The 72089-nt window shown below is 40.7% G+C and overlaps 2 protein-coding genes across 9 annotated transcripts; both read right to left on the reverse strand.

The window, feature by feature from the left end:
• Positions 1 to 1924: 1924 nt before the first annotated feature.
• Positions 1925 to 7249, reverse strand: LOC133393515 (uncharacterized). 2 transcript variants are annotated; one of them, XR_009766223.1, is made up of 5 exons: positions 6976 to 7249; positions 6571 to 6808; positions 6377 to 6468; positions 2396 to 3474; positions 1925 to 2335 (listed from the first exon to the last, which is right to left on the reverse strand). XR_009766223.1 is itself a non-coding variant. In XM_061658738.1 (4 exons), exons 1-4 carry the CDS (start codon positions 7018 to 7020, stop codon positions 2620 to 2622), a joined length of 1230 nt encoding a protein of 409 aa, XP_061514722.1. In that variant the 5' UTR covers positions 7021 to 7249; the 3' UTR covers positions 1925 to 2619. The 2 variants fall into 2 exon arrangements, 1 of the variants encoding a protein (XP_061514722.1); XM_061658738.1 differs by having other exon boundaries at positions 1925 to 3474.
• Positions 7250 to 7593: 344 nt separating this feature from the next.
• LOC3292467 (spondin-2) lies at positions 7594 to 44193 on the reverse strand. 7 transcript variants are annotated; one of them, XM_061658745.1, is made up of 5 exons: positions 44028 to 44193; positions 43361 to 43628; positions 8481 to 8758; positions 8184 to 8405; positions 7594 to 8121 (listed from the first exon to the last, which is right to left on the reverse strand). In XM_061658745.1, the coding sequence occupies exons 2-5, from the start codon at positions 43587 to 43589 to the stop codon at positions 7777 to 7779; spliced, it is 1074 nt and encodes a 357-aa protein (XP_061514729.1). In that variant the 5' UTR covers positions 43590 to 43628; positions 44028 to 44193; the 3' UTR covers positions 7594 to 7776. The 7 variants fall into 7 exon arrangements, with proteins under 7 accessions (XP_061514729.1, XP_061514728.1, XP_061514725.1 ...); XM_061658744.1 differs by having other exon boundaries at positions 43964 to 44193; XM_061658741.1 differs by having other exon boundaries at positions 43849 to 44193.
• Between the last annotated feature and the right edge of the window lie 27896 nt (positions 44194 to 72089).

Genomic DNA, 72089 nt, shown 5'->3' on the forward strand with positions numbered 1-72089 from the left:
AGTTGTTGATTCGTTCGGGCATATAATTGACACTTTCAGCGAGATATTGAATTGTTCGGAAGCAGGCGTTGACAAGTTCGGCGATACTATAGAGCTGTCACTTTCGTACCCCTTGGACTGCAGCTTGGATCATTCTCATCAGAAGGTAAACAAACGGTTTTCGTAAAAATATGTTTGTTTTAACTAATTCATGTATTAAACAGCTTGGGGAATGATTATTAGCTACTTTTAGGACTTCGAAGAATAAAAAATTGAACCCTGCGGCACAATGTGTAAACAAAACAAATGACAGCACTACAGAATCGCTGAACATGTCAACGCCTGCTTACGAACAATTCAATATCTCACTGAAAGTGTCAATTATATGCCCGAACGAATCAACAACTCGCTGAACATGTCAATAATATCATTGAAAACCCTGTATGTCAAAATTCAGATGTTTAGTATTCAACAAATTGCACTGTTGTACCTGCTACCGGGGTGCTATAATTCTTCTTCTTCTATTTGGCGTAACGTCCTACGCGGACATGCCGGCCTATACAGGCTTTCGAGACTTAATTCACTACCACGCATCCGGATAGTCAATCTTTGCTACGGGGGCACTGTCCATTTTAGGGTTGAACCCATGACGGGTATGTTATTGAGTCGTTCGAGTTGACGACTTTACCACGGGACCGACCGTAATTACCATTATTATGGATATACAGGGTTTTCGAGGATTATATAGACATGTTCAGCGAGTTGTAGATTCGTTCAGGCATATAATAGACTCTTTCAGCGAGATATAGAATTGTTCGGATGTAGGTGTAGACATGTTCGGTTATACTGTAGAGCTGTCACTTTCGTACCCCTTGGACTGCAAGTTGTATCATTCTCATCAGAAGGTAAACAAACGGTTTTCGAAAAAATATGCTTTTTTCAACTAATTTATGTATTAAACAGCTTGGAGAATGATTATTAGCTACTTTTATGACTTTTAAGAATGAAAAATTGAACCCTGCGGCACAGTGTGTAAACAAAACAAATGACAGCTCTACAGAATCGCTGAACATGTCTACACCTACATCCGAACAATTCTATATCTCGCTGAAAGAGTCTATTATATGCCTGAACGAATCTACAACTCGCTGAACATGTCTATATAATGCTCGAAAACCCTGTAATTATAACTGCTAAAACTAGGGGCCCTGGCGCCCTGGCCTCGTGCGCCCTGGCAATGTTTGACGGAAATTATAATTATAGCACCCCGAGAGCATTATAACGGCCAAGCTACACGTACCGGACGACATCGGACGATGCCATAAATCCGTTAACGCCAACTGTCAAATCTCATACAAAATCGGCCCGCTGTGATCCGACACGGCCCGGTACATGTAGTTTGAACAAAGTCCGCGCTCAGAATTGCTCAAATTGTATTTTCTTGCTTGAAAAAATATATATAAGTTTTTATTTTCTTTAAAATGTTTGGATTAATTTCGGGGTTTGAATATATAACTTTGTAAACAGCAAACATTGCAAATAGCCTGCCATCAGAACGTGCCGTGTTGATCTTCCGGAATTTTCTTTGTTGGTGGTGTTGGATTCCCGGTTGGAGAAATATGGATCTGCGGTATATTAGCGAATCTACAGCAATATTTTCTTGCCTGTATGGTTTGGTGCGAAGTCGTCGTCGCCGATGGTGGGTTCGACCAATGCTATATAAGCGCAACGAGGCCGGGAATCGTTTGTTGGCTGATATTGCCGAAGAAGCTGCCGATGAAACTATTATTCAGTTTTTGAGGATGACGGAGGAGGACTTTGAGTACATGTTACAAAAAATAACTCCAAAAATATGTAAACAGGATACCTACATGAGAAAGGCAATCACAGTACGTGAACGTCTGATTATCGGGTTAAGATTTATAGCGACTGGAGAAAATTTTAAAAGTTTGCAGTTTCTATTTCGTGTAAGTTAAGTTTAACAAAACATATCGACATAAAGCACAGTTTATTTAAATACATATTTTAGGTATCTCCGTCCACCATCCGAAAAATAGTGCCAGAAGTTTGTGATGCGTTGATTGAGGTACTTGCTGATTATGTAGCGGTAAGTAGTTAATACTTTGATTCACTATGCAAGGACCAATGTTCTGAATGTCTTCTTCTTTGACACTACACCCGTTGTCGGTCGAGGCCTTGATGTATCACTAGTGCGGGTTGGTTTGCAGTGACTTATTGATTCCCCCGCCATAGCAGGATATTCAGTCCTACTCATGGAGGCACGGTCCATTCGGTCATATATCCATATATCCACATATGTCCATATATGTCGACATGTTGTTAGAATGTCTTTAAACTAAAATGAAAAAAAAAACAAAAAATTACACGAATTTGGTTCTGAATTCAACAGGGCCACCTAGATAGTTTGTGCAGATGACGCTGCTTTTATATTTGTTTTTAACATAAATGTCCGTATCGAAATGCAGTACGTTTGCGTAACATAACCGTTGACCACGCTGTTTAGTTAAGTTACAACCAGCTGTAGGCTTTACGGTAAGCGGTCTAACGTCCTATCCATCGATGCCCCTCCCTCCTTATTCACTGGGAACAAGATCCCTCATTGCAGAGACACAGCTACTGCTATTCATTTCTATCATCGATTTCAAATCGTTCAATGACCTGCAAAATCTCATTTTGCATTTTTTCCAAATCCTCTTTTTTTCTACGTAGCATTCGTTCGGCTACCAAATCTAAAAACGCAGACACGGGTTCTCGCTCTTGCATTTTTTGATATGAACTCTCAAGATATTCTAGACAGCTCAAAATTTTTCCATCAACTCTAGCTTGTCTGGAAAGCCGTGGAGCATTTTGTGACGATGCGTTATTAGGTTGTTCTTCTTGTTCTTCGTTCATCGAAGTTTCCAGTTCCGAATGGACCCGTACTCCCTGGTCCGTTTCAGGTATGCCAGTTGTCGTGTTCGATCTTGACTGGACCGCTACTGCTTGATCTGTTGACGTTATCGGAACTGGCTGACCGCGCGATTCGTGTCCCGTCGACGTGTCATTTTGCGCCTGAACTTGTGTTCCAACTCCCGCAGACAGTGATGGTACAAGTTGGAACCGAGGTATCTGTCCTGAGAACGTGTTTGGTGCAGCCTGGCTAGTCGACATGACCGGTATTGGCTGAAATCGCAACGCTTGTCCCGATGTCGCGTTTGACATAATTTGGACACGCTGTCCTCGTACGATCGACGTTCCAGGCATAAGCTGGAAACGCGGTGTCTGGCCAGGGGACGTGCTTGGTATTCCTGGTGATCCCTTGTTCGTCGACGTGCTTGGTATATGCTGACCAAGCGATCCCTTGTTCTTCGACGTGCTTGGTACTGCTCCATCAAGATTCGTCACGCTAGACGACGGAGATAGCCGTGGTATTTTGGAAGGGTTGCTTGTTGCTTCCAAATTTTGCCGGTGAACCAAACTTTTAGGTGGTCTTAACTGGAAAAAGAGAGATGTTGTTTGATATCACTATATTCTAAAAGCAGAAGAGTTAATTTGATATTTATATGTTTTTTTTATTACATTTTCTTTTTGTCGTAACGTCATATGCGATCTGTACAAGCTTTCGAAACTTATGTTCTATACCACGCAGTGGAATAATCAGTCCTTGCTACGAGGGGACTGATTGTATGCGGCTTGAATCCACATCGGGCGAGTGGTATAGTCGTGTGAGATGAAGACTGTACTACGGAACTGCCATTTTTACTACATAATACTATGAAATATTTAACTTGAATTTAATTGGCCAAAAAAAACTTGTATAACAAAGGTCAGCAGTAACGTAGTGTTTACTTTCTATGACTTTGGAGTACAGGCGATCCCCCAGATACACGATACCTCTTTGTGAGAAAACCTCACGAATGATCGTCTACGTTGTACAATTTGTTTTCTTTCGCGATATTTAATAAAATTTGTGCCGGTTATGAAAATAAATGCGACTCGTTCAACTGTTTGCTACTGCATATTAGATTGTCATGAGTTCATTACATAATTCATTTGTGAGTTCATTTCGTTATCCTTATTTATGCCTACCAGTTCATTTCTATCCTAATTCTAATTCAGTTCGAATTTCGAATTCGAACGAATAAATTTCAAATGTTATTCAATGTTCTCCATCACTCTTATATGCAGATTAAGAGATATGCGGTGTTCTTAATTTGACAATTCTTTGAACAAATTGTACTGATTTGATACATCCATTGTAAGTTGACAAATAATTTCCGTTTTGATCAAATGTTAAAAACTATTTCAAAAGGTTTGAAACTGTTATTTTCAGTCTGAATCATATCAAATAATTAATAATGTGACTAAAACCGCCCCCTACTTACAAAATTACACAATAAATAGTAATATTTTAGCTGGAAATCGTTTACGTTTAACCACATATTTATTTATCATTTCAGCTGCCAGAAACAACTGAAGAATGGTTAGCTGTGTCTCGCCGATTTGAGGAAAGGTGGCAATTTCCTCATGTTATTGGAGCGATTGACGGAAAACACGTGCGCATACACAAACCGAATTTTTCTGGTAGTTTATACTACAACTACAAACACTATTTTAGCATTGTGTTGATGGCTATTGTTGATGCTGATTATAATTTCTTATACGTTGATATTGGTGGAAAGGGAGGGGTTTCGGATGGTGGTATTTTTAGAAACTCCAAAATACAGGGTAAATTTGAAAGAAAGGAATTGAATATTCCTAAACCGAGCGTCCTACGAGTGCCGTACAGTGTACTAGTGCCATATATGATGTTAGGGGATAAAGCATTTGCTTTAACAGATTACTGTATGCGTCCTTTTGGAGGAAGATCGACTGTTGGCAGTGTTCAAAGCCTTTTCAATCAACGACTGTCCAGGGCACGTATCCCCGCAGAAATAGCCTTTGGAATTCTTTCTAGCAGGTGTAGAGTGCTGCACACCTCAATAAACTTGCAGCCTGAAAAGGCTAGTAAAGTTGTCATGGCTGCCGTATATCTCCACAATTTTATACGGAAATGGAACAAAGCTAGATATGGGACATTTGAAGAACCATCATATCCGGCAAATGTTACTTCATCTACAAATAACTTGGATGGACTACAAAGCATCCCAATAAGACCTTCTGCACGCCTGGCAAACATACGTTTCCACCTGGCACACCATTTCAAAATGGGAAATTAATTTTTTTTGAAGATTGGGCCATAGAGGAGTTATAGTTTTAATAGTGAAGAACTAAAGGCTAATGTATAATGTTTGTAAATCGAATTAAAAATATAAAAAAAAAAACAGATGAATAAAATTGAGTTTTTTCAATTGAAATATTTTATAGTTTCTCCATTAGCGTGTGATTCCGTCATCATGAAACATGTGATAAGCATGAAATTTTAGCATTTAAAATAGTGATATTTCAATTGATAGGGATTTTTTTATTATGTACAAAGGTTGTTAGGGTTAGGAGGAAAGACCCATTTCCCTATAACTTGGTGCAATATTTACAGTGATCTCAGGGATAAATCTGTAAATAACTAAGTTTTACAGTTGGTTAGTCGTTAATGCTTAATACTCGAGAACAGATTGTACTCTATCTTGAAATCGTACTCAAACTTCTCATGGTAATTTAGTAAGCTAATAAGCAAATAAATAGATACCCTTTACGAACGAAACAGCTTAATCGTGTTTTCAATTCCAACCAATGATATGACCGCATTATTTCCCAAGAATATAGTGGAACGCCGTTTATCCGGGCTCAGTATACTCGACGTGTTATTCGAGTCAACATGTTATTCGATAATGAGTCTATGTTCATTTTTCATCATAAATATTTAAAGTTTTTTTAACAGTGTAGTGCTAGTTAGTAAAACCTAGTCAGTTATTATTTACTTGAATTTGAATTTATCAATGAAAATATTTGAAACTAGAAATAAATGTTAGCGATTTTCGAATGACAATAATGTCTGATAAGCGTTGTTTTGAACATCCTCCTCAGCACGCAATGACACCTTTGAATTGAATTGTCATTTCTCAACCGCATGGATTCACGGACAACCGGATAAAAGGTATTCGGATAAACGGCGCTCCACAGTAGTTAGTTTTAATCAGAACTGATAAAAAGATATAAACAAACATAAACTATTCGCCCAAGCCGAATGCTCAAAACTCAACGAAATGACCTTCGTGTTTTGTTAAACACGACAAATGACAGGGTTTCGGTGTCGTGTCTCAACAATGCTTTATATACTTTGGTCATTCCAATTGAATACACGTTCACCATCACGCGCGCTTTTACACCACTATTCCAGAGCAAAATTATACATCCAGATTGTGCCACAAAAAAGAAAATAAATAATTAATTGCATTACCGTATCAATTGTGTCTCCAGCACTTAGATTTTCGTTGAGAAACTGCATCGCTTCGTACGCGAACCAATTTGGTCTAAATATTTCATTACAACCTAAAATAAAATGATATAGTAGCGTCATATAACGGTGCAGTGGATATATAGTAGTGTTACATACAAGGGTTATAAAAAACCGATGTTAGTGTCGAAACTAACCTGCTCCCGACTGGATACTATTGTTAACTTTTATTCGATTTTTTCTGTATGTAGACCGTAGATTTTGCCACTTCTCTTTGGCTAAAAGTACAGGAATGCTCAATTCACTGGCCACTTTCTGCCACACATTGTCTTGCTTTGCCACATCTTTATATTGAGGATCCCTTTTATTCCACAAAAGTGGACACGCTTCTATTTTGGATATAAATTGCAAAGTATCCTCCATCGTAAACAAATGCTGAAATAATGTAAAACAAAGTGTTAAAATAGCTTCTTTTATAACATGCTAGTCACTCTGCTAGCGGAGTGTTGCAATGTAAACACTGATTCTATGAATTTTTTGCATTTGCATGGCATTTAAGACATAGGAATACATCGTTGAATAAAAGGGAATCAAATACTTACTTCTCCCTTAGCGGTTTTATACGAATTTTTCGGTTTCGAATCCATTTTAAGAGAATCTGTAGTTTGGTTAATACACAATTCACTTGAGATATTAGTCTGATCAAGAAAATGAAACGACTATCAACAAAGAAAATATACAAACGTCAACCCAATGACATCGGATGACAGCGGGCGTCCGACGCGGCCCGGCCCGACTTGATTTGCTTGTCTGCGGTCCTAGGTTGCTCAATTTTTATGGCATCGTCCGATGTCGTCCGGTACGTGTAGCTTGGCCGTAACAGTGCGATTTGTTGCATACTAAACATCTGAATTTGGACATTTTATTTTGCAAAAATCTACAAAAATTTATAAAGTGATCTTTTCGACGAACAACACCGCAAAAATATGAATAAAAAATAAAGATTATTTTCAAATACCAAAATATTTCGAGCAGATGATACTACTCGCTACTTTCGCCATGTTTAACGGGTTGTCAAATCGTGCTACTTTACTTGATCTCGTTCCTACACAGTCTTTGGGTGCTACCACTCTTATTTGTTCGTGTATCCTATGTACTTCCTTATTTTAATTAGTGATGAATGCAGCTGGTTAGGCAAGCTATCCCAAATAAAACATATATTGTTTTATTTTTTAGTAAACTATATTTGTACAAAACCAGAATGACAACTGATTGGTCGACAAATATTTCTCACATACATCAAACTTGCCTTCTAAACCAATTTAAGCTGCTTTTGTCATGTAACCATACTAAACTATGCACGTTGTGTTTGTAGTTCCAGTACAATTAATTATTTTCAACCTTCACCATTTAAAGTAGCTGTCAAACACTGAACACTGGCGAGCTGAGCCACACCACTGTGTTTCCACTAACATCGGACATTCAACGCCACCAACACGCTGTTCTCGTATAATGTTACGTGTACGATTTCTTTTACCAAGGCCACATGTCTTGCTGCAAGGACTCCAGGCCGACCACTCGCTAACCCGACAATCTGTATCAGTAAGAGTTTTGTTGGTATGATTCATATGTTCAGTGTTTCCAACGTTTGACTGGTATTTAAGTTTTTTAAGTAACTTCGTACGGTGCTTATATTTGAGTTTCTTCACCATTTTGTGCACGTTGTTGTGATTGTTGTATTCTTTGATCTGAAATAATACATAATAGAAATCTTTAAATAAGCAACACGAGCTTTTTTTGTCATCCTTACCTTAGTAAATGTAACATGAGCTATCGGTGGAAGGTGTTTGATTTCAGGATAGAAAAAGCTGCTTGCGAAATGGAGAGGAGATCTGGAAGTGATTTGTTGGACTACACCCCTTGGATTGGTAGGCCATTTTGGTGAGGTAAAAGTTAATCCACTGCTACTACCTGCGTCGAGCGGATGCAGCGGTATCGTTACCTTTTCAAGCCATCGTCCTTTGAAGCATAGCTGTTGCGAGACAATTCAAAACCATATTAAAGAAATAAGTTACACGAACGTGAGATAAACCTGTTATCAACCTACGTCAAAAGTGTCCAATCCAATGAACCAATCCGGCGATGGTATTATCTTTGTGATGAAAGACACGCTCGAATGTTTTCCGTTTACGAAAAAAGTTGCCTCACTTTCACCCTTACCTTTGCGAATTTTTGGTAGACGAAACTCATCGAATAAAAAATCCTGTTGAACTTCCAAAGTTTCTTCCAATAAAGCTACTTGTCCCGTCTCGGCAAAAGTTGCCACAGCCATCGAAGCAGTGTGCTTCAGTTGAAAAAGTTGATAGGTTTGGTTATGAGTTAAACCTAAATTTTCAGAATATGAAGAAAGTTTAGAAACAACAGTTATAATAGCTATAGTTTAGAAACATCTGATATAACAATAATATATTTATTGATAAATACAAATCAGTATGACTGTGAAAGTCATATCGCCAAGGAAGATTATATTAATAGAATTATAATGGGGCCCTTTCTGTTTTAAGTTCATAGGCTGAAATTTCAGCCTGTCAGCTGTTTGCATTAAATAGCAGTTTTCGGAAGCTATCTTCTTCTTCTTCTTCTTTGGCTCAACAACCAATGTCGGTCAAGGCCTGCCTGTACCCACTTGTGGGCTTGGCTTTCAGTACCTAATTGATTCCCCCCCCCCCCCCCCCCATAGCAGGATAGTCAGTCCTACGTATGGCGGCGCGGTCTATTTGGGGATTGAACCCATGATGGGCGTGTTGTTAAGTCGTACGAGTTGACGACTGTACCACCATACCGGACCACTTTTCAGTGAATACCACCGCAAAAAATATATAATTTATGAATAAAAAATAAATATTATTTCAAGTACTATAAGATTTCGAGCAGATGATACTACAGTCTGCTCCCGCCCGCTGCGCAAATTCGAGCAGTTTCCTGCGCAGGAAATGTACCAATGTCTGCGCTGGCCAGCGCAGATTTTGGCTGGTCTCCCGCGCGGGACATCAGCGATTCCTGCGCAGACCTGCGCAGGGTTAGCGCCATCTGTTGGCGAAATGGACGAACTATTTATGGCCGCGGAGCAAAAAAAACGGTCAAAAAATATAAAATTATTGGCGCCCATTTTTTCGTCCGCTTCTTCTCCCTCCCTCACCCTGCCTTGCCTTACTTGCGCTTCTGCCCGTGCCTTCCGCCGCCAGCTGATTCGCTGTTGCGGTGTATGCGTTGATACTCATATGTGCATTGCGGTTGTGTATTGTTATTGGTGGGTGTTAGCATTTATTAATTTGTGCGTGACCTTGAAACGATGCGAGAGAAGCTGGTTGGGTTGGTTTGGGATTCAAAGTGTTATCGGTGTATTGATGGTTTATTTTATTTCGTGCCGCTGCTGATGAGACCATTCGATGCCCGTGGCAATCGAGGGTGACGAAGCCTATTTAAAACAAGCGTAGGAGAACGTCTAACACTAATCTAATATTTTTTTATTTGAACATGTTTGATGCTTCAACGACCTTCTAAGCATCATGTAGCACAGTGTATAGTGGCAATAAAAATATGTTTCTTTAAATGTACAGAAATCCGGCTTGAGTTTTTTGGTCGTCACACACACGCACACACACAGCACGGGGAAAGTGACCGTCCACTCTACCATGCCGCGATCTCGCTCTTCGCCCGGCCCTTTGGATGAGGATGCGCTACAAGATAGCTGAATCAGCCGTTCTACCGATAAGGTAGCCGTACTCGCTCGTGCGTGTGCGTGTCGTAGGTGCGTTCTCGCGTGCGCGCGTTCGTAGGTGCGTTATCGCGTCCGCGCGTTCGTAGGTGCGTTATCGCGTGCGCGCGTTCATAGGTGCGTTATCGCGTGCGCGCTTTCGTAGGTGCGTGCTCGCGTGCGCGCGTACGTGCATGTGTGTGTGCGCGCGTACGTGCATGTGTGTGTGTGTGTGTGTGTGTGTGTGTGTGTGTGTGTGTGTGTGTGTGTGTGTGTGTGTGTGTGTGTGTGTGTGTGTGTGTGTGTGTGTGTGTGTGTGTGAGTTTGCGCGCGTTTGGAACCCCAAAAATATTTGATTCTGATGCGTACATTTTCATCCGCTGCGGCTACAAAGTCCATGCATTTTCGATCTCGCTACCTGAGAGACAAAGCAACCATTAGCATTGGCATCTTTGCGATCGGCTCTGCTGTTGGGGGTATTAAAAAGAAACACAATCTAAGCAAACGTGCGTGCGATATGTTGCACATTTATTTCTAATTCAGCTAGCGGACGCAAGTGGAAACAACATTTTGAATTGAATCCATACAAAAGAGGATTCTGGATTTGTTTATTACGGTGCGCGTATGGTGCTGCACCTGTCCGTCCAGAATCTGGTGGCTTGTTGGTTTTGAGTCGGTATCATGACGCCGTGCGACCGGCACTGCCTTGGAATGGGTTCGGATCGGTAGGTTCATGTTTTGGTCGAGTGCATTCCGTGCATTTGTCGCGCCACAGCGGTAGACCCGGCAGCACCAAAGTCAAAACAAAAACCTTCCCCGGGTGTGGACTGCTATGCTAAGTTCTTCTTATTATTATTAGTATTATTATTGGCGTAATGGCCTACGCGATCATGCCGGCCTTTTCAGGACTTGAGTACCACGTAACCGGATAGTCACCCCTTGCTACGGCGGACGGTTCATAAGCGGTGAGAACCCACGACGGGCATGCTGTTAAGATGTGCGGAATGATGGCGGTGCCGCGGGCCCGATCGTATCCAGCGGGTAACTTGCATACTGCCACACTGTATCCTGCCCGATGCATACGCTGCAGGCAGGGGGAAGGATGCAGCTCCACGATAAAAAAAAACACCGTCATGAACACCTTCCTTTTTTCTTTGACCGATGGATCATAACATTCCGGAAGAATACACATTTGGCGACAGTGTTGCACACACACACACTCACACCCTTGCGCAGACGGCTCAGCCTATCTAAGTTATCTACGACATACGAAAGGAAAAGCATAGTGTCACATAAAGTTATGCTTTATGCAATTAGGTTTAAGCTTTCCTATGCACGGCCATGGCCACCTGTGTTGCGTGCGCTACTTCGAAATAGGGTTCTGCGCGTTGCACAGCAAACCCTCCAGCGTGAGCTAGCGATTCGTTAATTATTTTTACATTGCAGCGATTGAACTCATTGCGCTTTTTTGGTTTGATTTGTGAAAAATCAAATGCAACGCCGCAATGTTTGTTACCGGTTTTTTTTAAGCGCCACAACAGCTCGCGAGCATTGACCACACGCGTGAAAGAGATAGCGCTATGGAGGGAAAAAGCACGAACGACGGCTGACAGCGATTGGCCGTCTGACGCACCAACACATCCAAACCTTCAGCAGCGTGCTCATGCGAGGGGTAGGAAGCGGAGCCAGGGACGGGCAGCTCGAAACGCTGCTCGACAAATTTGCCGTTGGAGGGAAAAAGAAGGCATGAGAAAATGCGCGAAAGGGAATGATTTCTTCCGTCGCTTTGCACAGGGGGTGGGAATCGCTCCTACGTGCAGCGCTCAGTAAAGTGCGAAATTCTATCCTGGGAGCGCATCGCACAATCGCTCCTGCGTGCAGCGCTAAGTAAAGTGCGAAATTTTGCTCCTGGGAGCGCATCGCACAATCGCTCCTGCGTGCAGCGCTCCGTGCGGAGCTACCTCTTTTTCCTGTGGGCAGTGCGGGAGCGCGGACAATAAGAATAGCGGAGCGATTGAGGTACCTCTTTCGCTCTTGACCCAACACTAATTAGGAATTTCGCTTAACCGTCTTGCGTACGACCAAAAAACTCTACGTAACCGTACAACCGCCTACCCGGGTAGGCCATACATTTTGTATGGAAGGATGATGTTTTTCGTGCTTAAAAGCGTATATCTTTTGAGTTACTTGTTAGATTTGAATGAAAACTGTCGCATAGGCAGTGCTGCAAAATGTCACCATCAATATCACAAAAAAAACTGAGTGAAACAAAAACCTTGTCAGCGTCACGTACTCAATTGCGATTATCACAGGTGAAATTCTCAAGTGGTTGTAACGAGTGATATGATTGGTGACAATTTGGGAATAAACTTTTAGTCAATCACTGTTTGAAATTTTCTGGACCAGGAGCAGCACTGTAAAATATCACTGTTTCAGTCACCAACGCTCATGACTGAAACGAACCTCAAATCAGCTCACGTACACAAGTGCGATGATCAGACGCAAGATGAACATAGTCGTTGTGACGTGTGACCAGATTGGTGACATTGCAGCAACCACCTCTTGGTCGGTCACTTTGACGTGACTTTGTTTGTCTGTGATCAATTTCGAAATGTCACTGGTTCTATCACCAGCACTCGTGATTGAAATGAAATTCATTTCGGTTCATGTACACATGTGCGATGATCAGGGGTAAGACGCACATGGTCGTTGTGACGTCTGATCTGATTGGTGATATTTTGGTAACCAACTCCTGGTCAATCAGTTTGTCGTGATTTTTTGGTATCTTATTATCTCGATAGACTTAGAATATACGTGGCGCGGGCGAGTGGTGTTTTATTAACCATGTGCTTATGATTAAAATCAGTAGTCGGTTCTGCTAGCTGGTTAAATGATCCCGCATCCTACAGATATTGCCAGACTCAGTTTGCTGATCCAAACGTTTATGTATGAACTCTCGTAAGCAGTGCACATGCAAGGATGCCGCGAGCGTTGCCTTTCTGTGAAAATTTCACAAACCCGCGACAATCACGGTTGCCTCTGATTTAGTTCTAAAACTGAGAAGTTGTTTTAGAACAAAGAGCTCGCAAAAAATTGTCGCGGAAGATTTTGCGGGTCGTCTAGAAGCAGTGTGACAGAAAGTAGCCCAATTTTGCAAACAGAGCTACTTGCCTCGCGCAATAGTTCTGCTGCACCAAATAGAATCAAATTATCCAGTTTGTTTACCAGCCAGATTAATGCCAAACTAAAAGAAAAATAAAATTGAGCACAATTCAACTTTTTTTTATTGTTTTTTAACAAAAAACAAGCAGGTTGACTGGGTAAACTAAGCTACTTTGATCTACTCGGTGTCAAATTTATCAATGCAATTCATCAAAAACGAGAGCGAAATTGTCGCAAAAAACGTTATCGCTTTAAGTCTATTTAAACGGTTACGGGTTTCAACCACCGACACTTCGAACAAAATGAGCTTCAAAAGTTGTCTCCTTATTTCAAATGAAAATACGTTAAACACTAGCGCCATTTTTATAACGATTCGCTTACTACACTAACACAGAGAAGAAAATGCTAAATCCCCTTTTTGTTTTTCTTCGCAAATTCCAATGCGTATTGTTTTATGTACTTCTCACACCTTTTACATTGATTTGGAAACTTATAAAATGAATTTCCTGGGTGTTTTATTCAATAATTCTCACAACATCTTGCCTCACACTTCCTTCGCAATTTGTATTTAGAAAAGTTGTTAACATCGAAGCAGCCGTGAACAGCGCTTACTTTGACAGAAGTGATCGCCTCACTGGTAAATGACAGTACTTTCGTGTGGGAAACTTTTGTAACGCCAGTGTCAAGTCAGTTTGTCGGTGTTTCAACCATAATATGTCATTCTATTAAGTCACTAATATTAAGATGTGTCGTACAAATTTGGAAATTAGAAAACAGGCTATGAGCAGCCTGGTCTCCATACACCTTGGGCTTGGAGAACGACTGTTGTTGATGTGTGTTTAATATTTACATTTCAAGAGGCATAGCAAGCGGAAAACGGTTTGGTTTGTTATTCGAAGCTAGGAGATAAAATTGCAAACGGTTCGTGTTTCATACCATTTAACATATCAGCAAGTCGAAGCACACGTAGAATGGGATCGAAGTAACGGCTTCATATTTTGGAACCATGCACCAGCGTTGGATGCTGGTGTCATACTTAGCACTCATACTTAATTCATGGTAAGTTTTGCTTCTTTCTTTCACTCGATTGATTGATAAACATTATTATTTGCTATTTTTAGGAACGGTTTATAATGTAATAAGCTCGCGTGAAGTTTTTCCAGCTTAGTTAGATTGCGTTTCAACAGCTTCTACCGTGTGATGTAGCTGTTTCTCCGAGTGTTGACGGTTTCAAAGGATACCCGCTCGCTGTCGGTTACTAACCAACGCTGGATGTATACAGGAGTGCATTGCCACGATTACGACGGTGCAGGCCATTTGACGTGCCGGCTGATTCTCTGACCGATCCAGTTTTGACTACCACATTTGCTCGCTTTGATGTCACCATGCTGTTGCATGCCATCGCCGAGATAAGCATCTACTTGGCTGTAACAGGACAGGACGCTCCAGGAAATAATTCCCATCCTGACAATGAATGAGCTGTTCGTAGTGTTGCACATAGTGCATTGTGCTAGCACTTTTCGCACAGTTTGGTCTACGAGAACGGTGCGCTTTTTGTGCTCTTAACGTGCTATGCGCTTTGAGTTTTTGAGCCCTGTCCGCTCTTTGAGCACTTTAGGTTTGGTCTCCATTTTTTTCCACGTCCATGTAAAACTTTCCGCACAGTCGAGTACTTTAATCGCTGTGTTGTAATGCGCGCATAATATGATGTGCTGTGCGCATAATATTATGTGCTGTGCGCATAATATGATGTGCTGTGCGCATGATGCGCCGTTTCTAGCGTTTCGAATTGCAGGCGTTTCAGGTCACAAAAGTGTTCACGGGCTATGCCGGCAAGCTGGTGTACAAAGAGAACATTATCAAGGTTTACACCATGCTCATGAACGGCAAACTCGACCAACTGACGGAGATTGCCTTTTGGTCATGGTCGGTACGATCGAGAATTTTGGCAAAACGAAGTAAAGCGTCTGGCCAAGGAACCGGCCTAAGAATCGGGTCGACTCAAAAAGATAAAGTAGGCAGTTTTCCAGTAGTTGCGTCGGCGTTCGAATTCGGTTGGAAAACGATCAAGCAGAGCTCCTCGGATGTGAACTCACTTCAGCGGCACCTCCTCATTCACTGTGCTGTTAGTGTAATAATTTTAATCGAATCGATGATATTCTTAGCATACGAGGCGTGTAATTTGTTAGTTTCTCCATAGTGCTAATATAAAAAGATGTTTTATAGATGGATGAAAAGGTAGATAGTTTTTGTTTTACATCCTGGTTTTATTATTTTCATATCCGAAAGCACTAACTCTAGACAAAGCCACCAAATTCCTGCACCTTTCACAATCCACCTTTGGCGCAATTGACACCGCGCACGGGTACGGATTTTCTAACGGGCACGGCTGACACCTAGCGTCTATCCACTGCCACCAACAACAGCCCGTGTATCCGCCCCCGGAGATCATCATTAACATAGGATTCCCGTTACCATTGAACAGAGTAAAATTGGTCATCTGGACAAGAAACTTAGGTAATGTCCGCTAAAAGTCGTACTGACTCTTCCCTTCTTCCAAATCGCCTCAAATCCCAGTGCCGGCTGTTTGTGGGTCTAAGTGTTTTTCTAGAGTAACTAATAAATACATTATGAAGCGGTAATCTTTGCATGTGCACTGCTTACGAGAGTTCATACATAAACGTTTGGATCAGCAAAATGAGTCTGGCAATATATGTAGGATGCGGGATCATTTAACCAGCTAGCAGAACCGACTACTGCTTGTAATCATATGCACATGGTTAATAAAACACCACTCGCCCGCGCCACGTATATTCTAAGTCTATCGAGATAATAAGATACCAAAAAATCACCAGGAGTTGGTTACCAAAATATCACCAATCAGATCAGACGTCACAACGACCATGTGCGTCTTACCCCTGATCATCGCACATGTGTACATGAACCGAAATGAATTTCATTTCAATCACGAGTGCTGGTGATAGAACCAGTGACATTTCGAAATTGATCACAGACAAACAAAGTCACGTCAAAGTGACCGACCAAGAGGTGGTTGCTGCAATGTCACCAATCTGGTCACACGTCACAACGACTATGTTCATCTTGCGTCTGATCATCGCACTTGTGTACGTGAGCTGATTTGAGGTTCGTTTCAGTCATGAGCGTTGGTGACTGAAACAGTGATATTTGGCAGCACAGTACACAGCCAGCAATAGTCATGATTATGCTTATGCGGGCAGTAAGCTAAGCTTGTCAGTCAGAGTATCGCGTTGGACTCAAGAATTCACATGTCGTGTTCAGCATGTCATGATGCACTTTTATTGACTATCAACAATGAACATCAAGCTACCACGGATATGTTGATTGTTTTCGTTGGTGAAAATCTCGTGATAGTCATGACATTTTGCAGCACTGGTTGTGTATTTTATTTTGCATAAAATATGTGAAATAAATAATTAGAATCGCAATTTGATAAAAAATATTTCTTCTTAGAACATTCAATCGTCACCAGACCTCGGATGGTTCCATACACGAACCGCGATTATCTCGCCTATCTGTCAGATTTTATAACAGAAATGACAGCTCAAGTCATACGCGATTTTCGGTTCGTCTATTTCCAGCCTTAAGATTTCGAGCAGGTGATACTACTTGCAACCCTCGCAATGTTTGGCGGGTTGGTATAACAGTGCGATTTGTAGCAACACTAGAAGTTTGACATTGTATTTTGTAAAAAAACATAAAACTAGAAATAGTAATCTTTTCGACGAATAACACCGCAAAAAAAATATGAATAATAAATAAATATCATTTCAAATACCATAAGATTTCGAGCAGATGATAATACTCTCAACCCTCCCAATGTTTTACAGGTGTAAACAAATATGGACGGCTGTTGTCAAACTGAATCTCAAAATGGCAGCATGTCAAACGCTAAGAAGACACCTCCTCTATACTCCACCTTGGCTAGAGAGCAAGAACCAATAATGGGGCTGTCGCGAACGCAACTTGTCGGCTCCTAGACAACGGTAAATACCGTTTCAATAACGACGCGAATGTACTTGTGCTGTTTTACAATTCGTTTATTTCGCAAATATTTCACCAGCTTTAAGCGGGGTTTTAAAAAATGCGATATTCCTTGCACGGTATAAAACGTAGAGAGCTAACGTGACCTTCGCGCGTTCCTATTATAACTTTTTTCCCGCGATGGCCATTGCTACATCGCGATCATTGCCCTTTTTCGCCGATCTTCGAGAACGTCAACTGTCACTTTGACGCACAAGATCCTTAAACCCACCAAACCCTGACAGCCGTTTGTTTACCTAACTGGTATAATCACGCGGTTCGTCGGCACGGTTACAAATGTAACATTCTTCCCACCGGTATGCCACTTTAGTGGCCTACCTTCGTTGTGCCGACATCCAAAAGTGCAATATTTACAGCTGGTCGCTCAAACAACCCGCTCATCGTTTACACCATCACGCGCCGCATGTGATGGTCACTCGTACGACACACCTTGACGATTCGCCCCTTTGGCCAGCAGTTTCTCGGGTTGTTTCCATCCGCAATCAACACCAGATCCCTCTCTTCTAATGGTTTCGTCGGCTGGTACCACTTGGTCCATCTTGTCAGCGTCGGTAGGTATTCGTTCACCCATCTTTTCCAGAATATATCTGCGAATTATTGTGCTGCTTTCCAGGACCTACGTACGGATGGGATGGAATCATCGAGTGGGAGTGGTGGCTTGCTTCCATTCGAGCTACCTAGAATAAAGTGATTTGGCGTTAATGGGGAATCAGCCTCGTCTTCAACCGGTACGTCTGTCAACGGTCTCGAATTCACGATCATCTCCACTTCACTTTATCTAGCACGGAGCAGCTCGTCGGTGGGTTGATGAGGAAGATATAAAAAGAAGACGAAAGCGTCTTTTTTACGGACTGGATAAGTCTTTCCCTTGACCCTCCAAAGTGGGGTGATGCTGCAGGGTTGAACACCCATTTCGTCCCTGGTTGCACGAATTCTGCCATCAGCCGGTCCGAATCGACTAGTGCAGATGCTTCTTTAAGCTCACGCGATGCGCCTACGAAATTGGTGCCCCGGTCCCTCACAAACTCCAGTGGCGTGCCCTTCCTGGCAACAAAATTGCGAATCGCAAATATGCACGAGTCAGTAGATAGACTGCTCTCTATTGTATATGTGGTGAGGCAAGTGAACAACTCTCCACCGTTTTTCGGTTCTCCTGGCCACCGCGACTATCATTGGTCCAAAATAGTCAATGCCAGTTTAGCAGAAAGGTTGTTGATAGGCCGCCAATCGTTGATACGGGAGGTTTCCCACCGCAGGATTCTAAGGTCTAGCAAGACGAACCTTGCAGTACTGGCAGCTGCGTCTCACTCGGCTGTAAGCTGTTTTTAGTCGCGAGAGATGATACTTCAGCCTTATCTCGTTTATTGCAGTTTGGTAATTCGCGTGTCGGTATCTTTCGTGGTACCAACTGATCAACATATTGGTCACATAGTGTGAACTTGGGATGATAATAGGTCTTTTAGTGTCATCGCCAACCCACACGCATTGATCGATCCTTCCCTAATTTCTGCCATTTCGTACCCTCATCAGCTACATTGGCCTTGTTGGATATCCAGTTCCAATCAGCAGCTTTGGTCGTTTTGACGATTTCGCTTACCCGTACCGCAACAAATTGACTATATCGTCGATGGTCTGCATTTATCCAACATTTATGCATTACAATCTTGGAATCGGTTCAAAATACTTCTCGCACCATGTGTAGACGATGTGAGGCTTTTATTGCGTTTGCCAGGCGTGCGCCTAATACTGCAGCCTGTAGCTCCAACCGCGGTATGGACGTAAATGTTAACGGAGCAACCTTTGTCTTCGAGCCCACCAACGCACACTCTATCACTCTGTAGCATATCTGCTAAACAAAACTTATTGTAAACCACACTATCAACTATAGACTCATTGTAACACACTTCGGAAAGCCAAATCACACTATTGCAACACATTCATTATATTACATCAGCAAATCAATCCACACCATAGCAACATACCCACACCATACCGTCCATAGAACAAACCATCGAGACACATTTATCGAAAACAATCGAAACGCGCAACATAAGCAATTCAAGCGTTTCTGCAGCAAAGTGGACAAACAGAGAACGCATAGCAACTTATTGCTAAAAGCGCAGTGTAGGCAAAGATCGACGAACGCACCCGTTCTTTAGCTAGAACAGTTTATACTTTCCAGAACCTTCGTAAAAACACTAAAAACGCAGCATAGGCACATAATGACAGACACCTCACTCCAATACAATGTATAAATTGCACCCCATATCAATAACCTTTAATTAGGACAACAACACATTCCAAAACCAAATGTACGAAACTTATTGAGTATAAATAAAACCAATTCCAACCGTGGCAAGTCAGATTCGTTCGGACTGCCAAGATAGGACGTTACGCTTCCTAATACTTCGCCTTCCAACTTATTTCAAGAGTTTAGTTATGTCCCCCTACCCAAAGGTAAGGCTTCTAAACTCCAACGTTTCCAGTAAGGGAAACGTCCTAAAGGTTTCTATGATCGCCTGGACGATCAAGTGCTGAAAAGTCCGTTCGATCGATGTATTATTCCACCTCGGCTCATGTCAGTAAAAACTGACCTACCGCGACGTTGTTCGATGTACAGTATGTACCGTATGTCCGCGCATCTCATTACATGGCGACCGTAACTAACTTCCAAACCTACTACATGGCGACCGTGACCTTAATCTGCAATCGACAGGCAGAATTGTAAGCAAATTATTTCAAGTAAAATGTGATACGTACAACGGTAACGTAAAGCGTCGTGCGACGAACCAAAAGTATTGTGACCATAACCGGCATTCGACGGAAAGTAAAAAAAAAAGAAGTGTCAAATGTGCATTTTATACGGAACATTCATCAACGCAGCTCGCGCAAGTAACCCATAGGTAAAAAAATAACGATGAAAGAACAGCTCCAAGCAAGTTCAGAGCAGTGCAGAATGAAAAAACATTTAGTGCAGTGTAAGTGCAAAATGAATGTTTAATTGATGAACAAACATTATCCGTACACAGTGTTGTGAGAACCTATCCCAATGTGTAAAAACGTATGAACGCTCTTGCGATCGATTTACCAAGTAGAGTAACGTTGAAATGAGAAACGATGAAAGTTTAAAACAATTATAACTTTTAACAATAACCCACAGTACAGCACAGATTTATAAAATGGGTAACGACGCATCAAACCCTAAAGCTAATGTCAATGGCGATAATGATCTTACCATTATTCAAACACAAAATGTTCACTCAGAGCACCATGAAGCCTATGAGTTAAAACTGAATATTGTGCTGATACTTCTTGCTATCATACTCATGCAAAAAGTAATTAAAACCATTTTCAAAATATTGAAAACTCTAGCAAAACGTGATGCAATCAATAACATGCAACTGCCTATCTAATTTTGGTAATCTATACGATTCGTGGAGCAAGTGATATGGAACAATAAAGTGCAGCGCGAAACAAGTTGTGGTCAGCGTGATTGAAAGGAACAACCGTTCCCACCGTGGAAGACGAAAAGACAAGGCGAGCTCACTGCCCAATCTGGATTGGCAGGCGAGAATGGACAAGTGTCCCAACCCCGACAAGACATCGAGTGAAGACTGATGACATCGTAAAAAAAAAAAATCACATCAAACATCGAGTACGTACCAAACACCAATTAAACACCAAGCACCGGTATAAAAACAGCGTAGCATCATCATCAGCAGCAACAAAATGCACGCCGCACATTCCATTAAGGTATTGTAACTTTGAAATATAATCTAATGGGTTTTAAAGCTAGGAAATAGGAAATAGGAAGTAATTAAAACCAATATGAAAAAGGAATGACTACTATAAGCGATAAAATCGAAATTTTGAAATATATATTTAAAAAAATACAGGATCCTAATCAAAGAACTTGTACAAGAACACAACTACGAATTAAAGCTGAAGAAACATTCAAAGAAATTCAAAATGATATCGAAAAAAAATAGATACAAATATACTTTTAACAAACTATTAGAATTTAGCAAAATTTCTAATGCATTAATACAAAATATCATTGCTATGAGCACATCAAAAACCAACGACGATTCATGTAACAAGTCATCTGATTTTTCTACAAATAGCTCAGAGGATAAAAATATCAATTTAACACTGTTAACAACCAGTAAATTATCATTTAAACGCTTAGCTCAGATCATATTTGTCTTACTAAAGCTGCATAAAAAATAAAAAATGGCCCCGTTCAATCTTAAGGATGCTTCGGCAATAGTACCATTATTTAATGGTTCAGCGGATCAAGTTAAATCCTTTCTTAGAGCAATACATTTTGCAAAAAAAATGTTCCCGGCAGATCAGGAGGAAACATTAGTTGAATTCATATACACAAGATTATCAGGAAAGGCCGAAACAGGAATAAAACCAAATTTAACCACGGTAGAAGAAGTGGCGGAAGATATCAAATCGCGATGTGAGGAGAAAATAGAGCCAAGCAAGATCATTGCTAACATGAAGGCATTAAAAACAAAGGATACCAAGTCATTATGTAACGAAATAGAAGAGCTCACAGAGAAATTGAAAGTACTTTATTTACAAAAGAAAATACCAACAGATGTGACAAGTGAATTGGCAGTAAAAGAGGGTATAGACTCATTAATCGAAAAGGTATCAAATAGAGAAGCAAAAACAGCTCTTATTATAGGAAAATTCGCTACAATAAACGAAGCGACTAAAATAGTGAACGAATGTGAATCTAGGCAGGATAAAGCACACATATTGGCTTATCAAGGTTCAATTAACAATAGAAATAATAATCGAGGATATCAGAATAGCAATAATCAAAACAACTATGGTCCAAATCCAAACCAACCCTACAGAAACTACTATAATAACAGAAATAATAATAGCTTCAATAATCGAAATAATAACAATAGCAACTACAACAACAATCAGCGAAATAATATTCGCTATAACAACAGATTTATTCAGGGATACAATAATGAAAGATACAACTCCAACTACAATGGTAATCAGAACAGACCAAACAAAAACCTAAGGGCAATAACAAATGGAGAAACAGGGCAACAACAACGAAACATATACCATACTACAGCTCAGATACAGGAAGTGGAGGAAAATAATTTTTTAGACCAACAGGAGTCAACTCAAACCCTAGATCAATTTACTCATTAGAGCTAAATGGAGTTGATTATATAAAGATTAGATTGAGCATTGCAAATAATGAAACATCAATATTACTAGTTGATACAGGAGCATCAATTTCTTTATTCAAAGCAAGCAAGTTAAAGAAAAATCATGGCTCAATACGTTCAGATTCAATATCATTAACAGGGATATCTAACACACCAATTTATTCGAAAGGAAGTACAACATGCACTATATATTTCAACAATCTAGAATTGGAACACGATTTTGTATTAGTTCCAGATGAATTCAACATAGGAGCAGATGGCATATTAGGAAGAGACTTTTACAAACTATACAGATGTTCAATTAATTATCATTTAGAAATGCTTACATTCACGCGTCAGGGTGTATAAATTCAACACAACATCGAAGAAGATGATGGAAAAGGATTTATTTTACCAATCAGAAGTGAAGTGGTACGTAAAGTATATCTTCCAAACATTACAGAGGATACCATAGTCTTCTCACAAGAAATTCAACCAGGAGTATTCTGTGGTAGCACAATTATTTCAAAGGATAATCAGTTAATTAAATTCATCAATACAAGGCAGAGAAATATTTACATAACAAACGCAGAATTTAAACCCATTACAGAACCATTAGCAAATTATGAAGTGAAACAAGTGAATAACAAAGTAGGAGAAATTAATAATAATAGATTGCAAAATCTATTACAAAAAATTAAAGTAGATAAAATTCCCACTACGGAAATTTATAATTTGAAGAAAATTGTAACTGAATATAACGATATATTTTGCGTAGAGGATGATCCAATTACTACAAATAACGTTTACCCTCAGAAAATTGAATTAAAGGATAATATTCCTACGTATATACCAAATTATAAACAAATATACTCACAGGCTGATGAAATACAAAATCAGGTAGACAAAATGCTTAAGAATGACATAATTGAACTCTCAGTCTCCCCATATAACTCACCTATATTATTGGTTCCAAAGAAATCAACGGATGATAACAAAAAATGGAGACTTGTAGTAGATTTCAAGCAGCTGAACAAAAAGGTTATACCAGATAAATTTCCATTGCCAAGAATTGTTACAAGATTAGATCAGTTAGGGAGAGCAAAATATTTTAGCACCCTTGATCTCATGTCAGGATTCCATCAAATACCTTTAGAAAATGATTCAAGAAAATTTACAGCTTTTTCAACCGGATCAGGGCATTACCAATTTAAACGTATGCCGTTCGGTTTAAACATTAGCCCCAACAGCTTTCAACGCATGATGGCTATCGCTATGGCAGGATTAACTCCTGAGCTAGCATTTGTATATATAGACGATATAATCGTTACTGGCTGCAGTGCACGGCAGCACATCAGTAACATAGTTAAAGTTTTTGATAGGTTAAGGTCTTACAATTTAAAATTAAATCCAGAAAAATGTTCATTTTTCAAAACAGAAGTTACTAATTTAGGTCATAAGATAACAGATAAAGGTATATACCCAGACGATTCTAAGTTTGAAACAATTAGAAACTTCCCCATACCTAAAAATGCAGATGAAGTACGAAGATTTGTTGCATTTTGTAATTATTATCGTAAATTTGTACAGAATTTTGCAAAAATTGCTAAACCTTTAAATAACCTAATTAAGAAAAATGTCAAGTTTTTTTGGACAGATGAATGCCAAAAAGCATTTACTAGTTTAAAAGAAAGCCTTTTGTCTCCAGCAGTCTTGAAGTATCCGTATTTTACTAAAGAATTCATACTAACAACTGATGCTTCAGATGTAGCATGTGGAGCAGTTCTTTCTCAAATAACAGATGGAAAAGATCACCCAATCGCGTATGCAAGCAAAAGCTTCACGCAAGGAGAAAAGAATAAGCATAGAAAAGGAACTTACAGCAATTCACTGGGCAATCAATTATTTCAAACCATACATATACGGCAGAAAATTCACCGTAAAAACAGATCATAGACCATTAGTATACCTGTTTGGTATGAAAAACCCAACATCTAAACTAACAAGAATGAGACTAGATTTAGAAGAATTTGATTTTAAAATAGAATTTTTAGCAGGTAAAACCAACGTAGTAGCAGATGCTTTATCCAGAATTATAACTGATTCTGATGAGCTTAAAGCATCAATTCCTAAAAATAAATCAGATATATCAAATCCTACTTTAATGGTAAATACTAGAGCTATGATAAAGAAAAACAACGTTGTAGAAAACAAAGAAAACAAAAAGAAAAGGGAAGAAATGATAGAAGAATATAATCCAACAAACATGTATGAAACAGACAGGCCATCTGATACTACTAAAATGTTGAAAATGAAATCAAACATTAACGAAAAAGATGAATTTATTGAGCTCGTGATATACAATCACAATTATTACAAAGCGCTGGGAAAATTTAAAATACCCATAACTTCTGCGAAGCAAAGTCAAACACTAGAGTTTGTACTGCATGAGTCATGCCTAATCGCTAGAAAGTATCACAAGAATTTAGCAATTGCATCGAATGACAGATTATTCGAATTTTACTCAATGTCGACCGTAAAAGAAATAATTAACAAAATGATAACAGACGTTCACATCGTCGTATTTACACCACCTAGACTGGTAGAAGATGCAGAAGAACAGATCAAAATAATGTCCAATTTCCACACAACACCATCAGGAAGTCATATAGGACAATTCAAGCTGTATAGTAAGATAAAGGATAAATTCAAATGGAAAAATATGAAAGCGGATATCATCAAGTATGTCAAAAGTTGTAAAGCATGCGCAACTAATAAGATCTTAAAACATACTAAAGAGGAAACTGTTGTGACGACAACACCCTCCAAACCTTTTAACATCATAACGATTGATACCGTAGGCCCTTTACCAAAAACAGCAAATAATAATCGATACGCAGTTACGATCCAATGCGAATTATCGAAATTTATCATAATCATCCCGATTCCAAACAAAGAAGCAAATACTATAGCAAAAGCATTAGTAGAAAATTTTATTCTTACATTTGGAAACTTTTTAGAAATGAGATCAGATCAAGGACTCGAATATAACAATGAAATTTTGGCACAAATATCAAAAATATTACAAATCAAACAAACATTTGCAGCAGCATATCATCCACAAACAATAGGATCTTTAGAGCGAAACCATAGAAGTTTAAATGAATATTTACGAAGTTATACCAATGAGCATCATGATGACTGGGATCAATGGACTAAATTTTACGAATTCGTTTATAACACATCAGTACATAGCACCACTAATTTCACACCTTTTGAATTAATATTTGGAAGACAAGCTAATTTACCACAAGAATTATATCGAACAAAAGTAGAGCCATTATACAATATAGAACAATACTACAATGAAATGAAGTTTAAATTACAAAAATCACATGAAATTGCAAAACAAAAACTTATTCAAGCAAAATTACAACGTCAAGCAAAATTGAATGAAAATGTAACCAAATTAAACATACGAATAGGAGATTATGTCTATTTAACAAACGAAAATAGAAGGAAATTAGATCCAGCTTATATAGGACCATTTACAGTCGTAGAAATTACAAATGCGAACTGCATTATAAAACACAATCAAACAGGAAAAACCACAACAGTATAAATAAAACCAATTCCGACCGTGGCAAGTCAGATTCGTTCGGACTGCCAAGATAGGACGTTACGCTTCCTAATACTTCGCCTTCCAACTTATTTCAAGAGTTTAGTTATGTCCCCCTACCCAAGGTAAGGCTTCTAAACTCCAACGTTTCCAGTAAGGGAAACCTCCTAAAGGTTTCTATGATCGCCTGGACGATCAAGTGCTGAAAAGTCCGTTCGATCGATGTATTATTCCACCTCGGCTCATGTCAGTAAAAACTGACCTACCGCGACGTTGTTCGATGTACAGTATGTACCGTATGTCCGCGCATCTCATTACATGGCGACCGTAACTAACTTCCAAACCTACTACAACTCCATTTACTTCAAACCTAAAATAGGCTATAGCAGCCATCCCGTTTTCGCTGGCATCACAGAAGACATGCAGTTCTATGCTTGAGCCTTTATCCGTTGTGACTTGTCGGTAACATCTAGGGATGTTAACTGCATGTATGCTAGGTAATACCGATAGCCAGACACGCCACTTATCGAGTAGAGTGCCCGTGACTTCTTCGTCCCATGTTACCTTAGCTCGCCAAACTTCTTGCAGTAGTATCTTTATATACATTAACAGATGGCCGATTACAGTCGTTGCCACCTAATTTTGGCTCAAAGTCATCAATTTTTGACAGTGCGCATCAATTTTTGCCTCTAAGGCATCAATTTTTGACAGTGCGCATCAATTTTTGACTCTAACGCACCTATTTTTGTCTGTAAGTCATCAATTTTTGACTCTTGTAGGAATCATGACAATTTTACAAGGTATTTAAGCAGATTTTTAACAATTATTATTCCACATCTCATAAAAAATACAAAAACTGTGTAAATTGATTGTTTCTTGAGAAAAAATGATGAAATTTTAGAAATTCTAAAGCTTTTGTTTACAAGCTAAAAAAAGCGATTGACTCACAGTCGAAAATTGATGCCTTCGAGGCAAAAATTGATGCGCACTGTCAAAAATTGATGCCTTCAAGGCAAAAATCGTGAAACGCTGTCAAAAATTGGTGCCTTCGAGACAAAAATAGGTGAGTTAGAGTCAAAATTTAGCGGCAACGACTCTAATCCCACTGGGTCGTATATTGACATGAGGATGCGCAATAGTTCGTTGGTGCTCTTCCGTCGAGCAATGATTATGGATCGTATTGTGCAGAAATTTTAAAGGTGTACGTATCCATCTGCGTGTTCCACCACATACCAAGCACGTTTTCCGTTGCCATTTCCATTTCGATTGGCCTTTCAAAGCTCTCGGAATCATTCCCGTTCATCACCGTCTTCACCCGTGTGAAATTAGACAGCCAGTTGCGGATCTCAAACCCGCCCTGTGAATGGACAAAACGAACATCACGTGCTAGTGTAATGGCTTCTTCTTCAGACTCCACGCTGGCGAGCATGTCATCCACATAGTGCTCGTATTTGATACACTCAACTGCTCGAGGGTATTCTTTTAAAAAGCGTTCAGCGTATATGTTCTTTACGTAGTGTGCAGTGCTTGGTGAACATGCGGCGTCAAACGTCATCACACTTAGTACGTAAAGGCTGTGGGGTGCTACCGATCTTGCCATCGTTCCAGAAAAACATCTGGCTGCGCTGGTCACGTTCGTTCATATGGACCTGAAAAAAACATTTCGCGTATGTCTTCGGTCACCCCAATTTTATACTCGCGGAATTTGTAAAGTTAAGAGTCCCACAAGCTGGTCCGGTCCAAAGAGTAAAACAGAGTTTAGGCTGACTCCATTCACTTTTGCAGCAGCATCAAACACAACTCGAACCTTTCCCGGCTTATTTGGATTGATGACGGGAAAGATGGGCAAATACCGATCGTTTGGTTCCTTAGTATTTTGTTCAGTAGGGGGGGGTAAGCTTTCGTATATACCCTCTCTCTTCATATTCTGTGATCTAAGTATGCATTGCCTTAGCCAGGTCCGAGTCACGGCGTAGCTTCCTCTAAAGACAGTTATGACGCTTCAATGCCATTGCTCGGCTATCCGGTTTCGTAATGGTTTCATACTTCCATAAAAGACCGGCCTCATATCGTCCATCTATCAACCGTACTCTGGATCCAAGAATGTTAAGCGCGCGTTCTTCTTCATCGGAACGCAGCTCACCGGATGATAGACTCCAAGCGACTCAAAAGAGAAGTATTTCCTCAACGCTAGATCCATCACACTATCTTTTTTTTTCACTGCAGGGACAAATATGCACGTTCATGGAATTTAACCTCCTCGTATTCGCCTCTGTCGATGTGAATTTATACGGACCATACACCACCCAACCGAGTCGTGTTTTCGATGCGGCTGGCTCGTCCGCCCTTCCCTCAACGGTTTTCAGTGTTTGGCTCAAGAAACAGTTATCAACTTCAATCAGTATTCTGGCGGAAGCATTATGATACGATGGTAATGGTAGCCCTTTGAGATGATCGTATTTGACGGCTAACTGCGACGGTGCTACTGACTGCTTACTCAACCCGAGAGCACGCATTGTATGTACGGCACGCATATTGTACACAGCTGGGGCCCCTACACCAGATATCTTCACGGATATCTCAACAGACTCGTCCTCAACCCTGCTCTGATTCCCGGTCCACAAAATGCACAAGGGGCGAGGTTTGCCGCTGATGCCCAACTCTTTCAATAGATCGTGCTCCATGAAGGTGGCCGAAGATCCGTCATCTAGAAGCGCCATCGTATCTACCTGTGTACCGTTTCCATGCATCGTAACCGGAACGTACTTAAGCATAACACCTCCGGCCGGAACAGAGTGTACGATGCACTTAGCGTTGTCAGGACATCCTTCCTGACGGGTGCTGAGTACCGGATTGTTGCTCGGCGAGTGCAACAACCGATGATGTCGACGCTCACATTTATTTACCCCACACAATCGATGGTACAAGAACCGGAATGTTTACGAAGACACGTTCGGCAAAGGCCCTCTCGCTTAATAAGGGTCCAACGAGCGTTGACACTCATAGCACGAAGCTTACTGCAGTCGGACAGATTTGCGCAACTCTCCTGACACGCAACACAACGCTTGATGTCGCTCTCAGTCATCGGTGGTTTGGGTGCTGTATTTACGGCTGGTTCTGTGGAATGAATATTTTGGTGAACGTACTTACGGTCGTTCTGACGATTGCTACCGTCATGTTTCACCTCCTTACGACCGCTAGTATGTTTCACTCCCTGGCTGGCGGCGCGGACTAACTCCTTCATCCATTCATTGAATGTCGCCATCGTGACACGTGTGCAGCTGTTCTGGTAGTAATACCAGTTTTGTCTCACATAAGTCGGCAGCTTGTCCACGAGCTCCTCCAGAAGTGGTTCGAGCTCCTTACTCGTGCACTTCCGAGCCGAGATTTGGCTTTGGTTAAACGACGGAAAAACAGTTGAGTTATATGGATCGATGCGTCATTTCTGCAGGATACACGGGAACAAAACTAACTGATGGCCTATACGGCTCTTCATGCTGTCTCGGATGCTCGTAGAAGGACGTATTGATTCCTCCAGCAATCGTTTCTTCTCGGCCATTCGACGTTGCTCGCATCGTTCAACGGCACGCAGTCTCTCTTCAAGCAGCTGTTGTTCACACTGTTTATCAATTCTATTCAATTCATCCTCGATCGCAGTAGACCTCGGGAATCCTTACGGGTGAATGCACGAGCGGCACCTCAATAGCGTAAGGCGGGAGAAAGTGGTTCTGTGGACGCATCGGCCTGTTAGCGGGAGCTTGAGTAGGGGAAAGCGGGGCAAAATGGGCATGTGGGGCAAAATGGGCACCCTCTATTTAAGCATTATTTGACTACAAAGCTACTTTCCAATGCTCAAAATGTATTCATTAGAGTGTTTTATGAACACCATGTAAGTTTCATAACCCTAACACAACAAATAACCAAGAAAAGTGCAAAATAAGGTTTAGTAGCATATTGATGTAATTTTTGTCACTTCGAAAATAAGCTTAACCCAGTGTCACAGGGATGCGTTGAAGTTTTACATTATATATTATTAAAGATATGATATTTCTATACAATTTGTCTGAAGAAAGCAAGGCGATCGAATGCGTATGTTTACTAATATAACATAAAATACAAAAATGCTTCACGTGGGGCAAAATGGGCAGTTACGCTTGGGGCAAAATGGGCTGATACTTTTGACAAATGGCGTTTGGTGAGGGTATGGTGTTGTATTTGTCGCCTCAATAATGATAACAGGCACAGCTTCAAAAGAATCGATTTTGTAGATTTAAACGTGTAAAAACTGTTTTAATTTTGATAACATATTTTTGGAAGAATTTTAAGGGCTTTCCTGACCAGCAAAACAAAAGATAGAACGAAAATACAATTCACGAAACGGTGCGCAAAAGCATAGACCATTACCTAAGCGCAGTTGTTGTGGCCCATTTTACCCCAGTGTTTTGACGTTTCGCAGTTTGTTTACATATGCCCATTTTGCCCCAGGGCTATGCCCATTTTACCCCGCGTGTCAAAATAGCTTCTCGTAAAACATCAACTTTTATTTTACACTGTTTTCATGATTTTAAGTTGTTTTCATTCTATGTGGCAATTTTAATCCATAGATAAATAGTGGAGGCATACAATAATGCATGAATAATTGTGTTTTGTGGCATATTCAATGGAATATTCAGTTAACTGCTTAACATGCCCATTTTGCCCCGCTTTCCCCTACAAGTCTCAGGCTGACGCTGATCCACTTCCCCCACACGAATAGTATCACGTAACCACTGATCTATGTCCTTTTCCCTCAAGGCAATCGATGACGTCATTTCTACCATAACGTCAGCTATCTCGCGTTCGATTGCTCTTGACTCGCGCTTGGCTTTGCGAGCTCTCGTAACCAACTCGTCCAGGGTATCGTTTCGCGTAGATGACGCCCTCGAGGATAGCCTCGATGATGCCCGTCCAGATTCCATTGGCCTAATTGTAGGGTTGGCCACTGGGTCTGTGCTGTTCCTGCCGTATCCACGGAAGCTGCTTCGCCTATTCACGGAGGAGGGAAGCGGCTCTTTTCCTTCGCGAAGAGGCTCTCCTTGATGCGGGATCGGTGTACGGGACATTCTGCAAGCTTCACTTTGCACACGTGACACTGTAACGATGCCTTACCGTTGGCAATTTGATTACGCGACGTATTCACGAATTATGCGCGTTTTTTAAAAAATGTTACGAACGCAACTTGTCGGCTCCTCCGGTAAATACCGTTTCAATAACGACGCGATTGTACTTATGCTGTTTTACAATTCATTTATTTCGCAAATCTTTCACAAGCTTTAAGCGGGGTTTTTAAAAAACGCGATATTCCTTGCACGGTATAAAACGTAGAGAGCTAACGTGACCTACGCGCGTTCCTATTATAACTTTTTTCCCGCGATGGCCGTCGGGCCATCGCTACATCGCGATCATTGCCCTTTTTCGCCGATCTTCGAGAACGTCAACTGTCACTTTGACGCACAAGATCCTTCCCGTTTAACATTGCGAGGGTTGCTTGTGGTATCATCTGCTCGAGATCTTTTAGTATATGAAATAATCTTTGATTTTTGCTCATAAATTATATTTTTTTCGGTGGTATTCATTGAAAAGATCACTAGTTCTAACTTTGTGGATATTTGCAAAATAAAATGTCAAAATTGAGGTGTTTAATATGCTACAAATCGCACTGTTATACCTGCTCTCGGGGTGCTATAATTATAACTGCAATTGACAGCGATTTGTGAGGGCGCGCGAGGGCTCGCACGCCATACAAGTTCACAGCCCCAGAGCCCTCGCATTAAAGAGCTTGCGAGCGTTGGTAGTTTTTTCACCCCTAGTTTTAGCAGTTATAATTATAGCACCCCAAGTGCAGGTATAACAGTGCAAATTGTAGCATACTAAACACCTGAATTTTGTCATTATATTTTAAAAAATCCACAAAATATTAAATAGTGATCTTTTAGACAAAAACTATCGCAAAAAATCCATGAATAAAAATCAAAGATTATTTAAAATACCATAAGATTTCGTGCAGATGGTACCATTTGCAACCCTCGCAATGTTTGACGGGAAGGTAAACCAGTGCAAATGGTAGCATACTAAACACCTGAATTTTGTCATTTTATTTTAAAAATCCACAAAAATTGAAATAGTGACCTTTTCGACAAATACCACCGCACAAAAAAAAAAAAATTCCATGAATAAAAATCAAAGATTATTTGAAATACCCTAAGATTTCGAGCAGATGATATTATTCGCAACCCTCGTAATCCCGCCATGCAATTGACAGCGATTTGCGAGGGCGCGCGAGGGCTCGCACGCCATACAAGATCACCGCCCAGAGCCCTCGCATTAAAGAGCTTGCGAGCCTTGGTAGTTTTTTCACCCCTAGTTTTAGCAGTTATAATTATAGCACCCCGAGAGCAGGTATAACAGTGCTATTTGTAGCATACTAAACACCTGAATTTTGACATTTTATTTTGCAAATATCCACAAAATTAGAACTAGTGATCTTTTCGATGAATACCACCGAAAAAAATATAATTTATGAGCAAAAATCAAAGATTATTTCATATACTATAAGATCTCGAGCAGATGATACCACACGCAACCCTCGCAATGTTAAACGGGATACTATAAGATCTCGAGCAGATGATACCACACGCAACCCTCGCAATGTTAAACGGGGCAACTCACAGTGATTTGCGAGGGCTCGCGAGGGCTCGAACGCCATACTAGTTCACAGCCCCAGAGCCCTCGCATTAAAGAGCTTGCGAGCCTAGGCAGTTTTTTCGCCCATAGTTTTAGCAGTTATAATTATAGCACCCCGAGAGCAGGTATAACTGTGTAAATTGTAGCATACTAAACACCTAAATTTTGTCATTTTATTTTGCAAAAATCCACTAAACTGGATATGGTTATCTTTTCGACGAATAACACGGCAAAAAATATAATTTATGAATAAAAAATAAATATTGTTGAAAATACCATAAGATTTCAAGCAGATGATAGAACACGCAACCCTCGCAATGTTTGACGGGATAATAAACACCTGAATTTTGTCATTTTAATTTAAAAAAACCACAAAACTTTAAATAGTGATCTTTTCGACAAATACCTCCGCAAAAAAAATCCATGAATAAAAATCAAAGATTATTTAAAATACCATAAGATTTTGAGCAGATGATATTATTCGCAACCCTCGCAATGTTTGGTGGGTAGTCCAGGTGGTTTCATAGCATTTTTAATAACTAATTTTGAACATCACTTTTTGACAGGACGGGTGAAATCTTTTGCCCAAACAAACTTTCTAGAGGCTTGACGAATACACAAAACACTCCTAAAATCTTCATTCAGAAGCAGAAGCGGTAAAAATCAGTCTTCTAAATTCATACAGCTTGGGATAAGCCCACTTGTATATTATACTCACTTAAAACGGAAAGGACCCCAATGATAAAGCAAGGTGAAAGGATGATGAAGAGAGGTGGAGGGGAGAAAGAGAACGTCGTTGTAAACTATTTTTTGGCCATTATGATTTTTACGCCAACACGATTGCGTCCCGGAGCTTTTTTTCAGAAAGAGCTAAACACAGACAGCGCGCGCACAGAAATCGAGCTAGAAAACGAGCTCAAAAACTGCTCGATTTTGTTGTGCGGGGTTTGTGCTGGCGCTTGCTACACGGTACTTGCGTACGATTTTGCAGCACCTCTGTTTCGGAGCTGACCCACACGGTTTTGGATGCCGCTAATACCGTGATGCAAAGCTTCATTGCAGTGCACAATGGGCAACGGCCATACAAACGTCGATATGAAAATCAATTCCTCATGATATTGCAGGTTTTCTGCATTCAATACAATTGCTCTCACTATGTAGGGCGGTACTATACTAAAGTCGTGAAGACAGCGAAAAGAAAATAATAATTATGGCTCACAATATTGCATTATTGCCTAATAGTCAACAGCATCATGAACAACATCGAAAGAGAGGCGGAGTAAGTTTCTTACTAAACACTATTTTTGTATTACGCGCTAAAAATGCCTAGTTTTTCACGGTTGGTTTTGAAAAGAGCTGATTCCTATCTTACGACCTTTTTAAACTGTTTTTCCTCTGTTTGTTTCAAATACCCGTTTATAACAAGTAGTTGGATACTGGTGCTGTATGGCTCCTACAACAACACATTTCAAAATCGCATACGCTTTTAAGAAAAAGTTAAATAATTTTCAGGGTCGTGGATGGTCGTAACAAATTTCAACGACAAAACTTGTGTCTGATTCGAGATTCTTTGCGCTCCGGAAAGTTTTCAGTATTATTCAGTGAAAACACATTTTCTGCACAACCTGTCTGCTTGCACAGCGGATCCAAGAACCTGGTTTTCATTTACAATCAGATCACCCACCTACAATCACCTGGGAACGATTCCTGGCCTACAATCAAAACATCGCTTCAACATTCACTGTGCCACGAACAATGGCCGGTATCTGTTCCGCCTGTGCCAATGATATCGTAGTTGCTGATCGCGTTGTGAAGTGTCAGGGTTGGTGCAACTCTGAGTTTCACTTCTCATGCAGCGGACTTTCTGAGGAGCTGTATACGACAATTGAGTCCTGTGCACAACTTTTTTGGGCCTGTAAGGCCTGTGTGAAGTTTCATAAGGATCCGCGTACGGCCGTCTTGAGGTCTTCTACCCCCTACACCCACACTTCTGCCGACCTATCGTCCAGCATAGCCGACCTTAAAGCGGGCCTCCGTAGCGAGCTGTCACAGCATACCACAGCCATTAAGTTAGAGCTTCTGGAAGTTTTAAAGGAGGAGATCCGTTCCTGCTTGCGATCGACGCATGCCGCCACCGATTTACCGTCTCAACGGCCCATTCATCACAATTCAGCGCCTAAATTGTTTAATTCAGTGGTCAAAAATATCCCTGGTACTATTACACCCACACTACAACAGTATCCATCATTACCCGCTTCTCTTAGTGTTAGTGCTAACGAACCGTCATCTTTCACCAATATGCCACTAGTTTACAACCCGCAAACACCACTACTCAGAGGATCGGGATCGCCGCTCGATTCTGACACAGTAGACACCATCCCACACACTGATACGCGAATGTGGCTATTCTTTACGAGTTTCTCCCCATCGGTTACCACTGAGCAGATTTCTCTCATGGTGCAAGTACGTCTAGCACTCGATAAGCGGGATGTGTTTGTACACCGTCTGACGAAGCTTGGTGCCGACACTAGTACACTCTCATTTATCTCATTTAAGGTGGGCATACCAGCCACTCTACGCAACAAGGCTCTCTCACCTGAGACATGGCCCTCTGCTCTTACCTACCGAGAGTTCCGTGATTATCGGACCAATAATTATAACACTAATACCTGTGCAACAACTGAAACAAATTCGATGCTCGATCAAAACGTTACTCTCGCTACCGACACTTATCATAATCCTCTCTCACATTCTGGAGGGATTGCCCCGATACTAACCACTACAACAGATACGCTCGCACAGCCCGTTACGATTTCCTCACCTGCCATGACCACTACAGATACAGCTTTGTTTACAAACGAACCACATCTTGACCTTAATGAGCGAATGCTTGTTACCACCACACCTACCAGGTCACCTCCCGAATGCTTAGCCGCTCCTAAAAAAAGTCCGAAGCGAAACGCTAAACGGACTGATGAATCTGCTGACGCTGGCCCGACAGATGAATAGCAATCTTGCACTGCATCCGGCAATGCACCTCGCTCAGCTCATCTCAGTCTCTCTATCTACTACCAAAATGTACGTGGTCTACGAACGAAAACTACAAATCTTCGCCTGGCGCTATCAGAATCTGAATATGATTTTATCATCCTCACTGAGACTTGGCTTACTCAGTCCATACCTTCTTCGCTCCTCACTGACGATCATTATCATATCTACAGGTGCGATAGGAATCTTTCCAACAGTGCCCTCTCACGCGGTGGGGGTGTTTTAATTGCATGTTCCTCTTCAATACCGACATGTGAAATCGCATCGCCTAATACCATACTGGAACAACTTTGGATCAAAACATTGCTGCCAGGTGTCTCTGTTTACATCGGCGTTGTTTACATTCCGCCTAGTCATGCGAATGACCTCGCAGTGATGAACGCTTTACATGATAGTGTACGTGAAATTTCAAGTCGCATTAAAGAGAGCGATTTATTATACGTCTTCGGAGATTTAAATAAACCTGACATCAGATCCCAATTGACATTTTCGAGCTCGAATAATCGGGAATTCGAGCAAATTCCCTTAAACTGGAGCCTTAAACTTCCCTTAAACTGCACCAGTTTAAGGGAATTTAGAAAAAGGCCTTTAAAATCAACTGTGGTGCGGCTTTTTCGTTGTTTTCTTCTAGATTCGCTCTGAAATTATGTTTCGTATCGTTTTAGTTGGTCATGTTCCCATTTTATACTTAAATAATATCCATTTTTTATAAAATATCGTCACACAAAATTAGCTTTTGTTTTTCATCAAAAAACCATAGCTATGAATGAAAAATGACCTCGACGGCATCGTCCATCGATAGAGGAACGTCTAATTTACGATCACACCAAATCTTGGCGCTTTCAACATACTTGATCACACACAAATCCACAATTTCAGGCGTATCGAGTACTATTCGAGCAGATATGGTAAAACAATTTCGAGCAAATGTCACTTGGGATGGGAGCCGACTAATACATCAGAAGCCACTGATTGCTCTCCATGTTATTCTGTCATGCATAATGCACCTTTATGCAATTCCGTGGCTAATACCGATTTCGTTGATGGGTTGCATAGTAGCGGTTTATTTCAGTTGAGTGGTATTGCAAATCAATCTGGGCGTCAATTGGATCTGGTCTTCGCAAACCTAGCCACAACCAATATTTTGTGCGACTCAATCACACCTCTGTACTCTGTGAATGGTACTTCGGCTCTAGAGAACTCCCTCCCATACGTAACACACTGTAGTATCCCACTTCTCAGTGAGGACTTTCATCATCCTTCATTGGATATGATGATTTACTATCCCGCACAATTATCCCACACCACCAACAGTCACACTCGCAGTACAGTCAATAGAAATTTCTTCAAAACGAATGATGAATGTATGAATTCTCTTATTGTGTCGTTTGACCGCAATTTTGACTGCTCCAACTTTGCCACTATCGACGAAGCCACCGATTTCGTTAGCGTTTTTATGCGCTCAGCGATTAACTCCTGCGTTCCTGTTGCTCGACGAAAGTCTGGCCCCGATTGGTCTAATGCCAAGGTGTATGGATATTAGGAGGTGAAGTGCTTCAGAGCAAATTGACATTTCACGACTTGACATAACAATACTGGGGGCTCCGGTATTAAAATCGGGGAGGGTTGGAGGGGGGTATAGAAAATTGTATGCGATTTGACATAACAATACTCAATGATGGCGCCCGGAAAACGCGCTAACAATTCACCTCCTTAATAAACACACCTTGGTCTAATGCATCTTTAAGAGGGTTGAAAAAAATAAAATCCAAAGCCTACGCGGATTACAGTAGAACGAGATCATCGCTGCATAGGAGAATTTTTTTCGATGCACTGAACAATTATCGTCGACAAAATCGTGTGCTCTATCGCTCCTTCATTCGCCGTACTGAAAGGCAACTGTTTTCTAAGCCGACACGGTTCTGGAGCTTCTGGAACAAACGGCGCAATATAAGTAGTATCCCTCCGTCAATGAGCTACAATGGCGAAACTAGTATCGATACATCCGATATCTGCAACACTTTATGCTTGCAATTATCGTGGCATTGTTTCCCTATGCGCTTGTGCAAAGGTGTTTGAGCTCATTCTATACAATCCGCTACTCACAGCAGTTCAAAACTATATGAGCCCTAGTCAGCATGGATTTCTCCCAAGGAGATCTTCCACCACAAATCTTGCTGAATTTGTTGGTTTCTGCTTCGACCACATGGATCGTGGTACTCAAGTTGATGCAGTATATATCGACTTCAGGGCTGCGTTCGATAGTATCTCTCATGATATTCTACTCTCGAAGCTAAAAAAACTCGGTTTCCTGGACTGGCAAATAACCTGGCTACGTTCATACTTAACTGGTCGTTCGTACTACATAAGCATAGGACCTCATCGCTCTCACACCTTCACCAGCTCCTCCGGAGTGCCTCAAGGGAGTAACTTGGGACCGCTACTCTTCCTCATCTATATAAATGACCTATCTTTTGTTTTACCGCCAGGCCAACACCTAATGTACGCCGACGACGTAAAAATATTCGCTCCAGTTAGAAACGACAGTGACTGTGTACGCCTTCAAATGATCCTTGATAATCTCGACAGCTGGTGCAGCAGAAACGCGCTCCAAGTGTGTGCTGATAAATGTCAGTGTATGTCATTCAGCAGAGCCCGTTACCCTATCTCGTTTACATACACTATGCTCAACACGGCTTTGGTTCGCACGACATGTATCCGTGATCTGGGGGTGCTACTCGACCAGAAGATGTCATTTCGCCCTCACATTGACAGCGTTGTTGCGAAGGGAAATCAGCTACTCGGTCTAATTACGCGGACCTGTAGCGAGTTTACCGATCCCATGTGCGTCAAGTCGATCTTCTGTGCCATTGTCCGATCTGGTGTCCGCTTGGCGTTGGTGACATCAATCGCCTCGAGGCCATTCAACGGAGACTCACCAGGTACGCGGTTCGACTCCTTCCATGGCAATCCCACCACGCTCGGCCCACCTACCATCAGCGGTGTCTGCTTCTCGGACTTGAACCACTCTGCTCTCGACGTAAAAACGCCCAATGCCTTTTCATATTCCGGCTCCTTAACGGAGAGATCGATTCCCCGGCATTACTTCTTCTTCTTCTTCTTTGGCTCAACAACCGATGTCGGTCAAGGCCTGCCTGTACCCACTTGTGGACTTTGGCTTTCAGTGACTAATTGATTCCCCCCATAGCAGGATAGTCAGTCCTACGTATGGCGGCGCGGTCTATTTGGGGATTGAACCCGGGCATGTTGTTAAGTCGTACGAGTTGACGACTGTACTACGAGACCGGCTCGATAACCGGCATTACTAGCCAGCATCAATTTGTTCGCTCCCTGTCGGATTCTTAGATCCAATTTCCATCTCCGTGTACCGCGTACCCGCAATAACCATAGCCAGGGACACCCTATTATACGTATGTCCCTCGAGTTCAATGAAGTGTTAGATTTGTTCGATTTTAGTATGTCTACTTCCACGTTCAAGGAGAAATTGCGTCTACGTCACATATAATGTTTGCTTATAACTAGAGGTTTATTTATTTGCTCCTTAATTTAATTATAAGGTTGCCGATTAGACACGATGGTCCGTCGGTTATATATACGAAATAAATAAATAAATAAATAAATAAATAAATAAATAAATAAATAAATAAATAAATAAAACGTAGGAAAAAAATTAATCTTTCCTATGATATACGACTCACGAGTGAACTCGAGTCGAATCATAAAAAATATTCACTCTCCAAAACGAAAATATTACAAAAAAATTGGTAGTGATGTTAGGTTTTCGATAGTTCATGAACTTTAAAAACATTTTTTTGCTTAATATTCGGACATAAAATAAAATTATAACAAAAAACCTTTGCAACGTAACGTTGATAGTCATAATCTGACCATAATTCACTAAAATATGATGGTTTATGTTCGGTCGAAAAATAGCTAAAATTTGAACCAAAAATCATAAAGTTTGTACTTTGATGGCCTATATCTCAGTAAGTTAAATATAAAAACGTAAAATATTATGGTTTTAGCTAAGTTTAAGTATCTATTTTAAGAAAATGTGTATGGTGTTAACCTGCGATAAAGTTGGTTTTTCGATTTTAATACAGGCGTTTGCCCAATGTGCAGTGCCGGCAAGTTTGCTGCTGTCCGCGGTGCAACTAGTGATGAGTCAAGTACCACTTTTCACTGTGTGGTGCTGTGGTACCACGCACAGTTTACTGTGCTGTGTGTGCGTGGTACCACACTTACCCGCCATGCAATTGACAGCGATTTGTGAGGGCGCGCGAGGGCTCGGACGCCTTACAAGTTCAAAGCCCCAGAGCCCTCGCATTAGAGAGCTTGCGAGCCTTGGTAGTTTTTTCACCCCTAGTTTTAGCAGTTATAATTATAGCACCCCGAGAGCAGGTATAACAGTGCGATTTGTAGCATACTAAACACCTGAATTTTGACATTTTATTTTGCAAATATCCACAAAATTAGAACTAGTGATCTTTTTGATGAATACCACCGAAAAAAATATAATTTATGAGCAAAAATCAAAGATGATTTCATATACTATAAGATATCGAGCAAATGATACCATACGTAACCCTCGCAATGTTTAATGGGTAATGTGTGGTTTAAGCGTTGTGTTGTGAGTTTTTGTGCACGCACACAGCTACTGTGCGACCGCACAGTTACTGTGTTATCGCACAGTTAGTGTGCTTTGCACACTTTTTGTGCTCTGCACAGCTACCACACAGTTGACACAGTTTGTGTGCTCCGCAGGACGACACGAACGGCTTACAGATTTTGAATGTCTAATTAAAGTCATATAAGTTTCATTTTGATGAAACTTATTTGATTTTATCTTACTGTACAAATAAATGATGTTTTGAGTATACATATTAACATATTAACACTTTGAAACTGTTATTGTGTGCGGAGCACACAATAACTGTGAGGAACACACAATAACTGTGCGGAGCACACAATAACTGTGCGGCGCACACAAACTGTGCGGAGCACACAAACCGTGTACAGCACAGAAACTGTGCGGAGCACAAAAATCGTGCGAAACACAAAAAATGTGCGAAGTGTGGCACCACAATTTTATAAAATGTGCAATTGTGCTCGCACATTTTACTGTGCTGTGTGTGCGTGGTGACACAGTGCTACTTGACTCATCACTAGGTGCAACACACAGGTCATCTCACCACACACAGTGATGAAGGAAGGAATGGGTTTCACCAGCTTCATGCGCACTATGCGTACACCCGACGGAATCCCTACAAGCCGCGTTTCGGCTCCCAAAACAACGGGTACAATAGTGAGCACTTTACCCAAGCGTTTCAGCTCAGCGGCAACGTTTTCGTCGGGGATTCCTGGCGGAAGATCACGAATTCACCTTCGTCGCACCATCCACCATCTTGGTCGGCATCGGATACTGCTTCCCCTCGTGCGTGATGCAGTGCTTGCTCCTTCACTCCCGAATGCTCCTTCACTATACTTTCCGCACGTTCAAGCTTTGGTATAATGACGTAGACGGCACCTTGCGCAGTGTTGCGTTGCACCATCTTCACATCCACACCCGTTTTCCACCCGTTAGCACTTCAAAAAGGAAGTTCACAGTTTCTTCTAAGTTGAGTCGCTTAGGAGCCTCCGAATAGTCGATACGGAAGGTTTTCCTTCCATATCTTTCGGTCGTACACATTATGGCTTGCAAATCAAAACAATAACACGTCCTTTCTCGTTGACGTTTGCAAGTAAACTCTTAAGACAAATTGTATATAAATATCATATCTTTAAAAAATATAATTTAAAACTTTCACGCATCCGTGTGACATTGGTTTAAACTTATTTTCGAAATGGCAAAAATTATATCAATATGTTACTAAATCTTATTTTGTATTTTTCTTGGCTATTTGTTATTAGAGGGTTATAATACTAACATTACACATAGAAGAACAGTCTGTCCTACGTATGAGGGCACGGTCTATTGGGGGCTTGAACCCACGACCTAACAATCGTATGCTTATGCGTCAGTAAAAAAAATTGCAAATTTATAATTGATATATATATATATAAATAGTTTGATTATAATTCGCTCTAAAATAGATTACATTAAATATACAAATACTCTTAAAAATACTTCAAATATTCTACACATATGGACACCCCTCCCCCTCTCCAACTAAATATGTGGCTGTGTGGTACTAAATATGTCTTGAAAACCTGCATTAGCGCCGGCATGACCGCGTTGGTCGTTACAGTCGAAATAGTAGTTATGTATATAAATGTATTTTATTTAATATATTTTGGTTTAACAGGGTTCGACAGATAGATGCCAGTCGGAAAATCGGAATTCGGCATGCTCAATTCCCATTTGCTCCAGAGTAGATTTTTACAGAGTAGAGATTTAGTAAATTAAATAATAAATGTGAAAGGTAACAGAACAATTATCTGGCCTTATGACACGTACGAGAGATATTTTTTTGGAAAAAGTCTAATTTTGACAAACAATTGAGAAATGGCAGTATTTTCCTTCGTCTAATAAGGCTTTTATGGTGCGATCAAGTTTAGCAATACGATCGAAAAAGTTCTAATAACTTCCAAGTGAAGCACCATTTTATATCATTACTAACAAATGCGTCGATCGTTCCCACTTCGATCGTGTTTGGGAAAGTGGTTGCATATTATTTACGTTCAAATAGTTCGTGTTTAGTGAGCCCATATTCAATACAATTTTATTTTTGAAGCATCATTAATAACACTTATATACCATCCATCATTCCATCCATATTGTAACATTTTTTTCTAATTAAATTATTAAAATATCACTTTGTAATTAAATTATTACAATATCACAATAACAATACATTTCATCTATTCTGTCAAATTTGATTCAATCTCGAAGCCGATGTTAGACTTCTGATTCGATTCAACTTCTGATCTGCCAAAATCAATTGCTATACTTATATCATGTCCCATCATTCCAAAATCAACAGCTCTTAATTACTCGACCTCGTTATTATTATTATGATAATAATAATAATTATTATTATTATTATTACTATTATTATTATTATTATTATTATTATTATTATTATTATTATTATTATTATTATTATTATTATTATTATTATTATTATTATTATTATTATTATTATTATTATTATTATTATTATTATTTTAATCTTCAACCGGCCGTATGGCTTAATTAAGATGTAACAGTTCATTTAAAAAAATACATAACAAAAACAAGATTTGCATCGCAATTCACTGCGGCCACGGCAAAGGCCGGAGACGTTCCTTGAAGCACTGAGTTGAGATGTCGAAGTTATTTGATGCAATTATGATGTCATAATTGATGTCCTAACACTATAAATTAATCTAGACATTCAACTTACCTAACGTCATACTCCAATGTGGAGGAGGCCGAAATTCTGGATAGTGTTTAGGAAAGAGTTTTTTTGACCATCTTGTTACTAATTTGATGCGATACAAAACAAGCATCCCATTCTGATGGCAATTTTCTTCGGAGAAAACGTTATCTCCGATGGGATCGCTAGTAACCATGGCTAAATGTTCAGATATGGTCACCATCCAGAGCAGCAGCACCAATTTTGTACACATCATTAATCTTGTTTATTTTAGTTTGTCTTTAAACTTCATTCGCTGCAATTACCCAAGGGTTTTAAGACGCAAATTTTATAAATGCAAGACTATAAATAATCGCTGATATGTTGGTCAAACACAACAGAGCACCTAGAGAAATACAGAAACACGAAAACACATGGGTCAGGGATAGATTCATAGATTCGTTTTCCCCGTCCATTGCAAAAAAAGTTTGTTTGATTTGACAGAGCAAACTCTTCATCTTAAAAATATATCTTACAATGTAAGCACTTCGTAAAGTATTGAAATCAAGTGGCTCCGCCGAAGACTAGCAAAACGAAGAGCAACGATTAATAACTAACAATCCTATTAAAGTGTATAATCTACTGTCTCACACGAAAGTTAGCGCGATCAAAACTATCGATAACTAAATTTGACTGTTATAAGCGAACAACCGACCGAGCAAATTTCTATCCGGCACTTACAAAATTCACAGACAGACTGATTCATCCACCGACCAGTCTGGTACACATCAAAACCAAATTGTGAGAAAAAATCACATTCAATTCTCCCACCAAACCACGCGTGTGCGTGGTAAGATAAACTACCGCATTAAGGTACAGTTCGTTATTTATAAACCATCTGTTCATACTTCGTTCTTTTCAACGCAAGATCTGAGTTTTTTCTATCTTTTTCTCATGGTGATGATGGTGTGAACGTGATGATCGCATGTTATGATACCATGAGCAAAGACAAACTGACGCAGCTAAAGGTATCGCACGGTACCCTACATCAGGGGTCTCCAAACTAAGACCCACAGGCTGCATGCGGCCCTCAATTTTTGGTTTTGTCTTTCACTCCGATATATGTACTGAAAACCATTGAAATTTTGAACTCTAGACGGGCATGACTATATCATTAGACCCATTACTTGTCTCGTCTGAAACTAATGTGGTTGATGATTCACGATAACTAAATGCCTTCTCAATTTGACTCTTTTCCTTTCCTTCCTTTCATAAAATTTACATATCTTGTTTGGATTCCCCAACGTCCAAAAACGAATGCAAATTTAGCAAGGCCACGATTAGTTGCATTGGAAGAACGATTTGAACGAATGAATTAGCTATCCGAATTTCAAAAAACTTGTTCATCAGATAACTAGATATTTTCTTCACCAAATAACGACAGAAGACGTCAACGTCATTATAAGTTTATCCGATCAAAGCACATTGACTTATTCGTAAATTTGTCTTCTTCTATTTGGAGTAACATCCTACGCGGTCATGCAGGCCTATCAGGGTTTCGAGACTTACAGGGTTTTCCAAGTCACTTTCGAACGTGCACATAATTATTCACCACCTGCAAGAAGGTTTTCAACATTAATCAAATGGTTTATTTACTTCATAATAAAATTTCAGTTTTTTCTCATGATTTTCAACACATCACTAAGAACTGTCTAATTCAATCCAGCTTGAGACGCATTGAAAACCATGCCGAAGAATTTCAAAATTATGATGGAAATGAAATATCATATTGATGTGGATGATGAAGAATTTAAAAATTATGATGTAAATGAAATATAATATGATGTGGATGATGATGGATTAACATCTTGCACGCGGTGAATAACAACGTTTAAATTCGAAACTGACTTGAAAACCCCTGTACAGATATTCCTAGATATACGCCATACTCTATAAACGCGATTTTGGAATGCGTGATTTTCTTTAATTAACAGTTTGTTAATTAGTACTGATTTGACACATCAAATGTCAAATGCAAAATAAATTCTCTTTTGGCCGAATTTTAAAAACCATTTTAATCGGGGAATGCCTGTATTCAGTACCACGCCGCCGGATAGTGAGTCTTTGTTACGGGGGGGAAGGTCCATATTGTGGTGATTTTCGAAATATTTTTTTATTAATAACAACTTTTTATTTTATCCAATTGAATAGTTGCGTCCATCCTTGCTAACAAGGTTATTAGACTCTATACAGGTTACGACAGAGCGTTTTAGAGGGTCACCATTATGGATACTTTGTTTACAATTTGTCTGTCAAAATAGATGCCGGCCAGCTGTTGCTTGGCATGAACAACATAAATAAGTTTACAGAACACGAAATTACTGCTACATTTTTTCTTAATGCTAACTCGTTATATCATTTATAGAATATGACTTCTATATTGGATTGGTTAATGCTGCGTCAGTTTTGCTTACATGCCCTGGATATCGTCGGATTGTCTCATCAGTTTCAATTGTTCTACAGGTTTGGTATTGCAGTCCCAGCTTCAGTGGACGAGGGTTCATGCCGTCCAGCTGCAGCAGTGTCCAAACTGGGTTATTCCAGATGCTGCCCCTCGTGTGGGAAGTGGCCAGATCCCATATTGCTTCACGCATAACAGCTCGTCCTTTATTCGGAGTGGAACGGACACAGAATAATTCAGTGACAGAGTATCGATGTGATGACACCCTTTTGACGATGTTGGTCAGGGAACCTGTGATGATGTGGTACAAAAAATGCTACCGGCATCACTTTCGTTCCGCTATTGCACTTGACCCGAGCTAGGACCGCCACGGCGCTGACGAACTTGCGGCAGTGGGGATGATGCGAATCCCTCCTTCAAAATTGCGGTGCTGAGATGATGATAAAGTAGAAGCTTGTGTGGCATGGTCTCGTCCTTACTAAAACACTGCTTAAGCTACACCCAAGGTGACATGAATCATCGACCCCCACAGGAATAAGGCTGCAGCCAGAACGGAATGAACATTTGTTTTCTTTGAACTGGAACGGCAACAGTGGCTGCATAGACGATCGTCTCGAACACGACGACTGCAACGAACCGACATGGAACCGCGGACAATAACTTAAATAACCACTATGCATAAGCACAAATATACTTATGGTTTATTTCATAATTATAATTTTTACAACAGGACCGTTCCACATTTACTTCCCGGCTCAACCAAAACTCTCCCTTCACAAGTGCTTTACTCGGTGGCCCTCATATTCATCTCTTTCTCCTACTTTTTATCATATAATTTGTAGGAAAAATGAAATAATGTGGATAGGGTTTATCTGCCTCTATCAAAAATGAAAAATATTATCATACGACACACCTCGGATCGTAATGCGAGATTTTCCTCGTGAAGAAGGGTACTTGTAGATCATTTGAATATGCTCGTTATACGAAAAACTCGTTGTAACAGTTTATACTGTAGTGGGCTGAGATGAAATATGAAGTGGTCACTTGCATCCAGTCTGCGTGTCAGACCTGTTGGACCCTGGAGTCGCTGTTGCTGGTTATTTATGTTCTGGGTACATCATGCTTTGCTGTTAGGAGGGAAGAGATACTAGTATATGTGGTATATGACGTAATTATGCTTTTCCGCGTGGTGGCGTAACAGCCACAGAGTAAGCGAGCAGTATACAGAGTAACAGCCAGAAAAAAAGGCTCCTCAACCATCACGAATAGCAGTTGCTTTTAAGAAGGAACGGTAATTTGCTCCGAAGTCGGTCCAGATAATTTTGGAGCCGGCTCCAAAGCCGGTTCCGGAGCCGGCTCTGCACCAACGGCTCCGGAGCCGGCTCAGCTCCAACGGCTCCGAAGCTGGATTTAACACAAGGGACCAAACAAACATTTTCAATAAAGTTTCAATCGAGGAAATCCGTAAATAGCGGAGAAGGTCATGCTTAAAATAATTTATCAAAAAAAAAAGCGATGAGTTTTGAATATATTACGAAAGGCGAGACCAACGAATGCTACACAACATACATGTCAATACTGCAATCACATCGTGTGTTAGCTTCCACGAGAAAATATATTCGTTTTTTTTATTACGCTATCGTACAATGCTGTCTCTATTGAACCGTTAGTCCGGAGGCGTTGGTCCAGAGCCGTTGATTCGTCGCCGGCTCCAGAACAGTGGGCCCGAAGCCGGCTCCGCAGCCGTTGGAACGGAGCCGGCTGCAGAGCCATTGGTGCGGAGCCGTTGGAGCGGAGCTGGCTCCGGAGCCGTTGGTACGAAGCCGGCTACGGGAAAAAGTCGGAGCCGGCTCCATATTAACGGGTTGGTGCGCTCCGAAACGCCCATCACTAGATCACAGGACTGTTCTTGGACGGAAAGGAAACTCGTGTGATGAAACTCTATGAGAAATAAAACAATAAAATTATTTCTTTTTCATTTCACTAAAATACGAATCAAATTTCCACTTTCGACACAAGTCCAGTAGAAAGTACATAATTAAAATTAGATTTACAATAATTTAACAATTCAACCTAAAACATCATACTATTGCACGATTGCAATCCAGTTGCAACCAGTCGAATTGTAAACAAACCAGTCCAATTGTAAACAAACCATTCCAATTTGTCTGTCAAAATTTTTTCATTCATTTTTTTATTGGAAATCGGCCAAAACAGGCTTTTGTCACAACCTGTATAGAGTCTAATAACCTTGCTTGCTAAGATCAATCACAAGACTGAAGATTTTCCTCCTCTCCTCGAAAAAGCCTCCTATTTTGACACTTCCGTACAAACGGATGTATCGCCCAAAGTCTATATAATACAGAGGTCGATGCATAGCTCGATTTTGGCCCACCATTTTGAAAGCTTATTTTTGACAGTTAGATGAAAAAGTTTGTAAACGATTCCACACAACCAAACACTGTTTATGCCAATTGTGCTTTTTCTGTACAAAACCTAGTGTAACTATACATTTGCTTCTCATGTACGTGGAATGGAGTAGTTTTTTTCACTAATTCATCAGTTAAACACGACCAAAATCAGGAAACAAGTCTATTAGGTTTGGTCCTCTTGAGATGCACATGTTTTCGTCCTAATTTTGGGCACTGATCTTGTTATAATTAATAATTGTACTATAATTCTATCTTTTCTTGATATTCGTCAACTTTTTTAAGTGCAATATTACGAACAAACGATGTAAAAATGATCGAAAATGCATTCAGACCACTGCATGCACAACAACTAAAACCTCAATGTATGCTACGATGAAACTATTGAAGCTTTTTCATCCAGCTGTCAAAACTTTCCCACGCTTTTTGATCAAATGTTCTGGACGACTCGACCTCTGTATTATATAGACTTTGGTATCGCCTCTCGCTATCTCACTCTCTCTGCGATTAGCCTGATTTTTATTTTGAATGCGCCGATACTTTTCGTTAATCGCTATTCTATCTTAACTGTTTTCATGTTTCTACTTAATAAACTTATATTTGTATGTTCTTATCTGATTATCTGATTATCTGATCATCATTAAATGATTGTTACTTGCATTATTCGAATCTATGATACATATTTATTTACCTTGCTGCTCTCGATCCCTACACATATGTAGTTTGAACCAACGGCGGGCAAGTTCCCACGTGGCCGCCTCAATTCACCTCTTGAACCTCGTAAATTAACTTCTCAAAAAAAAAAACTTTTAACCTCGAAAAATTTAACCTCAATCAATTAGGATTGGGTCATTCTGCCTCTAACCTTGGACGAGATCGAACATATTCCTGCTCGCTCCCCATATTCCCTACCGCAGATCACACAAATAAATACACAACGTTCTCATTTCTGCGATGAACATTGCGGTACTACGCTTATACTCATAAGTTAGTAAGCAGTCGAAGTGTGAGTGGAGAGAGAATCGAGTACCGGATGACTCTTATCTACATGATCCTGCTTAGTAATTTGTTGGTGTTAGTATTGTTAGTACCCGGTAGTGTATGTATAGTGGTATCTTGTTTTGCCTTGTTGGGTGAGCCAAAATAAAACTTTGTGCTTATGCAACCTCATATTAGTAAAATAATGCCGTTTAAAAAAATGGCTACAATCAGTGGCAGATTTTCCTATAATCGGACTGAGCGGTCGCGGGGGGCCCCGGCCTAAGGGGGGCCCCGAGCTAAACCTCCACATGTTGGAAATAATTTTTGAAGGCCAAAACAAATTTTACTTACTTTCGCAATCTTCCATATTAAAAACAATAAATCTTCTTCTGACAATAAGTCATAAAGAAGCTCCTGGGACGATTAATTTATATTTTTTAAGTAACGGTCTTAACGGTCTCGATTGCAAGGACGAAAAGACTACAAATACGCAAGTGCAGGATAACCATTGTCGGGCGCTTTGATTTCAGGCATATTTGTGTATCTGTAAAACAGGTAATCACACAAACTTCGTGTAGTGGCTTTCACTGCTCATGTACATGAATGAGCAAACAAATGTATTGCAAACTCTGCTCTAAAAATCTTCTTCTTCTTTTTTGGCTCAACAACCGATGTCGGTCAAGGCCTGCCTGTACCCACTTGTGGGCATGGCTTTCAGTGACTAATTGATTCCCCCCATAGCAGGATAATCAGTCCTACGTATGGCGGCGCGGTCTATTTGTGGATTGAACCCATGCCGGACATGTTGTTAAGTCGTACGAATTGACGACTGTACTACCGAGACATGTACTAAAAATACAAAAGTATAAATGAGTAAAATTCAGATTTTTTTGATAGGTTTTCCAGATATGCCTTTATGTAGATATGCCTAGATCTGCACTGAAATTCGGAAAGTCTGGAGTTTTAATAAATACAGTTTATCATTTTATTGTTCATTGATTCATTTCAATATAAAAGACTAAGAGGATTAGAAAAACGACCTAATGCGTTCTTGTGTTGAAAAATACTATAGCAAATGAAATGCTTCTTTACACCAAACACTAGTTGTTGTATATTTCGAGACAATCCGCGTGCTTTATTGTTGAGTTCACAAAAAAAGTGAGTTGAATACACGAAGCGACATTTGACAACTGACGTTTCAACCAAGATGTCGAAACTTGGTGAGAAGAGATGTGACGGTTACCCAACACCTTCCTTTTTTTAGTAAAGCTGGTACGGCGCGTAACGAGCTGGTGTATGATGTGGTCTTCTTGACCGTCGCAGTTGCCCACCATGTTGTTGATATGTTGATTCTTCAAGTTCTCCCAAGAATTCACGCCGCAAGAAATCATCTACTTCCGGTTCAATTGATGGTGGCGGTACGCTGGACGTTGTTGGATTGCTGGCAGGTCTCAGGTTCCATGAACTGAGAAGGATGTCCAATGGAATGGGTTGTTCTGCAACTTCTGGAACTTCTTTGACATCGTCATATCGCCGCTTTAGCTGGTTGCTGTGAGAACGGATAAGGCGCTGGCGTTCAGGCAGCCATACGTTGTACATGACGCTACCAATTCTTTCCAAAATTTCGCCTGCAACCCAGGTCCAAGTGTTGGAGTGGTGGACTTGGGCATATACTTTATCCTTAACTTCAAAGTGTTTTTGCTTTGCTCCATGCTTGGTGTTGTACTGATGATCTTGCGGGTTGTTTTGCTTCTTTGAAAAATTAGTGGGTGGACGAAGAAGTTCCAATGACGTCCGCATCGGATGTTTTAGTACAAGTTCACTTGGGGATTTTCCATCCGGAGCACTTTTACAAGGTGTTGACCGGTAGCAAGATAGAAAAATGTCGAGTGCTTCGTCTATATCTGCCTCTCCTCCGGTTTGAATTTTATTCAATGCCCTTTTGAAGGTGTCAACAAATCTCTCTACTTGGCCATTACTTTGAGGGTGAAATGGAGCGGTTTTCAAATGTATGATTCCGTTTGTCTCACAAAATGTCTCAAAAGTATCGCTTGTCAATTGAAGGCCATTCTCTGTTACCAAGACCTCCGGATTTCCAAATCGGCTAAAGATGTTGCGAAGCTTCGAAATGGTTTCTATGGTGGTAATGTTCTTAGTTGGAATAATTTCCGGCCACTTGGAGTAGGCGTATATCACTAGAAGAAAATATGTGCCATTTATTGGCCCTGCAAAATCTGCATGCACTCTTTGCCACGGTTTTTCTGGTATTGGCCACGATTCCAACTTGGTTTTGGTGTCAGTTTTTGCTACCGAAGCACATGCATGGCAATTTTGCACAAGTGTGGTGATGTGTTGATCTATATTAGGCCAATAAACGATGGTGCACGCTAATGATCTCATACAATCAATTCCCGGATGCCCTTTGTGTAGCTGATGCAGGACTCTTCTTTGCAACTTCGTTGGAATAATTATTCGATCATGGTACATCAAAATTTTTTGAGCAGAATAAATCGAGTCTCTGCGAGCAAAAAACTGCATGACTTCCGGTGGTTCTGATTGAGTGCTGCTTTTAGGCCACCCGTGATTAACATACTGTATTATTTTTTTAATGTGTCGTCTTTTCTAGTTTCGTCTGCTATAATTTTGTATGTTACCGGCAGATGTTCTATGGCTTGCTCCACTGTGTTGCATATAACGGTTTCTGTTTCGATCGATGCGATGATGTAATCCTCATTTTTCTTTAGATGTGAATTAATTAATCTGGACAGGATATCTGCATGTCCAAAATTGTCTGTTTTGCAGTGTTCGATACGGAAATCATACAATTGTAAGCGCCCATCGTTGGAGGCGATTTGCCGTATATTGTGGAATACCGCTCTTTGATCCAAATATAGCTAGCAAGGGCTTGTGGTCGGTTTGTAGAACAAACTGTCTTCCATAAATCATTCTGTGAAATTTAGTAACTGCGAACACAAGACCCAATGCTTCTTTTTTGATCTGGCTGTATTTCGTTTCTGCTGGAGTCAAGCTTCATGATGCATGGTAAATAGCTTTCTCTGTCCCGTCTGGAAATCGATGTGCTATACGAGCCCCTTTGCCCGATATTTGAGGCATCTGCTGATACCACAATATCTAATCGAGGGTTGTAGTGTGTCAACATAATCGGTGATTGTAATATGGTTTTAAATCGATCAAATGAAATTTGGCATGCTTCGGACCATTCAAAGCTAGAACTTTCTTTAAGTAGTTCGTCCAGTGGCTGGCGAAGGGTACGTCCATCTTTATCAAGAAGTTGGCCCAAATACTTTACTTGATGCATGAAAAACTTGCATTTCTCGAATTTGACCGTAAACCCGTACTCTTTCAAACGATGCAATACATGATTGAGGTTGCGTTTATGCTCTTCGTAGGTGGCTCCTCCTACTAAAATATCGTCTAGATACGGTGCCACATGAGGGAGTCCACTAAGCATAGTGTCCATTATTTGTTGGAAAGCGCCTGGAGCACTTTTTACACCTGGAGAAAGGCGATTCAATCGATACAACCCTTTGTGCGTATTTATAGTAATAAGCTTACTGCTTTCTTCGTCAACTTGTACTTGCAAGTATGCATCGGATAAGTCTAGATAGATGACTAAATAGAATACAATTTGAAATTCGCTTGAAAATATCCTCCGGCAGAGGTAGGGGATAATTGTTTGATTCGAAAGCATTATTCAGGCCAGTTGAAAAATCGGCGCAAATTCGTACTGAGCGATCTGCCTTTTTTGGCGGTCAGGTGGTGCTGTCGATGGTGTTCTGATGTTCTTCCAGTTTTGCTGGGATATTAAGGTGATGTCAGACCCAGAATCTAGTTGTAACATGACTGGAACTCCGTTGATGATAGTTTCCACGTAACGCCGACCTCGGTTCAATGCATTGACGGTAACTATATTAGATGTTCGCTGTTGCTGTGGTTTGACGGGTAATTTTGGCGAAAAACATGCACAATAACCTTCCTTGTGTCCTGTCCGCCCGCAATCATTGCATTTGTGTTGTTTGTATTCGCATAAATTGGAAAAATGCATTCCTCCACATGACCAACATGGTGTTTTTGGTGTCGTTGATCTTTTTTCACCATGCTTTCCCGCCGTGCAATAGTAACTTTGAGAATCATTTTTCCGTACTGCTTATGATGTTGCGATTGGAGTAGTAGTAGATGATTCGATAAGCGAAGTGTCCCTTTTTAAGTTCATCAGACTTGTGCACTCTTCTACTATTTTCTCCAATGTAATGTCTTGTGTCTCATTGATTTTGGACAAAAGGCGCATTCGAATGTTTGCATCTTTCTGTGATTTGAGTCCACAAACGAAGATGAGGGATTTGAACTGTTCCTCTTTCAGCTCTTGCAGCTTGAAATCGACACATGCTTTGTTTACTCTGCACGAGTATGTAATATAATCTTCGCTTTCTTCTTTAATTGTTTGGAGACATTGATATCGTCGATGAAATGTGGATACTGCACTACCAAAAATGATTTTGAGTTTAGCAACCGTCTCGTCGAAAGAGAACTCTTTTGACAGCTTTGGTAGGATGAAAGACGTGTACCGTTCGTGCGCTGCTGGGTTAAGTTTCCGTAGGAGAAGTCTAACGTGAAAACCATGCATTAAAAGAATGACCTTTATCTACGTCGTACACGAACTCCGTAATATTTGTCGATAGCGAGTCCAAGATGAGCTCACTGCTAAGCGTCGTTTGCGAGTTTAGCCGCATGCTATTCATTTGTTCCGCCATTTTGTTCATCAGCTGCTGCTGGTTCTGAAGAATCTGAAGCAAAGCATCTTTGCTCAAATTTTCTGCTTGACCTGCTGGTCCTGCTGGTGGATGTGACATTTTGGCTAATGCTGAGGCTTTGCTGGGGTGTTTACAAGTTTTAATAAACTTTTCACGATCCTCGTCGCCACTTGTAGTATATTTCGAGACAATCCGCGTGCTTTATTGTTGAGTTCACAAGACAAAGTGTGTTGAATACACGAAGCGACATTTGACAACTGACGTTTCAACCAAGATGTCGAAACTTGGTGAGAAGAGATGTGACGGTTATCCAACACTAGTAACACTAGTATAGGGGGCCTTCACGATTCTAGTTAGTTTTTTGTATGGAGTTTGACAGTTGGAGGCTGAAATCATGTAAACAATCCATACAAAACCACACAAAAAACTAGCCTACGATTTTCAGTCTAGAAAATTTTAGCCTAAAAGCTAGAATTAGATTCGAGTACCTGCTCGAAAACACGGTGTTGTTCCCGGCAAACAATGCGAGGGTTGGTGAGGTACACTGGTGGACATTAAAATAGGAAAAAAAATTTTGTGTGTTTTTTTTGCATACACTAGGTGTGTCATCGCCAACAGTTCGAGGCGTACTGAATTTGTAATAGCCGAATTTTGCCTTTTTTACTCTCATTTTTGGTGCGCTACTTATCTGAGTTTTGAGCGCCGGCAGCGTTTTGCGGCAGTATAAAAGGAGAGCCAAACCGTGCTTCATTCTTCCATCAGTGGTCAAGGTGAAAGGTTGCTGTTTAAAAATTCCACAAAATCATCATGGGTCGCGGAAAGCACTGCACACCAGAGGAGCGAAAACACATTCAGGGGCTGTATCGTGAGAACGTGCCAATCAAGACAATCTGCAAGGCGTTCGGCCGTTCGCGGACGTTTGTGGACAACGCCATTCGTAGCGAGGCTACGGGTAAATCGACAGGTCGTCCGCGAAAAACAACGGCCGACGTCGACGCGCGGATTGTTGAGATGATCAGGGCGGATCCTTTCAAAACTTGCACTCGTATCAAGCAGGAGCTTGGTTTGCAAGTTTCGGCGAAAACGGTGTCTCGCCGTTTACACGCCGCTGGGTTCTGTGCCCGGAGACCGAGGAAGGTTCGTAAGCTGCAGCCGCACCACGTAGAAGCGCGCATTCGGTTTGCCGAAGAACATTTAGCTGCATCCATCTTTTGGTGGAGCAAAATCATTTTTTCGGATGAGTCCAGAATCAATCTGGATGGTTCGGACGGCATTAAATACGTCTGGCGCTTTCCTAAACAGGCGTATCATCCGAAAAATACGATAAAAACCCTTAGTCACGGAGGCGGCCACGTAATGGTGTGGGGTTGCTTCTCCTGGCACGGCACGGGTCCTTTGTTCCGTATCAACGGGACACTGAACTCGGAAGGGTATAGAAAAATACTTAGTCGTGAGATGTTGCCATACGCCCGACAACAATTCGGAGACGAAGAGCATTACATCTTTCAGCATGATAACGACTCTAAGCACACATCGCGAACAGTTAAATGTTATTTGGCAAACCAGGATGTGCAAGTTCTACCGTGGCCTGCGTTGAGTCCTGACCTCAACCCGATTGAAAATCTGTGGTCAACTCTCAAGCGTCAGCTTAAGAACCAGCCTGCACGTTCAGCCGATGATCTATGGACACGCTGCAAGTTTATGTGGGAACGCATAGACAGAAGCGAATGCCGTAATCTCATCGGCGATATGGCCAAACGCTGTCAGGAAGTGATAGCGAATAACGGTCACCAGATTGACCGTTAGAATGTGTTTTCGCTCAGTGGAACACCGCAACACCTCCTCCCAACAACCACTTAAACAGTCCTTTTCAGGGCTACCAAATATTTCTGACAAGAACTATGTCTTTCGGTCACAGAAAAAAGTTCCTATTTTTATGTCCACCAGTGTACCTCTCGCTCTAATTTCTCTAGTCTAGTCTAGTTGCCTCGCTTCCTCCTATAGCGATTCTGTCGAGCTGAGCTTTCACGTCCCTCACCACCGATCTCCTTCCTACCCCTCGCCTAAGATCGTCTGACGTCTTGCCTGACACCTTTCGTTGTGTTGGTGCTCTGCGGCTGCTGTCACGTAGAAGTTAGGTTGTGTGTGTAAAAAAAACGAAAACAGTGTTGTTGGCTGATCAAGTGCGGTAAGTTTTTTAATAATTACGTTCTTAATGTTACGTAAGTAAGTGCCATTTTAGCAAAAGAAAGTCGTAGAAGTCCTGCCCAATGTGTGCTGGCTCCGTCGGAAGCGTTACGTGCATGTACCGGCATAGAAAAGTGGTGTGGTGAACAACACAGCACAAGACAACGGGTAAGTGTTATCCAGCGATTATCATGATTAAGAAACATTATTTTAATAGAATATGGCCTCTTTTAACTTGCAGATATAATGCAGAAACGATATGGGCCTGCGGCAGGTGTTTGCGACTGTGCGCTGTGTATGATTGTGTATGATACGGTAAGTTGTAAGTGGGCCACGAAAGAAGAAGAAGAAGATTGTTTGGTGAAGCTAGGGATTAGGATGCTAATCACGGTGTTTATTCCTTTTTTGCAGCCAATTTTCCTCTATCCTGGAACGTGGGCTTACGAGGAACCGTTCAAGAAGATCCTCCGGAAGCTGTACGGCGACGTGTCGGGCTCTACCAGCACAACACGCTAGAGGCCCAGCCGGCACCGGGTGCCCCGATTGCGCCGTGAGACAATGTCGAGCGCGCTCGTTAACAACGTTCGGGGCAGGAATGCAACCCTTCTGATCATTATCCTCTGCCTCACAATAGCTGCAGCAGCAACAGGACCGAACCGACCGCACTACTGATTGCGGTCAAATTTCCTGGCAGGAGAAAAAATCCCACAAGTGAGTTCCTTTTAGATGCACTATCGCTACATCTAGATCTGTTGTTTTATCTTCTCTCTAAAACAAATGTTTTATATTCCCTCAGGTGTATCGATTTCATCGACGGCCGCTCGCTGGCAGCACCAACATGCCATCGAATAACCCCGGAAAGGCGACAAACACTCATCTCCAGCGGCAAATTGGTAACATTAACCCACTTTCGCACATCTATACGACGTCACATTAATAGTGTTATTGTGATGATGTTAACGAGTTAAGATTAGACTTAAGTACGCTTTAAGGCATACATCGATATGCCTAATTTTAAGTTAAGTGTTTTGACAAGCGCGTGTGTGTCAAGGGGCGGAATAAGCGCTAAGCAAATTAAGCGGCCGCGTCGGGCCCCGTGGTCTTGAGGGGCCCCAAAAAAGGAACCCACCCCCCGCTCGCAAGTTTAATTGCTACTAAATCCTTCTCTAGTTTAGAATATTTCCCTGCTAGACGCTTAAACCAAACTTACATTTATGCGACTGCTTAGGGCATCCACTCGTATGTGCGGGTTTTACACTACATTTTAGATAAATAAATCTAGTTTATATTCTCATAAAACACTACGCATTTTTAAAAGGGGAATGAACATGATGACATATATTTAGTTTGTTAGAAGGTTCATATGCACGTTCACTAGCGGATTGTTGCGGACTGCATTTCGATTGCCCATGTCGCTTTGCCTCGTCTTGTGTTTTACAAACCCCAACAGCAAGGATGCGGCTAGTCTATTGTAGCATGCACATGCACATGCTATACTGTCTATAATCAATTCACACACAATTCTCATCACACTCAATAAACACAAATTGTCAACACCACACAACACACAAAAAAGGATAAAATAAGCACTCAAGAAATTAACACAACCCAAACCACATAAATAACCTTACGCCAGGAATTGTAAGTCAGCAGAAAAACCCTTGTCCAAAAACACTTAAAAACACACAACCCGCACACAGCCCCGTAGGTGCGAAAACAGCAGAAAAACATTACCCAGCACAAAAACGTTTCAAGTGCGTAAAGTGTAAAAAAACACAGCATTGCATAATAGCAACCAACAGTTAATAAATAATGAAATAGGAGACACCGTACCTCGTGTGTACAAACAGAACCGTTAATCGTAAGCGTAGGAAACAAAACACCACGTAAGCGCCAGAACCCAGAACTGACCTTACAGAATAATTGCAACCATATGTTAACCGAAAAACCTAACCCTCAGCATAACCGACACAAAGCGAAAGTAAACGCAAAATCGAATTGAAGAAAGGTACCGTATAAATAAAGATGTAAGATGAGACCAGACACAGACGTACAGAGACAGTTAGAATCACAGTTACGCACAGTACGTACAGTTGTAAAGTGGTGCTGCTAAGTCTTGGTCGGTCAAGTCTCGATTTTCAAACAAAGTGAAATGTGTATTTAATTCAGTTGTGTTTGTCCGAAACCTCCACCATCGTGCTTACAAATATACCTGAAGAGTGATGTCTATAGTATGGCATTGTTGAACTATCCGTCGCGTCCGAACCAACTTATTACATGGCGACCGTGAATTTTAAGCTGCAATCTTCGGATGTGCAAAAAAAAAGTAATGAATGAAACCCCAAACACGGACAAAAAGTGCAAAGTGGAAACGTTTTATAAAAATCGCAAGTGCTTCTGAAATGACTTGGAAAGTGATTAATTACCAACAATAGTAAACTGCGAGTGAAAACCAATCATTTTCAAAATGGGAGGCAAGGCTGCAAAACCTGAAACAAATATCAAAGGAGACCATGATCTTACAATAGTCCAAACTCAGAATATTCATACAGAATATCATCTGACTCAGGATTTAAAACTAAACATTATTTTAGGGCTGCTAATCACCCTGTGCATTGTTAAAATAGCGAAAACTTGTTACAAACACCTTCGTAACCAAGCGCAAAAACACGCTTTAAAAGTGCTTACGCTACCAAAGTAGCAACGTAAACATTGAATCGAGAACAGTGAATGAATGATATACGAAAAAGGTGATATGCTATTTGACCCACAAAAATAGGTAAAGGCTGTGGAAAAGTACCGTAAGTTCACCAATGCAGCTATTGACCGCGATTATGAAAAAAAACAATTATGCGCGTATGAGAACCTACCGCAACGTGTAAAAACACTGTGACCAGCGGTATGGTTTGGAACAGCCGTGCCCAACGCGGAAGACGAGAAGAATAAGGCAAGAATGGACATACCCCGTCCCAACCCGGACGAGACATAGAGACTGATGATGAGATCGAGACATCGGGCATGACTCCAGCTACGAGAACTCCAAGGTACTGCATAACCCTTAATTTATAAATTAATATGATGAAGAATGAAACAAAAAATAGAACTACTAGTAGAAAGATTAAAACAACTGCATGATAATCTAAAACACATAGACAGATGCTACAGACAGTGCGCAATAAGCACATATGAGGAAAGCGCTAAGGAAACTTTTAAAAAGCTACAAGAAAAGTTAGTTAAATATGAGAATGAAATAAGTGAAGAAGAACTAACGTACACATCTAAAATTGCTAGAACACTATATAGCGACATAACTAAATTCATAGCAATTCACAAACAAAAGTTTACAGTTTCAATTAATAACGTTAGTTTAGGAACCCAAACAATGGCGACGTTTAACCTAAAAGAAGCTTCGGCTGTAGTACCGACATATAATGGATCCGCAGACCAATTACAATCCTTCCTTAGGGCAATACATTTTGCAAAGAGAATGTTCCCGGATGATCAAGAGGGACTATTGGTAGACTTCATTTACACTAGATTATCTGGTAAGGCAGAAACCGGAATAAAACCCAACCTTACCACAGTACAGCAAGTAGCAGAGGATATAAAATCACGCTGTGAAGAAAAGGTAGAACCAAGCAAAGTAATAGCTAACATGAAATCATTAAAAACTAAGGATACAAAGACACTTTGCAAAGAAATAGAAGAGCTTACAGAAAAATTGAAGGTTCTCTACCTTCAAAAACAAATTCCAACCGAAGTAGCAAATGAATTCGCAATTCGAGAAGGAATTAATTCATTAATAGATAAAGTGTCAAATCGAGATGCTAAAACTGCTCTCACCATTGGAAAATTTACAACTATAAAAGAAGCCACTAAAGTAGTAGACGAATGCGAATCTAGGCAAGACAAAGCTCAAGTACTTGCTTACCAGGGTTCATATAACAATAATAGATTCAATAATTATAGACAACAGAACAGGAATTATCAGTATAATAACCGTGGTAACTCAAACCAATCATACAGAAGCAATGACAATCACAAAAACAACAACAATTTCAATGACCGCAATCATAACAACGATGGCTACAACTGCAATCAAAGAAATAATAACCGCAGTGGCAATAATAGATACAACCAAAATCAAAGATACAATAATTATGGCTATCAGAACAGGCCAAATAGAAATCCTAGGGCCATAACGAACCGACAAACAGGGCAACAATCCAGAAACGTATATCATACTACAGCTCAAGTACAGGAAGATGAAAATAATTTTTTAGACCAAAAGGAATCAACTCAGACTCTAGACCAATATACTCGCTAGATTTGAATGGAGTTGATTACATAAAAATAAAATTGAGTTTTGCTAATACCGAAACATCTATATTATTAGTCGACACAGGAGCATCAGTATCATTATTCAAATCAAGCAAATTAAAGAAAAATCACAGTCCAATAAGATCAAATTCGATTTCATTGACAGGCATTTCTAACACACCAATATATTCTAAGGGTATTACAACTTGTACTATTTTTTTTAACAATTTAGAATTGGAACATGACTTTGTATTAGTTCCAGATGAATTTAACATAGGAGCAGACGGTATATTAGGTAGAGATTTTTACAAACTTTACAGATGTTCTATTAACTATGAATTACTATTGCTTACATTCACATGCCAAGGAGAGGAAATTCAACATAATATTGAGGAAGACGACGGAAAAGGATTTATTTTACCTATCAGAAGTGAAGTAGTACGAAGAATATACCTTCCAAATATAACTGAGGACACCATAGTATTCGCTCAAGAAATCCAACCAGGAGTATTTTGTGGTAGTACAATCATTTCTAAAGATAATCAAGTAGTTAAATTCATCAACACAAAGCAACGAAATATCTACATAACTCATGCAGAATTCAAACCTATTACAGAACCATTATCGAATTATGAAGCTAAACAAGTAAATAACAAAGCAGGAGAAGTAAACAATGATAGACTGCAAAAACTTTTACAAAAAATTAAAATAGATAAAATTCCCACCTCGGAAATTTACAATCTAAGAAAAATTGTTACAGAATACAACGATATTTTTTGCGTAGAAGATGATCCAATTACTACAAACAATTTTTACCCTCAGAAAATCGAATTAAAAGACAATATCCCAACTTACATACCAAACTATAAACAAATTTATTCACAAACAGACGAAATACAAAATCAAGTAGACAAAATGCTTAATAATGATATAATTGAACATTCAGTTTCACCATATAATTCACCAATCTTACTTGTTCCAAAGAAATCAACAGATGGTAATAAAAAATGGAGACTTGTTGTAGATTTCAGACAGTTAAACAAAAAGGTTATACCAGATAAATTTCCATTGCCAAGAATTGACTCAATACTAGATCAACTCGGCAGGGCAAAATATTTTAGCACCCTTGACCTCATGTCAGGATTTCACCAAATACCTCTAGAAAATGATTCAAGAAAATTTACAGCTTTTTCAACCAGATCAGGGCATTACCAATTTAAACGTATGCCGTTCGGTTTAAACATTAGCCCCAACAGTTTTCAACGTATGATGGCTATCGCTATGGCAGGATTAACTCCTGAGCTAGCATTTGTATATATAGACGATATAATCGTTACTGGCTGCAGTGCACGGCAGCACATCAGTAACATAGTTAAGGTTTTTGATAGATTAAGACATTACAATTTAAAATTAAATCCAGAAAAATGTTCATTTTTTAAAACAGAAGTTACCTATTTAGGTCATAAAATAACAGATAAGGGAATATATCCAGACGATTCTAAGTTCGAAACAATTAGAAATCTTCCAATACCTAAAAATGCAGACGAAGTACGAAGATTTGTCGCATTTTGTAATTATTATCGTAAGTTTGTACATAATTTCGCTAATACTGCTAAACCTTTAAATAATCTAATTAAGAAAAAAGTAAAATTTATTTGGACAGACGAATGTCAAAACGCATTTAATAGCTTAAAACAAAGTCTTTTATCACCTACAGTTTTAAAATATCCAGATTTTAAGAAAGAGTTTATATTAACAACAGACGCTTCTGATGTAGCATGTGGAGCAGTTCTTTCACAAATAACAGATGGAGAAGACCACCCAATAGCATATGCAAGCAAAAGCTTCACACCAGGAGAAAAAAATAAGCCTATTATTGAAAAAGAATTGACAGCAATTCATTGGGCAATTAATTATTTCAAACCATATCTATACGGTAGAAAATTTACTGTAAAAACAGATCATAGACCATTAGTATATTTGTTTGGTATGAAGAATCCAACATCAAAACTAACTAGAATGAGATTAGATTTAGAAGAGTTTGATTTTAAAATAGAATTTTTAGCAGGAAAAACTAATGTAGTAGCAGATGCGCTATCCAGAATCGTAACGGATTCTGACGAACTTAAAGCATCTATCCCTAAAAATAAGTCGGATTTAGCTAATCCTATTTTATTAGTGAATACTAGAGCAATGACAAGGAAAAATATAACTGCAGATAAAAAAGAAAAAGAGAAAGACAAGGAAGAAACGAAAGTGAAATATGATCAAACTAATATGTATGAAACAGATAGGCCATCTGAAACAACTAAAATGTTGAAAATGAAATCAAATATTATTGAAAATGAAGAATTTATTGAGCTCGTGATATACAATCACAATTATTACAAAGCGCTGGGAAAATTTAAAATACCCATAACTTCTGCGAAGCAAAGTCAAACACTAGAGTTTGTACTGCATGAATCATGCCTAATCGCTAGAAAGTATCACAAGAATTTAGCAATTGCATCGAATGACAAGTTATTCGAATTTTATTCAATGTCGACCATAAAAGAAATTATTAACAAAATGATAACAGACGTTAATGTCATCGTGTATACACAACCTAAATGGATAGAAGAGAAAGAAGAACAATTTCAAATAATGTCCAATTTCCACACAACACCAGTAGGAGGTCATCTAGGACAATTCAAACTATATAGTAAAATAAAAGATAAATACAAATGGAAAAATATGAAAGCGGATATCATCAAGTATGTCAAAAGTTGTAAAGCATGCGCAACTAACAAGATCCTAAAACATACTAAAGAGGAAACTGTTGTGACGACAACACCCTCTAAACCTTTTAACATCATAACGATTGATACCGTAGGACCGCTACCAAAAACAGCAAACAATAATCGATACGCAGTTACCATACAATGCGAATTATCGAAATATATCGTAATAATCCCGATTCAAAACAAAGAAGCAAACACTATAGCAAAAGCTTTAGTAGAAAATTTCATTCTTACATTTGGAAACTTTTTAGAAATGAGATCAGATCAAGGACTTGAATACAATAATGAAATTTTAACTCAAATATCAAAAATATTAGAAATCAAACAAACATTCGCAGCAGCATATCATCCCCAAACAATAGGAGCTTTAGAACGAAACCACAGAAATTTAAACGAATACTTACGAAGTTACACCAATGAACACCATGACGATTGGGATCAATGGACTAAATTCTATGAGTTTGTTTACAATACTTCAGTACACAGCATAACAAACCTCACACCATTCGAATTAGTATTTGGAAGACAAGCAAATTTACCACAAGAACTATACAAAACAAGAGTAGACCCAGTGTACAATATAGAACAATACTACAATGAAATGAAATTTAAATTACAAAAAGCACATGCAATAGCCAAAAACAAACTAATCGCATCAAAAATACAACGTCAAGCCAAACTTAATGAAAATCTAAACAAATTAAACATACGCATAGGAGATTACGTTTACCTAACAAACGAAAATAGAAAAAAATTAGATCCAGTCTACATAGGACCATTTACAATCGTAGAAATCACGGATACAAATTGCGTTATAAAACATAATCAGACAGGAAAAATCACAACGGTACATAAAAACCGATTAAAACAGTTTTAGTGAATAATGCACTCATTCGTAAAAAACTCAATCGTACATTATTCAAAAAGGGTGGAGGTGTAGCATGCACATGCACATGCTATACTGTCTATAATCAATTCACACACAATTCTCATCACACTCAATAAACACAAATTGTCAACACCACACAACACACAAAAAAGGATAAAATAAGCACTCAAGAAATTAACACAACCCAAACCACATAAATAACCTTACGCCAGGAATTGTAAGTCAGCAGAAAAACCCTTGTCCAAAAACACTTAAAAACACACAACCCGCACACAGCCCCGTAGGTGCGAAAACAGCAGAAAAACATTACCCAGCACAAAAACGTTTCAAGTGCGTAAAGTGTAAAAAAACACAGCATTGCATAATAGCAACCAACAGTTAATAAATAATGAAATAGGAGACACCGTACCTCGTGTGTACAAACAGAACCGTTAATCGTAAGCGTAGGAAACAAAACACCACGTAAGCGCCAGAACCCAGAACTGACCTTACAGAATAATTGCAACCATATGTTAACCGAAAAACCTAACCCTCAGCATAACCGACACAAAGCGAAAGTAAACGCAAAATCGAATTGAAGAAAGGTACCGTATAAATAAAGATGTAAGATGAGACCAGACACAGACGTACAGAGACAGTTAGAATCACAGTTACGCACAGTACGTACAGTTGTAAAGTGGTGCTGCTAAGTCTTGGTCGGTCAAGTCTCGATTTTCAAACAAAGTGAAATGTGTATTTAATTCAGTTGTGTTTGTCCGAAACCTCCACCATCGTGCTTACAAATATACCTGAAGAGTGATGTCTATAGTATGGCATTGTTGAACTATCCGTCGCGTCCGAACCAACTTATTACACTATCATTGGATTAACCTGGTGGATCTTGTAGCTTGTAGCGCACCATACTCGCCTGTCCGCGATGGGTAGACCATGTCCTACTCCTGGTACTGAACGATCCAGCCCATAGTCGTTCTCAAAGACAGACAAAAGGAAGCTCTTCATGGTGTGTCAAATAATGTGTAGCAGATGGTACAAGATAGGTACACTGGTGGACATAAAAATAGGAACTTTTTTCTGTGACCGAAAAACATAGTTCTTGTCGGAAATATTTGGTAGCCCTGAAAAGGACTGTTTAAGTGGTTGTTGGGAGGTGGTGTTGCGGTGTTCCACAGAGCGGAAACATATTCTAACGGTCAATGTGTTGACCGTTATTCGCTATCACTTCCTCACAGCGTAGGGCCATATCGCCGATGAGGTTACGGCATTCGCTTCTGTCTATGCGTTTCCACATAGCCTTGCAGCGTCTCCATAGCGAATCGGCAGAACGTGCATGCTTGTTCTTAAGCTGACGCTTGAGAGTTGACCACAGATTCTCAATCGGGTTGAGGTCTGGACTCAACGCAGGCCACGGTAGAACTTGCACATCCTCGTTTGCCAAAAAACATTTAACTAATCGCGATGTATGCTTTGAGTCGTTATCGTGCTGAAAGATGTAATGCTCTTCGTCTCCGAATTGTTGTCGGGCGTGTGGCAACATCTTACGACGTAGTGTGTTTCTATACCCTTCCGAGTTCAGTGTCCCTTTGATACGGAACAAAGGACCCGGGCCGTGCCAGGAGAAGCAACCCCACACCATTACGTGGCCGCCTCCGTGCTTTAGGGTTTTTATAGTATTTTTTGGATGATACGCCTGTTTAGGAAGGCGCCAGACGTATTTAGTGCCGTCCGAACCATCCAGATTGATTCTGGACTCATCCGAAAAAATTATTTTGCTCCACCAAAAGATGGATGCAGCTAAATGCTCTTCGGCAAACCGAATGCGCGCTTCTACGTGATGCGGCATTAGCTTACGAACCTTTCGTGGTTTCCGGGCACAGAACCCACCGGCGTGTAAACGGCGCGACACCGTTTTCGCCGAAACTTGCAATCTAAGTTCCTGCTTAATACGATTGTAAGTTTTGAAAGGGTCCGCCCTGATTATCTCAACCATCTGCGCGTCAACGTCAGCCGTTGTTTTTCGCGAACGACCTGTGGAGCCTCGCTACGAATGGCGTTGTCCACAAACGTCCGCGAACGGCCGAACGCCTTGCAGATGGTTTTGATAGGCACGTTCTCACGATACAAACCCTGAATATGTTTCCGCTCCTCTGGTGTGCAGTGCTTTCCGCGACCCATGATTAACTTGTGGAATTTTCAAATCGCAAACTTTCACCTTTGCCACTGAATGAAGAATGAAGCGCAACACGGTTTGGATCTCTTTTCATACTACCGAAAAACGCTGCCGTTACTCAAAACTCAGATAAGTAGCGCACCACAAATGCGAGTATAAAAGGCAAACAAACAGCGATTGCAAATTCAGTACGCCTCGAACGTCAGGCGAAAGAACTCCGCAAGAGCCAAAGCCTCTCTAAACCATACTTACAACAACATACGCCTCGATCTGTTGGCGATAAGAGGCCAACGAACTCCGCAGAAGCCAAAGCCTCTCTAAACCATACTAACAACAACAACAACTGTTGGCGATGACACACCTATTGCACGCAAAAAACACACAACAATTTTTTTTCCTATCTTTTTGTCCACCGGTGTACCTGCGGATGAGAGAGTCCGTTTCTAACGTTTTATTATCAGTTGGTTACACGCTCAAACAGATGTGCACAGATCATGGCCCGATCCTGAGGGCTCACCGTTGAAAGAGGCACTGTCAGCGTGTGATGTCCTCATTGAGGATCTTGACACGGAACCGAGAGTGGCCGTTCTCTCCTGCCCTCTCCCCCCCCCCTCCGCGTATGTTTTTGTACGTGGCTTTCTTTTTCTTCTTCCTTATGTATGTCGCTTTATAATCATGTTTTAAAAGAAATAAACCAAAGAGCTGTTGAACGACGTTTATGTGTCATTTTGTCGCACATTTTGTATTATTGTTGTGCGGACACGCAAGGAAAGGTATATGGATGCATTTCAGATTTAAGGGCTGTAAATAAAGGTACATAAAGGATGATAATATCATGCCCGTCATAGGTTTAAGCCTCATATAGACGGTCCCCTCGTAGTAAGGACTGGCCAGCCGGGTGTGTGGTACTAAAAAAAGACGCTAAAGCTTGCATTGGCTGGCATGACCAGGTAGATGGATACGACAAATGGTGGTTTGGGTGATGAATGGTTGGGAGCGGGGATAAATGAATTGGCGAAGCCAGTTTACCTCTTTCCACGCGTTGTATGAGGAATCAATTAAAATAGTCAAATCGTATTGAATTGTGGGTCAATTTTGGAGAAAATCAGGAAATAAAGTAATTGCGACATTTTTTAACACATGAATACATTATCTCATACGGCCGATAAAACCAGCTTACATCGGGTCGAGATCAACATTGGAGTATCACACATGATAAAAAAAATCCGGTTCGGAACTATCCCTTCACCTTCGCTCGTTTGAAATTGGCTTCATAACCATTGATCGACATGGCGAAACAAATGGCCACATCGGAAACGGCACGGAACAGCAACCACCAGCATAGCACAAATATTGCTTCAACACCAGAATTGATCGGCTCTCGCATCGTCAAGGTCACAGGTAAACCAAATACACTACATATATATGTACCAATCGCCAATTCAAGATACAACTACAACCCTACCATATACCAGTATCAGCTGATGAGCTATCGCACACAAGCGAGCGGCGCGCGCAAATAACAGGAAGGGGCCCCAAGGAAGAGAGGACAGGGGAAGGCACCGGGAGAGAAAGTGTGTGTGGTCAAAATTTTTGGCCATTCAAATTTTGTCCACCAACACCGTTGCATTTCGGAGCTTTTTTCTTGCCAGAAAGAGATAGCCATACACTTGACATACAGCTGTCTCGCTCATATGACACTTCCAAGGCTCGCAAGCTCTTTATTGCGAGGGCTCTGGAGCAGTGAACTTGTATGGCGTGCGAGCCCTCGCGCGCCCTCGCAAATCGCTGTCACTTGCACTGCGGGTTTACATTTATCCCAAGGTGCATTAAAGAGAACAGGTGGTGGAATCTGGAATCAAAGTGTATGTAGTCCAGGTGGTCTCATAGCATTTTTTCATACCCAATTTTGAACATAACTTTTTGACAGAACGAGTGAAAACTTTTGCTCCAACGAGCTTTCTGGAGGCTTGACGAATACTCAAAACACTCTTACAATCTTCATTCAGAAGCAGAAGCGATAAAAATTAGCTTTCTAAATTCATACACCTTGGGATATGCCCACCTGTATCCCGCTGCGCAAAGCGACGGAAGGCGTTATAGCGTTCTGAGAATTTTATCATGCCATCTTTTTCCCTCCAACGGCAAATTTGTCAAGCAGCTCGTCGAGCTACCCGTCCCTGGCTCCGCCTCATACCCCTCGCCTGAGCGCGCTGTCGAAGGTTTGGATGTGTTGGTGCGTCAGACGGCCAATCGCTGTCAGCCGTCGTCCGTGCTTTTTCCCACCATAGCGCCATCTCTTTCTCGCGTGTGGTCAATGTTCGCGAGCTGTTGTGGCGCCTAAAAATGCCGTTAACAAACATTGCGGCGATGAAGTTTTATTTTCACAAATCAAACCAAAAAAGCGCAATAAGTTCAATTGCTGCAATGTAAAAATGACCAAGGAAACACTAGCTAATGCTGGAGGATTTGCTGTGAAACGCGCTGAATTCTAATGCGCATTAACACGTTCAGCCCGGCGCTGAACATCAGCATTCTGTTCCGCCAGCATCAGAACGCAGGCTGGAAAGTTCATTGGCAGTCCCTGGGGCCTGCCATCGATCTGAACGTGTTAAGCATTAAGCATAACTTTGTTACACTAAGCTTTTGCTTTCGTATGTTGTACATTACACAGATATGCTGTGCCGTCTGCGCAAGGGTATGAGCGTGCGTGTGTGTGCACAAATGTGTTTTCTTTCGGAATGTTATGATCCATCGGTCAAAGAAAGGAAGGTGTTCATGACAGTGGCAGAGTAGGGAAATCGGGGGCCCTAGGCGGAAAGACGAATTGAGGCCCCTGTACATGGTAACTGATGACCGGGAGGAGGGGGTACTGCTTAACAGCTGTTGGGAGATTGAACAGTATACTTAAATTGCCAGCGAGGAGGGAGGGGGATGGTCATGGGACCCCTACGATCAGCTTTCCGGAGGCCTTTGTCGCTAATACTTGTAGACATACGGCATACTACAGACTATAGATCTTCGGTGACCGCCTAGTCCGCCTACCGTTAGGTCCGCCGCTTGTTGATGACGGTGTTTTTTTATCGTGGAGGTGCATCCTTCCCCCTGCCTGCTGCGTATGCACCGAGCAGGAGACAGTGTGGCAGTATGCAAGTTGCACGCTGGGTAGGAACGGGCCCGCGGCACCACCATCATTCCGCACATCTGCATGCCCGTCGTGGGTTCTAACCGCGTATGAACCGTTCGCCGTAGCAAGAGGTGACTATCCGGCTACGTGGTACTCAAGTCCTGAAAAGACCGGCATGATCGCGTAGGCCATTACGCCAATAATAATAATAATAATAAGAAGAAGAACTTAGCATAGCAGTCCACACTCGGGGAAAGTTTTTGTTTTGACTTTGTTGCTGCCGAGTCTACCGCTGTGGCGCGACAAATGCACGGAATGCACTCGACCAAAACATGAACCTACCGATCCGAACCCATTCCAAGGCATTGCCGGTCAATCGGCGTCATGATAACTACTCCAAACCAACAAGCCACCAGATTCTGGACGGACAGGTGCAGCACCATACGCGCACCGTAATAAACAAATCCAGAATCCTCTTTTGTATGGATTCAATTCAAAATGTTGTTTCCACTTGCGTCCGCTAGCTGAATTAGAAATAAATGTGCAACATATCACACGCACGTTTGCTTTGATCGTGTGTCTTTTTAATACCCCCAACAGCAGAGCCGATCGCAAAGATGTCAATACCAATGGTTGTGTTGTCTCTCAGGTAGCGAGATCGAAAATGCATGGACTTTGTAGGCGCAGCGGATGAAAATCTACGCATCAGAATCAAATAGTTTTGAGGTTTCCAAACGCACGCACACACACAAACACACAAACACGCGCGCGCAAACTCACCCACAAACACGCGAGTGCAAACTCACACACACACACACACACACACACACACACACACACACACACACACACGCGCGAGCGCGCGCGCACACATGCATGAACGCGCTCACGCCAGCACGCACGCACGCACGCACACATACACGCGCGTACGCGCGCCCGCGAGCATGAAAGCGCGCACGCCAGCACGCACCCACGAAAGCGCGCTCGCGAGCACGCACCCCCGAAGTCGCGCAAGCACGCACTAAGACCAACAAAACCTGTGGCTGTGTCGTAGTGTTGGAGCAGGTGGCCCGTACAGTGCAGCGAGAGAAAACCAGGAGCAACAGCGATGAGGAGCAGAAAGTGCTGTGCTGAATTTGTTATTTTTTGCTCTGTGCGACTGTAAAAAGTGTTTTTTTTTTAATTATGTGCGTTAATTTAGAATTAAGTGCAGTGATTATTGTGCAAGTGTTGTGTTTTCTTTGTATTCTATGTTGGTTCGATATTCAATAAATCGAATTACGTTAGCATAATGGTGTGCACTGTATCGTTTTGAAAAGAAATCCTAGCAAAAAAGGGGGAGGGGGCTAATTAAACGAAGGTTCGTACAGTCCTTCGTTCGGGTTTTGCTTCGGCTTCGGGTTTACTTCGGCTTCGGGACCCGACGGATCACTTGAATAATTTCGCCAATTCAAGTTCTTATTCAAGCGCTTATTCAAGGGATCTCTGAGTGCTGGTGACCGGAGGGTATCTTCCCGCGTATCAATAGTCGTAATAGTGTAGCATAGGTTCGACAACCGCCACTATTAGACTTAGCTAATTAGAATTAGATTAGAATAGCAAAGACACAAGTATTAGTATAACATCCGCTATAATAATCTGCAGTAAATTCATTACATCCTAGACACAAACCGCACTAAGGCTAGAATGAAACAGCTAATGATAGAATGAAATAGCATGATAAGTGGCGTGATCGTATTCACCAACACACTCAAAAGAATTAGTTTTTACAAGTATACATTTTTAGATTAAACATTATCAGAACATAAATTAATGTAATTAGATGCACACAAATATTAGACATAAAAGTGCAATATGTTCTAATCCGAACCAACTAGATAAAAAGGGAAAATTTAATAGAGTTCATCCAATTGCGCAGTAGGATAATACACATGGAAGGACGATATTACCTAATGTACGCAAAAGTCACGTACGCATAATGCAGGAGATAATAAATTGTAATCATGAATAACGAAGCGGATAAGCTAAATATGCCCATAAGCGCAATGTAATTATTTCGTATAAAAGGAAGCTCGCGCGGAGCTAGAGGAGAGTTGTTGTATCAGTAAAATCACGCAGTCCAGTCCGCCGCGCAAAAATAAGTTCGCAAATCCGTAGAAGCCAACCACGCTATTAAGTATAAGTAAAGTGGCAAAATAAAAGTGAGTTTATATAAAAGTGCAAATACAATCCGTCTTAATTCAGGAACGGCACTAAGTGATGACAAGTTCACTACATGGCGACCGTGACACAGAGCCAAAGCAAAGGAATACGAACAAAACACAGAAGTAAGCATAACGAAAGGCTGCAGGTTATAAAAATCCCGTTGGACATGGTATGTAAACACTATGCTAAAATTTATACATCGAAAATAAAAATACCATAGTGCGAAAAGCGGACGAAGGTATGTTTAAAAGGTATCGCAACAATCGCGAGTGCAAATCCGTCGTTAACACTATTATACACAATGCATATACACTAAGCTCATAAACACTAAAGTATTCGGCATAGATGTACGTTTAGATCACATTACACTTATAAACACAAAAGCCGATACGTGTCGTAAAGTGAGATGCAATAATGTGCAGTGACACCAATACAAATTAGTTCCGTGATACAACAACT

Source organism: Anopheles gambiae, chromosome 3 (assembly GCF_943734735.2).
Source record: "Anopheles gambiae chromosome 3, idAnoGambNW_F1_1, whole genome shotgun sequence".
Classification (NCBI taxonomy): Eukaryota; Metazoa; Arthropoda; class Insecta; order Diptera; family Culicidae; genus Anopheles; species Anopheles gambiae.

What these genes read in the sequence shown, in the direction of transcription:
- LOC133393515 (XM_061658738.1), bottom strand. Translation starts at nt 7,020, where the DNA reads ATGGATTCGAAACCGAAAAATTCGTATAAAACCGCTAAGGGAGAA. An exon ending in ATAAAACCGCTAAGGGAGAA is followed by an intron (nt 6,809 to 6,975) that starts GTAAGTATTTGA and finishes ACATTATTTCAG; the next exon opens with CATTTGTTTACGATGGAGGA. An exon ending in TAGTATCCAGTCGGGAGCAG is followed by an intron (nt 6,469 to 6,570) that starts GTTAGTTTCGAC and finishes ATTTTATTTTAG; the next exon opens with GTTGTAATGAAATATTTAGA.
- LOC3292467 (XM_061658745.1), bottom strand. Translation starts at nt 43,589, where the DNA reads ATGATGTGTACAAAATTGGTGCTGCTGCTCTGGATGGTGACCATATCT. An exon ending in TTGGATTGGACACTTTTGAC is followed by an intron (nt 8,406 to 8,480) that starts GTAGGTTGATAA and finishes GTCTCGCAACAG; the next exon opens with CTATGCTTCAAAGGACGATG. An exon ending in CTCATGTTACATTTACTAAG is followed by an intron (nt 8,122 to 8,183) that starts GTAAGGATGACA and finishes GTATTATTTCAG; the next exon opens with ATCAAAGAATACAACAATCA.